This window comes from Oratosquilla oratoria, chromosome 3 (assembly GCF_046742065.1).
Source record: "Oratosquilla oratoria isolate Oo_2021 chromosome 3, ASM4674206v1, whole genome shotgun sequence".
NCBI lineage: Eukaryota > Metazoa > Arthropoda > Malacostraca > Stomatopoda > Squillidae > Oratosquilla > Oratosquilla oratoria.
In genome coordinates, this window is record NC_134779.1 from 63390746 (window position 1) to 63462834 (window position 72089).

Sequence of the window (72089 nt, forward strand, 5' to 3'; positions counted from 1 at the left end):
CTGTATTTTTTCCATCTGGTCCAGGCTTTGTCTCTTTTGTCTTTTAACTCCCTACAACTTTTGTTGTACCAGCATTTTACATATTCTTTTTCTTGTTTTTGTCTTGGGACATACTTTTCCACTCCTTTTTTGTAAATTTTTGTCAAAATATTCCATTTCTCTTCCACTGATGTTTCTTCTTTGTATATTTCTTCCCAGTTTTCTTGTTGGAAGAATTCTCTTATTTTATCAAAGTTTGTTTTTTCATACATCATTCTTCCTTTTCTATATTGTTCATTTCTTTTCATATATTTTTCTTCATTAAGTTCCAGTTCAATCAATATGTGGTCACTTTTACCTATTGGTGTTTTATATTCAATCTTGTCCACTATTCTAGGTTCAGATGTAATTATTAAGTCTAGCCTCGATGGTTCTTCTTCATTTCTATACCTAGTGTTCTCTTGTATCCATTGTGTCATTGAATGGTCAGTAATCATCTCAAGTAGAGCATTTCCCCATGAGTCATCACCACTCTTTACTGTCATTTCTTCCCAGCAGATTTCTTTGCAATTAAAGTCGCCCATCATAACTATTCTTCCTCCGTCTTCCATTATTTTAGTTAATGCTATCTTTGTGTCTTCTAGCATACTTTTATATTCACTCTCCTCCCATGAGGCTGTTTTCGGAGGCACATAATTGATCACAAATTTTCTGCTCTTCTTATCTCTGTCTTCCACTTCTATCATAATCATCTCTACTGTATTCTTTCCATATATGACACCTTTCACGTTTATATCCTTCTTAGTCAGGAACATAACTCCACCCCCTTGCTTTTTCTCTCTGTTTCTAATCCAATAATTGTATGCATCATGTCCTACACTGTTGGGTGGTAGTGGGCCTTTTAATTTTGTTTCTACAATTCCCATTATGTCCGGTTCTTTTTCTTTCAAATAATCATTCAGCTCATTCAATCCTGTTATTAATCCATCTATATTTGTGTAAGACACTCTTAGTTTTCTGCCACTTCCATTGTGTTCTCTGTTTCCCTTATGTTTTTCTTTTGTATGTCGAACTTCCTTAGTTTCATGTTCACTACTCTCCAATAGAATCTCTCTTTCTCTGACTCCGTTCTGTTCTCGTTTTTTGTCTTAGCTTCCAGTCTTTTCTGCTTTTCTTCCTCTCTTTCCTCTTTATTCATTTCTCTTTTTATCCATATATTTTTGTATTGTTCACTTGTTGCTAGTTTCCCTGTTTTGGATAAGATATTCTCTGCCGTTGTTTGTGACTTGAATTTAATCTTAATTGGTCTGGTCTTGTCTGTGCTATACTTTCCGAGTCTAAATTTCTCTTCGATTTGTTTCATAATTCCTGGTTCATCTTCCTGAACTGATTCTAGTAATTGGCTTACTTTTTCATTTTCCTCTTTGATTCTTGTGGTTCTATCTGTGTTGTGTTTCTCTTCCATTCCTAATATAATTATACATTTCTTCTTGTCTGCTAAATCCCTTACTATATTCTCCTTTTGTCTCATCACTTTAATAACTGAGTCTTCAGTATGTTCTTTCAATTGCTGTTTGACTATGTCAGTGAATGAAATCTTATTTCCTTCTTGGGTTTGTTTCCAATTTTTACTTTCTTTAGCTATTGTTTCTCTGTTTTCTTTACTATTCTTCTTCAATTCCTCATTCTCCCCCTTTACCTCTCTTAACTGTCTTTTTAGTTCTTCTATTTCATCAGTTAAGTTTTTATTCGCCTTTTCCAGTTCTTCCAATCTTTCAACCCTTTGTAAAATGGCGTTCATATGACCTAACCTACGTTCCAAGTCCTCGATCACCTTATCAACCTTCTTCTCTAGTCTTGTCAGTCGGGGGGGGTTTGTGTCCCCCCCACTCTCTTTAAATCCCTTGAAAATATTCTCATCACTTTCTGCTATATTGCTCCTATCTATACCTCTAATCTTCACATTCCTATTAGACATGTCGTTATCATCCAACTCGTCTTGGGGTCGTTTGTCTACCTTACGGCGGCCCGTCAGGGCCATTTCCTCCACCTCCTCATTACCTTCCATTTCCCCAGCAATCCCTCCCCCTCTCCTCTTTCCTTACTTTCCCACTACCCCACGAGCAATTTCCCCCCACCCTGCAAATACAAAAAGGCACTTCTCTTTGCGTTGGTATCCACAATCTGCACTTTTCTTCAGAGCGTTCTTCAAGCCGTCCGTTCGTTGAAAGTGTGTGTGTGTGTGTGTATTTACCTAGTTGTATCTTATGGGAGGGGGAGCTACACTTGTGGTGTCTCATCTATCTCACAGTGTTTAATTTGCTCTTAAATTCTTGTATGGTTTTTGCACACGTTGTTTTTTTTTTGTTCCATACATCCACCACTCTGTGGGGAAAGCTGTTCTTTTTCAGGTCTCTTCTATAACTGTTCTTTTTGAGCTTCCTTTTATGTCCCCTTGTATTTCTCTTATCCCAATTTATTAAGTCTTCTCTATCAAGGACTCCCATGCCTTTCATGATTCTATAGATGGTCAACAAATCATCTCTTTCTCTTCTTTGTTCCAGAGTTGGTAATTCCAGTTTTGACTATCTCTCCTCTAATGACAGATTTGAAAGTGTTGGACCCATCTTCATAGTTGCTCTTTGGATTCTTTCAATTTTCCTTATATTCCTTTTAGTACTGGGTGACCATAGTGTCGCTGTGTACTCTAGTTTTGGCCTTATAAGTGTGACTGGTATTTTCTTCACCATTTCTTTGAACAAGTAGGTAAAAACCTTTACTGATCCTAGCAAGTTGTAGATTTCTCCAACAATTTTGTTTATCTGTTTATCAGGGGACATGTCCTTTGTAATGATTACTCCTAGGTATTTTTTAGATCCCACTTTCTTTACTTCCTTTGTACTGATTTTATATTATATATATATATATATATATATATATATATATATATATATATTATATATATATATATATATATATATATGTATATATATATCAAAATATAAAATCAGTACAGTTTAGACAATCTCTCGTATGTCAATTTTGAAAGTGTTGGGGCCATCTTTGTCATTGCTCTTTAGATTCTATTTTCCTTATATTCTTTTTTGTACTGGGTGTCCATAATGACGCTGCATACTCCAATCTTGGTCTTATCAGTGTGACTAGTATTTTCTTTACCATTACCTCATCCAAGTAATTAAAAGCCATCTTTATTGATCTTAGCAAGTTGTAGGTTTCTCCAACAATTTTGTTTATCTGTTTATTAGGGGACATGTCCTTTGTAATGATTACACCTAGGTCTTTTTCAGATCCCACTTTCTTTACTTCCTTTGTATTGATTTTATATTCTACTTATATTATTTTTTTTACTTTTTCCAAATTCCATTATGCTACATTTCTTAATTATGAAGTCCACTTCCCACTTCTGACTCCATTCCCAAATCCTGTTCAGATCTCTCTGAAGCAACTCACAATCCATTTCAGCACTCTCTTCAATTTTGTGTCATCTGCAAAGAAGTACATGTAACATTCAACACCCTCATCCATGTCATTTACATAAATATCAAACATTATTGGAGCCAATACTGATCCCTGTGGAACTCCATTAATCACCTCTCCCCAAGTAAAACTCTTATCTCTAAGCGCTACTCTCATTTTTCTTCCATGCAAGAAATCCTCCATCATTTCAGTAGTTTACCTTGTATCCCTCCTATGGTTTCCATTTTTTAAATTTTTGTATGGTACTTCATCAAAAGTTTTTGTAAGTCTAGGAAAGCACAATCAGTCCATCCATCCCTTTCTTGTATTCATCTGTCTTGAGTAGAAACAGATCAAATTTGTGGCACATGATCTTCCCTGTCTGAATCTGAATTGTTTTAGATTTAGTATCTTGTTCTCTTTCAGATGTTTTGTCTATCTAGTTTTTATAATTTTTTCACAAATTTTGGCTACTGTGCTTGTAAGGGAAACTGGGCTGTAATGTGTTGGATCTTCTTTGTTTCCCCCTTTATACATTGGTGTGATAATGGCATTTTTCCAGTCTTCTGGTATTTTTCCTTCTTTGAGTGAGCATTTTATTACATATATTTTGTCTATTAGTTCATCTTTAAATTCTTTTAGTATCCAACATGCAATTCTGTCTAGGCTGAGTAATTATCTGACATCAAGGTTCATCATATCTTTTTGTGTTACTATTATTTCCCTTGTGGGGGAATCTCACTTAACTCCATCCCAATGCTGTATTTATTCTTTAGTGAACACTGACTTGAAGTGTTTGCTCATGACTTCAGGCATTTCTATATTTTCTGTGAATTCTATATTCCCTAGGCATAATTTCACTATTTCCTGTTTGTTTTTTTAGTTTACTGTTCACATATCTATAGAATAGTTTTGGTTGATCCTTACATTTTTCCGTTTTCCTCCCTGCATACTTTTATGTATTCATTCCTTTCATTGATATATATTTGCCACTTTCCAGGTTTTTGTCTTTTTTTCCATTTTTTTTTTCAAGCTTTTTCTCTTCTATTGCATCACTGCACTCTTCTGTTAAACCAGCACTTAATATACACCTTTTCCTGTTTTTGTCTTGGTACATATTTAGCCACTTCACTATAGATTTCCATCAAAATTATCTATTTTTCTTCCACTTGTGTCTCTTCATTGTAGAATTTTTCCCAACTCACTTTTTGGAAGGGGGAAAAAAAAAAAAAAAAAAAAAAGTTTCCCAAAGTCAGTTTTGTTATACATCAGTCTTCCTTTTCTGTATTTCTCATTTCTATATATATTTCCTCTAGTTCAAACTGAAGTAGTACATGGTCACTTCCCAACTGGTGTCTTGCATTCGACTTTATCCACAATTTCAGGTTCTCATGTAAATATTAAATCTAGTCTTGATGATTCTTTATTATTTCTATATCTGGTATTTTCTAGTCATGTAAAGTAATACATTTCTCCATAGATCCTCTCCACCTTTGTCATCTCTTCCCAACAGATTTCTTTGCAGTTAAAATCTCCCATACATACCATGTTTAATCCATCCTTCAGCATCTCATTTAATGAATGCCTTGTATCTTCTAACAATTTAGAATAATTGCTCTCCATGAACCCGTTTTTGGGGGCACATAAATCACCACAAACTTTCTACTTTTCATGTCACCATCTTCAACTCTAATCATGATCATTTCCATACTGTTTTCTCCATCTGTACCCTTTGTCTTATAGAAGTTTTTCTTAGGCAAAAACATGACTCCACTCTGTTTCTTTTTATTTTCAACCCAGTGATTATATAATCCATGTTCAATACTATTTGGTGGTAATGGGCCCTTTAATTTTGTCTCCACAATTCCCATTACATCTGGTTTTTCTTCTGACAGGTAATCATTTAGTTCACTTAATCCTGAGATCAATCCGTCTATGTTGGTATAAGCCACTTTTAATTTTTTTTCCCTCTCCATCTCATTCTTTGTTCCTGTTGTTTCTTTTTCTTGAATATACTATTTTCTCAGCCTCATGTCTATCACTCCAATAGAACTACTTTTTGTTTATCTGTTCTTTTCTCATTTTTTCTTCAGCTTCACTTAGTTTCTTTCCTCTTCATTTCTCTTTTTATCCACATAATTTTAGTGTTCACTATTGGATAACTTTCCTGCTTTTGCTAATACCTCTTCCACTACCATTTGTGACCTTAATTTGATTCTTTAGAGGTTGATTTATTTTGTGTATTGTTCCATTCTATGCACTTCTATTTCCTTTTCTATTTCTTGTACTGCTTTTAGATTTTTTCTTGCTATTTCTCAAGTACCTAACTAGGTTATGTTTTTCCTTTAGATCAGTGGTTCCCAAACTTTTTTCTGTCATTTCCCCCCTGCACCCAGTTCAACCATCCAGATTTCCCCCTTCATGTGTATGAGGGAAAGAGTAGTTAAAACACACTGTGACTATTTACCAATTTATTTTTCAAATGTACATATATACTGATAAACAGGCATTCTCTCTCTCCCTCTCTCTCAGACATGAGAAAATTCATATGAGATTTTTTTTAGTTCGTAGGTAGTATAATTATTTCCCCCCTGGTAGCTTCAAATTTCCCCCCAGGGGGAAATTTCCCCCAGTTTGGGAACCCCTGCTTTAGATCATATATACACTTTTTGTCTACTGTGTCTCTGTTTATTTATTTATTTATTTTTTTAATTACCTTATTGACTGCATTTTTGGCCTGCATTTGTTGAACTATTTGAAAATTACTTTCTTTGTTTTCCAATCATTACTGAGTTTTAAGTCATCCTTTCTTATGTTTTTTCCCATTTTTATGGTCTTCACCTATCTCTTTATTGTCTCACTATTAATGTTATTATTTTTCAACCTCTTATTTTCACATTTTAACTCTGCCAGTTAGTTTTTTAGCGCATTTACCTCTTCTTTTATTTCAGTGTTTACTTTAAGTCACTTCTTTAATTCTTTATTTGTCCTCCATAGATTGTTAGTCTCTTGCTTCCATGATTCATTCATAATTCTCATCTCCCTATGTCTATAATTCTACTTAATAGTCTTCTTTCATACCCACTGAATTATAAAATAAAAGTCCCTTGTCTCCACTAATAGAAAGTTTTTTGTACCTCACGGTGACCTGAAGCCTGTATTTACATTTTGCTTTGCTCTTGCACCAGTAGATAGCTCTGGGTGCATGCTTATGATGCAATACAATGGACTGCCGTCATGATGGTTTTCTGGCCTGTCATCATTTTCTTCCATTTTACTTCAATACTCACTATTTACACTGCAATTTAACCACTTCTGATATCCACGGGTAGTCCCCTTCCCACTTAACACAATTTAGATATCCTGCTATTGTAGCATGGTTAAGACATTCCATTTTAAATTATTTCTCGGAAGCTCCAATTTTTATGTGTATTTACCTAGTTGTATCTTACGGGAAGGGGAGCTATGCTCCTTGTGTCCTGTCTTTGTATCTCGCAGTGTCTAGTTTGCTCTTAAATTTGTGTATGGTTTTTCCACACACTATTGTTTTGTCCGGTTTGTTCCAGATGTCTACCACTCTGTGTGGAAAACTGTTTATTTTTTCAGGTCTCTTCTATAACTGTCCTTTTTGAGTTTTTTCATGTCCTCTTGTGTTTTTCTCTCTTGTCCCAATTTGTAAGTCCTCTCTGTCAAGTGCTTCCGTGCCTTTCATGATTCTGTAGATGGTCAGTAGGTGGCCTCCCTTCTTTGTTCCAAAGTCGTTTATTGCAATTTAGTCAGTCTCTCCTCATATGACAGGCTTGAAAGTGCCTGGGGTCATTTTTGTGGTTGCTTTTTGGATTATTTCAATTTTCTTTATATTCTTTTTGGTACTGGGTGACCATAGTGTTGCAGCATACTCCAATCTAGGCCTTATTAGTGTGACTAATATAAAAAAAAAAAAAAAAAAAATTCTTCATCTAAATAGGTAAAAGCCACCTTTATTGATCTTAGAATGTTGTAGGATTCTCTGACAAATTTGTCTAATTATCAGGGGACAAGTCATTTGAGATAATTACTCCCAGGTCTTCTTCAGATCCCATTTTCTTTACTTTGTTCCAATTGTGTATTGTCATGATATTCTTTTTTTACTTTTTCTGACCTCCATTATGCTATATTTCTTAATGTTGAAGTCTGCTTCCCACTTCTGATTCCATTTCCAAACCTTGTTTAGGTCCCTCTGTAGTGATTCACAATCTGTTTCGGTTTTTCACTTTCCTCAACAATTTAGCATTGCCTGCAAAGCTTGTGTAACATTCCACATCTTTATCCATGTCATTCACATAAACAGCAAACATTATTGGAGCCAATACCGATCCCTGTGGAACTCCACTAATCACCTCCTCCCAACCTGAACACTTTTCTCTGAGCACTATCATTTTTCTGCCATGTGTGTGTATTTTAGTTGTATCTTACGGGAAGGGAGTTACATTTGTGGTGTCCCATCTCTGTATCTCACAATATCTAATTTGCTCTTAAATTCTTGTATTGTTTTTGCACACACTATTGTTTCTTGTATGTTCCATACATCCACCACTCAGGGGAAAGCAGTGCTTTTTCAGGTCTCTTCTATAACTGTCCTTTTTGAGCTTCCATGTCCTCTTGTGTTTATCTTATCCAAATTTAGTAAGTCTTCTCTATCAAGGATTTCTATTCATTTTTCATCATATACCAAGGCTTTTTCCCCCTTCCAAGGGAGGTAGCCAAAAAGGGAAAGGCATAAAAACACTCCCACCCATTTCATCCCTAAATACACTCCACACCCCTCCCACCCTCCCTCTCATCTGAGCACCTCCTGGATGACGGGTCATCCCTGCACCCTGCCCACCGCCCTGGGTCAGAAGCAGTGTCGCAAGACACAGTACATCCACAGCAAGGCCGCTTCATTTAATCGGCGACCCCCCCTCTCCGTCCCCCTTTGCATATAAGGCGAGGACGGGGAGAAATCCCTTCGGGCTGCGTCAAAATTTACTCACACATACTACCCCACCCAACACCCCCCCGCAAATTCCTCCTCATGCAGTCACATCATCATCCATATACAACCATTCTCCACTCACCTCTGTCTTCCGTCCTCTCCCTTCCTTCCTCAACAGACATTCCCCTCTTCCCCAAAGCCCCCTTCACCCCATCCATCCACCTCATCCTAGGACATCCCCTCATGTTCACTCCCTCCACATCTGCCTTCCATACCTCTTTTACTAGTCTTTCCTCACTCATTCTTTCCATGTGTCCAAACCATACTAATATTCTTTCATCAACCCTATCTCCCAAATCCTTTTTCACCCCTGTTCTCCTCCTCATTTCTCACTCTATCCAGCCTAGTAACCCCCACCATACTTCTCAGACACCTCATCTCAAACACATTCAAACTCCTTCTCTCTTCTTCTCTTATGTTCCACGTTTCTGCCCCATTCAGTGCTGTTGGCACAATCACTCCTTCATACAGTCTCCTCTTCGCATCCATTCCCAAATGTCTATTCCTCATTACACTCTTTAAACCACCAAGGCATTTACTCGCTTCTCTCAATCTACATTCTACCTCCACCTTCACACCACCTTTTCCTGCTACACTTGCACCCAAGTATCTAAAACTATCCACTTCCTCCAGTCGCTCTCCCTTAATGTTCACTTCCAGTCTACTGCCACTTTCACCCCTTGTACATCTCATCACCTTACTTTTACCCACATTTATCTTTAGCTTTCTTCTATCACATACTCTCCCAAACTCTGCCACCAGCTTCCTCAATCCCTCCTCTGACCCTGCCACAAGCGCAGTGTCATCCGCAAACAACAGCTGGCTCACCTCCCACTTTTCTCCATTTTCTTTAACCATCTCCAATCCCTGACCCACTACCCTAGCATTCACCTCTCGCACCACCCCATTCATGTACAAGTTGAACAGCCAGGGCGACATAAAGCATCCTTGACGAAGTCCCACCTTTACTTCAAACCACTCACTCTCTCCATTTCTAATCCTGACACATGCTCTACCACTCTCATAAAAAAAAAAATTCTGTAGATGGTCAACAAGTCGCCTTTTTCTCTTTTTTGTTCCAGAGTCAGTAGTTCTAGTTTTGACAATCTTTCTTCATATGACAATTTTGATAGTGTTGGGAGCATCTTTGTAGTTACTCTCTGGATCCTCTCAATCTTCCTTTTTGGTACTGGGTGACCATAGTGTTGCTGCATACTCCAATTTTGACCTTATCAGTGTGACTAGTATTTTCTTTACCATTTCTTCATCCAAGTAAAAACAACTTTTATTGATCTTAACAAGTTATAGGTTTATGTGCATGTGCTTTACAAGCACATGCACATAAATTTATAATGACTTTAATAAAGCAACTTTTGGAACTTGCTAATAGTTTACTTTTAACCAAACAAGTGCAAAATAATGATTCCTATAAAGAATCTTGGCCAATGAAGCTGGGTATATTTTAGAATTTATCAAATTAATATCTGTGGAACCAAGGATTGTTACCTACATGCAGTAATACTGCAAGAAGGGCATCAGTAAGAAACATTTTCCTGACATTTATTTTTAAAACTAGTTAATGTTCTTGCCTCCATCTTGTGATACACCCCTGAAAAAGAATAGACACAACCTCCAGAACAGGTCCAAGATTTCTATGAACTCTTGACTGTATTTCCTCCACATTTTCATGTAAGAGAAACTGAGGTATAGAGAACTGCTCCCCCATGCTTTCTATGACAAGCTGGTGACAGAAGCTGCCTTATACTAATACAAAACAGACACAGTCTAATGTTTCTTCCCAGAGAGATCTGTGGGAGGATCAAAGGACCATTATCAGCTGCTGTAAGGCAGTGGGTTTCCAGCCAAAGAAACCTCGAGGTAACAATTACTGCACAAGACCTGCAACCCCCAGGTGAAGAGTTTTTTGTGCATCTGGAACAAGTGAATGTACAACAGTGTTGTACGAAGTATTCTTGGTCTTCTAAGGCTATTGGTGTCTGTTACTATGACACTTTTGTGTTGGTACTGTTTTCGTCCAAGTGACCTGAATGTAAGTGCACCAGTTTAGTTCTTGTTTTGTCTTGAGAGTGATGAACTGCCAAGATGATTTCTGGAGGAGTTTGATGAAATGTTGATCTTGGTAGTACTGCCAAGTATTTGTTTTATGATTTATGGACATGGTTTTGAATAAACATATTGTAGATTGTAGATAGACTGTAGATGTTTTAGTCAATACTGCTATTGCCCCAGGTCTCTCATGCAGGAGACACACTTCCCAAGTAACCAAAAATGGCTACTGGGTAGGCCCATAAATCAGTCCAGTTATGTGAGTGGTTTTTATGTTGTGTTCAGTGAGTTGTCTTTATGTGATATGAGGGTTGGTGGTGGGTTTGAGTGCTCTCTTGTCAACCTGTGCGCCCATGATTTACATGTGTTGCTCTATGGGGAAGACTGGTTTCCAAGTTTAGATGTTCTATTGGTGTACGATTTTATTTTGTTTTACCTGTAGTCTGTCTTTGTTTTCTAAACTATGGATATAGTTTAATGGAAGCATTGGTACAATTCATTATAATAGGTGTTTATATAATGACTGCTGTTCAAATCCTGTGCCTATAACTGTTCTAATTGTGTTCACTTTCTTGTCTTTACTGTGAAGTCTTGAAATTTAATGTGGGAGGTGAAGTTCATGTGTGCATGAAATATGGGGCCAAGGCCTTCTGTGTGTCGGCTACAGGTCTTCTGTAAGAGAGATGAAGGGCATCAGATTGATTGATGTCGTGAGGCCAATTATTTTAGGTTTTTTTTTGCAGAGGAAGAAGTTAACACTTTAAACTGACATTGGGCATTTCTTGGATTCATGGACATCAAATATTCTGTTTTGAGTAGCAATATGTTTAATATGAATGATACTTGGTCTCCATAAAATAGGAGACATGCCCACTATGTATTCCCCCCCACCACACCATTACCCACCAAACCCAAAACCATATTTATGCTACTTTCAAATTTGATAACTTATATTGTGACAAAAATATTAAATAATTTCCAGTAAAGGAAACAATATGAAACCACAATCATAATTTTAATGCAATATTCTATAAGTCATTTTACATCTGCTACTGCCTCATGGTCAAAGACATTCTACTATACTGCCATCACTGTTCAAGTTTTGTTTATCCAACTGATGGACAAATGATGGGTACTTTTTTGTGGAGACTGTGAGACATGTTGGAAGAAATTATCTTCCCTGTCAGTTGTCTCAATACCTCCATCTAGTGGTCCAGGTACTCTGTCTCTGGACAAGGGCCAAGATCTTGATATATATAGACTATCTTTCCTCTGACTTTGGCTACCTCCTTTAAAAGGGGGAAAAAGCCCTTGGTATGCGTATGTATTTATCTTTCCTGTTTTTTTTTTAACAGGACTAATACTGGTGACTGCTTCTCTCCAACTTATCTTTCAATCACGTGATGAATAAAAAGTACCACACACAGACCCAACAGTTTAGGCAGAGAAAACACTATTTGAAGACTAAACTTTTTATAATTATACATTATACTCTCAAGAAGCTTCTTCAAATTCAGACATGAAGGATACAGAATATAGCAATGTTCAACACTGCACTCCCAGTAATTAATCTAATTCTCATGGTGTAAAATGTTTCAGAAGACCATCTATGAGATGGCCCAACAATGTGACCTTCTAGGATCTTGAGTCCCTTCACCAGGGCTTTAATATGCTTAGTTTGTATTTTGTCTCTGTGCTTGAAAACACTCCAAGCAAAATTTCATAATGCAATAGCTCTGTCCTCAAATATAATTTTCAGTGAAAACCTCCAGTCCTACAACAGCTAGTAACAGTCCTAAAGAAATTTATGAAAGGGCTTCAGGGCTGTCTTTGGCTTCTGTGGAGTTGCTGGTTCCCATTCAATGAAACTGGAGGCAACAAGTATCATCACTTCTGACCCAAAATGTGGATTTGTTATAACCAAACTAAGTACAAAATCCTTGCACAAAGTACATACATACATATACCAAGGGTTTTTTTCCTCTTTACACGGGAGGTAGCCAATGTCAAAAGGCATTAATCCATTCCCACCCATTTATCCCCACCCACTCCACTCCCATTCATCACCCCTCCCTCCCTCTTTTCTTGGCTCATCCTGGATGACACATCATCCCTACATCTTGCCCACTGCCCTGGGTCAGAAGTAATGCAGCAAGACATAGCACATCCACAGCAAGGCTGCTTCATTTAATTGGCAATCTCCCCTCTCCATCCTCTCATGCAGAAAAAGAGATGGGGATAAATACCTTCAGGCTGCATCAAAATATCATTCACACACAACCACTTTCTAACCTACCCCATCCCCCACCCACTCCCTTCCATGTATCACAGCATCATCCATATACAACCATTCTCCATTCACCCCTATCTTCTGTCTTCTCTCTTCCTCAATAGACATCATCCCCTTTTTACCATCCATCCCACTCTTGATCACCCCCTCCTGTTCTGCCTTCCGCACTTCTTTTACTACTCTTTCTTCACTCATTCTTTCCATGTGTCCAAACTATCCCAATACTTTCAACCCCAACTCCTTTTCCACCCCAACTCTCTTCCTCACTTCTCGCTCTATCCAGCCTAATAATGCCTACCATACTTCTCAGACATTTAATCTCAAAACACATTTAAACTCTTCCTCTCTTATGTTCTGTTTCTGTCCCATACCATGCTGTTGGCACAATCACTCCTTCAACTATTTCCTTTTAGCATCCATTCCCAAATATCTATTTCTCATTACACTTTTTAATCCCCCAAGGCATTTTCTCAATCTTCAATCTACCTCCACTCCTCCCTTTACCACAACATGCAGCCCCAAGTATCTAAAGCTATCCACTTTCTCCAGTCTCTCCCTTAATAATGACTTCCAATTTGATGCCACCCTCTCCCTTTATACATCTCATCACCTTACTTTTACCTTCAACTTCCTCCTTTTGCATACCTTCCCAAACACTCCTTAATCCCTCCTCTGATCCTCCTATAAGTGCAGTGTTGTCAGCAAACAACAACTGGCTTATCTCCCATTTTCTTTATCTCCAATCCCCTGCCCATTACCATCCCATTTGCATACACATTGAACAGCCATTGTGACATGACACATCCTTGGCCAAGTCCCACCTTTACCTCAAACCACTCAATATCCATTTCTAATTCTAACACAGGCTCTACTACTATCATGAAAACTCTTGGCTGCTTTTAACACCTTTCCTCCTATCCCATATCTGCAAAACTTCTGACAGTGCCTTCCTGTCTACCCTGTCAAAAGCCTTTTCCAAATCCATAAAGGGCCAAAAAACATCCTTAACCTTTGCTAAAGCTTTCTCACATATTGTAAGAGGTTAGTACGTAAGTGGGTAAAAAGAGGGGTAGATGTGTGTTATATCTTTATGAGTTATGTATTTACAAACACACTACCCAAAGGTGAGGAGTTGCATAAGTTCACTCTCAGCATTATATTTATAAACAATGGCTGGGGGCCTCATACCCTTGCTGATTGTGTAACCTAAGTGAGATATGCAGAAATTTGAGATTGCTTAAGTAATCAATATTGCATATAGACTTGTAACAACAAATCTGATTGGGGAAAGGGTGGAGAAAATTCAATTGGTTCACGATTATAAGATCACACCCTTTGGGAAGGATCTTAAATATAAAGATCATTGGAACTAAAGAAATCACTATGTCACTGTAAAGCTCATCTAGGGCCTTGCATTTTTCTGGGGATTCATTGAGTGTAACTCAGAAAAGCAAGTTGTAATATATTTTGAGGAAAAAAAAAAAAGTTTAATTTAACCTTGATTGAAGACTATAACTGAAGAAAAATAACTTTAACAGTGGATGATTGGAATCACAGGGCCTACTGACTAAAATTGTGAGTGACAAACAAAACAGTGGAAACAAAGAGTGGTGAAAGGTGGGAGAAAGTGAAAAGGTTGAAAGTGGCGGCACCTAGGGATGAAACTCAACACTCTAAAGAAGAGACTGGTGATACATAGAATGAAAAATATGACTACAGGTATGAAGAGAACTGCAAGCAACAGTACAGACCCATGCAGTGCATGCAACACTAGTGAACAAGGGACTACTAAAAGGAGGAGCTAGTGAACGAGGGGACGACTAGGAGGATGAGCTAGTAAACGAGGTTAATGTGTTATGAGTGAGGTATGCACTGTATGTGTGACTACAGGGAAGCATTTGATTCAAATTGACATTAACAACTGAAGGTATGGCCATGGAAGTTTTCAGTCATGAGGTTATTACTTCACAGAATACCATTCCAAAGTTTTCAGAGGAAGAAAACACCATAGGGGTAAATAGGTTCATTAATTTAAATGATGCACTAATAGTGAAAAAAAACATCAAATGATAAAAAGAAAATATAAATTTTAAAAGAAAATGTAGATCCTGAGAAGGGTAGGGCTAGGCTTATAAATTTCCAGCAAATGGAAGATATGAACAAATATATTATAAAAAGGCAGAGCATTTTAAGTCAAAGTGTGATCAGGATTGTATCAGGTGTTTGGTTAGAATGAAAACAAAAACAAATGACACATGGAATATTTGGCAAAATCAGATAGATGGTCTAAGGACAATTTCTATGAAGGATTCAGATTGGACACAAAGATCTAGTGATGAAAATTTTCTCAAGTTACCAAGTTTATAGCATTTGCACTATTGGTACACAACTGTGAGACTACTGCAGAAAAACTGTACAAGGATCTTGAAGAAACAATGTACTTTGGGGAGATAAATTATCTTTTATAAGGATACATAGAAAGTAAAGCAATTAATTCATATGTCATGAAAATAGGAATGAAACAACAGAGAAAATAGGAACTCTAGGAGTGACTACAGAAACAGACCTGAACATAAGAGGAAGCACTTCAAGGAATGCTAGAATTGAATGACATAATTATAATCAATGTATTATGAGACTATCTATAGGAACTGCAAATATGAGGTTAATGATGAGTATCATTGTAGAAACCCACTGTTGTTTGTATCACAAAAAAGTATGGCATAGAGCACAGGATTGCAGAGAAATGCCAAATTTTCACATTCCAGTGAAAGTTATAGAACCTGTTTTCCCAGGAGATTTATTGATAGGATTTGCAACTATGAGAAAAGAGGGCATGATCATGTGTCCTGCTGAGTTAGGGATCTTAGTGAAATCACAATTAATCCCATTTTTAAATTAACCACTTAGAACCAGTATCTGTGATAAGAGAACCTACTGAGATAGGGAAGTTAACAATACTACATTGGATAGTGGGGCAGAGTGGTCTAATCAAGAACAGATAAAACAAAAAGGGGAAAAAGTCACATAGTGATGGGATGGTGCAGAAATGGGTGAGAGATTTTAAAGATGGCCACGTAAATGTGCATGCCGAGGAACGAAGTGGACGACCTTAACTCATTACTAATGGTTTGGTGCACATTTGTATGGCCATCTTTAAAAGCTCTCACCCATTTCAAGACCATCCCATCACTCAATGTTTTCTCCATACATTTCACTGATCTGACGATGAATTTCAGCCACTTTCACGACTTTAGCAGTAAGAAAACTAATCGCAGTGCATATTTCAGTCGGTGGCATTCTCAATCAGAGGCATTTCAAATACTCACAAACTTAAACACAGTCAGACGATTCTGTAATTATGTTGAAAAGTAGATTACAGTACAGGCTTTCATGTAAAAATAAAATTGTTACGAAAAGTCTACTTGTTTCATTTTTATTTCAAAACGGTACTTAAAAAACATGCCTCGTACTATCTCAGTTTATGACAACTGTGAAATTGTGCAAGGAAACTCTCCACTATTGCCTTAGTACTGATTTAACATCCTCACAGATAAATAAATTCACCACCTTTAAAAATAAGAAAACATCTTAAGAGATCTTCCACAATTCTTCAGACCATGGTAGAAGTCAGTTTTGCAAACAAATTACTGACACTGTTGTAGATATATTAAAATGTTTTGTTTTCATTACTATAAATGTTTTAAGGATCAGTAGATATTTGGTGTTGCAGACATTTGTTGCTTATTTTGGGTTACCATTAAGATGATAACATCCATTGAAAGATAATTCTTTTTAACCTTGTTTAGCCAGTTTATGCAGATATAGTTTTAATTATCCAGTTAGTTCCTTGTATAAAATATTATATCAAATGTGCATTTTCAGAATATTGTATGCCAAAGCCCTGTAAAAGGGTAGTAGAAAAGGGTTGGGACGACCAATTGGTAGCTGCTGAGCCCTGTAAAAGGCTAGTAGATAAGTGGGTAGACATACATATACCAAGGCTTTTTCCCCCTTACAAGGGAGGTAGCCAAAAAGGAAAGGCATAAAATCATTTCCACCCATTTCATCCCTGAATACACTCCACACCCCTCCACCCTCCCTCTTATCTTAGCACCTCCTGGATGATGGATCATCCCTGCACTTTGTCCACTGATAAGTGGGTAGAAGGAGTATCATATTTTTATGAGTATTTGCAAACACAATACCCAAAGGCGAGGAGTAGCGTAAGTTCGCTCTCAGCCTTATATTTATAAACAATGGCTGGGGGGCCTGATACCCATTGCTGATTGTGTAACCTAAGTGAGATGTGCAGATTTGAGGTTGCTTAACCACTTCCATACGGTGACACCTACGTAGGCGTCATGAGGAGCAAGTGGGTATGCGATGATGCTGACGTAGGCGTCTTGATTATATTTATTGTAGTTGTACCTATGTAACCTCCATTCTCTCTAAACTGGCTTCATCATATTTTCTATGGTTGTCAAAATTCATGGGTGAAAGAGAACGAACGATTGAGCACTGACTTTATTTTTTATAATGCAATTATTATGACACAACATCGCACGTCGGGCAGCTAATGCTGCCAGACATGCGATGTGCCCCAGAGTGAAGTGGTTAAGTAAACAATATTGCACATAGACTTGTAAAAGTGAATCTGATTGGGGAAAGGGTGGAGAAAATTCATTTAGTTCATGATTGTAAGATTACACCCTTTGGGGAGGATCTTATATATAAATATAAATCATTGGACAAAAATCACATCACTGCAAAGCTCACCTAGGACCTTGCTTGCGTTTTCTCTGGGGATTCCTTGAGTGTAACTCGGAAAGGCAAGTTATAATATATTTTGAAGAAGAAAATAAAGAAAAATCATCAAAAGTTTAATTTAACCTTGATTGAAGACTATAATTGAAGGAAAAGAACTTAAACAGTGGATGATTGGAGTTACAGGGCCGACTAAAATTGTGAGTGACTAACATAACAGTGAAAACTGACTGGTGAAAGGCAGAGGGTGAAAAGAAAGTTGAAACATATTTCTTACCACAAAAATCTGATCCAATCCTTGCTCAAAGTAATACTACAAAATGTAATGCCAAACACATGACACACCACAATATACTGTATTATGTCAAATTCAATGTACACTCCAAATTGCACAGAACCAGATTGCAGCTCATATAGTCAACTCTTCAATCTCATGCCACTGTAAGCAATTTTATTCAGCCTTTGTTTTGATAGTCTGTTGCTTGGTGAAAAATCACCTATGCCTATTACAAGGAAATCTAGAGCTTGTTATGGTGCTGTAGTAGCTACAAGAGCAGCAGTCGTCAAATGTTCCAACTGATGTTTCTGTTTACAGGGATAAAGGGAAGGAATGAAAAAGAAAATACAAGGGTTACTGGGGAAGGAGAGGTGGTGAAAGAAAAAGGGATTGTGGGTAAAAATGAGGATGGGTGTGACAGAGGGACAAGGTGGGGGTGAGCAGAATGTTGCGAGAATACAGAACAATTGTGAAATGAAGGGAGACAGGACCAAGGGGAAGAAAGTATCACTGGGAAGTTAGGATGAAGGGGGAGGGAGGGGGAGCATGAGAGGGAAGGTAGGCTAGAGATAATGGGAGTACAGAGAGGTAGGAGGGAACAGAAGGATGGAAAGAAGGGGATCATTGGAATGGTAGTTTACCGACACTTCTCTCGTGCACAATTTTGTGCAAGATCAAAGTGAGGACTGTGAGAGAGCATGGGGTACAAAGGGAGGTAGGGGTGGAAGGTGGGAGTGATGGGAATAAAGAGGGTGCAGAGAGGATAAGGAAAGGCAGGACAATGGGGAGATAAGAAAAGAGATAAGGTAAGTGGTGGGAGGACAGGAAGGATAGGAGGAAGGAGGCATGGGGAGGATGGGATAAAAAGGGTGTGAAGGGAGGATGGAGTAAAGACAAGGGGATAAAAGGAGAATGGATGGGGAAATAGGAGAGGGAAGGAGGCAGGCAGGGAGGAAGGGCAATAATGGGATGACAGGGTGAGATGGGAAATATAATTTGCCAGAATGGCAGTGGACGGACAGAGACGACCCTTTGTCCACAAGGAACTCAGATGAGATGATGGGTGGTGGATGGAAGTGAGAGTGAGTGCGTGCCTTAACTGGTTACTTCCCTTAGGGGAAAAAGCCCATAGTATACAGAAATGGGTTATTAAAACCTCTGGAGTACAGGAGAGAGTGGAGCCATGGAATAGGAGGGAGGGAAGATGTGGAAAAGAGGGGGAGGTGTGGAAAGGAAGGAGAGGCATGGGAAAAGAGGAAAGAGTGGGAGGGCGGACAGGGCAGGGAGGGGGTAATGAGAGAAATGTATGCATGTGTGTGTGTGGGGGGGGAGGCACAGGGGGAAATTGTGAATTAAATGAAAATGCAGCAGCCAAGAACTTGTTCTTCTCTATTTTAACGATAATGTTACATTGGACACAATTCTAATGTGAGCAGATGACATCCATATCTATAATAACACTCCATTTCTTTCTCTCAAATCTTTAACTCGGAAATTTTTCTTCTTAAATAGAGGTATATCATACACTTTACAAAATTATCCAACTAAAACTTTTGTAACTGAAATAGGCTCCTTGACATTCTCTAACCATGTCCTGAACCCAGGGAATACGCAGATTTCCCAGTTTTTAACTGGGATCAAGTGTTGTTCCATTAGAAGCTGAAGTGAGCCAGAACAAAGCAATTCAAGATTTGGTTGGAGAGAGAGAGAGAGAAAAGGAAGTTGAGAGGAAAAGTAAATAGTAAAAGGATTTGGCTTGCAAAGAAATGTGTTACATAAAGTCATACATAACTTTACAAAATTGACAATCAGTTTATACATGTGCTAATAAATGTAGGCTTAGACTGCATACAGCTAACAAAAACCTACGTGCCAACTAAACCATGGACTGTGAATGTTAGTATGGTTGACTGTCAATGTAAACACTACAGAATGTAAAGGTTTAAGTCACATACTGTCAGATAAATTCTGAAGACCCGATGTTTAAAAGTCAGACTGCTACTTTGATGCATGCAGCCAACATATAAAGAATACAGTATATACACTGCATGTTACCAACATGTATATGGTAAAAATCTCACTTTCAGCATGGCTGAGTAACTGTCTGTTTTATGGCGCCACCTACTACTGGATACAAGAACAGTACCCCTATAAAATCAACCAATCTGTTACTTGGTTCTCTCTTGCAAGAAAAAACTTGTAAAATACACATACCCACTGAAAACCTTGAACATATATGGCAGTGCTAACATGTACCTGCCTACGTAATACTAAGGGGAGCATGACTGAGTGTACAGTTGTAATAGACGACCATATTTTGGATACAGTAACAATCTTCCTCACAACCAGTGCCCTGGGGCACAATCATACAGTTGAAGATTTGTGGGAGCAAATAGCATTAGCAGTGATGGAGACCTTCTGGTCACCATCATCCTTGTAAATAAACTCTCAGCCGGATTCTTTGCTCAAGGCAACCAATTACTAATATGTCACTATCTATAGTTTTTACAAATATTTCATCCTAAAGTGCCATATTGCGCCCTTCAATACTCATCGGAACTGCTGTGCGTGCTTTCTGTAAACGCTTACGCTCCTGGAAGGCACGCAACTGCTTATCCAATCTTGTCATGGCCTTTTTGGTATTCTGGAAAAAAAAGAAAATAAGTAAATAAATAAAAAATAAATAAATAAATAAAAAATAAATAAAAACCAATCAATCCATCCGCTGTCCCAGTTCTCTCTTACAAGAAACCTAGTTCAGCCCACAGATTACTCAATAAAGAGATTTCGGGGAGTTGTCTATTGTGGACTTGACATGGCAAGGAGAGAGGGTTGCTTTGTAAATGAGATGGCCATACTGTGGATGTGCCATGTCCTGCTGCATTGCTTCTGATCCAGGTAATGGGCAGATCCCCATAGGTGGTGGATGGGAGTGGGATAGGTCAGAATGGGTGTATGCCTAGCGTGGCTACTTCCCTTGTAGATATACTGTAGAAATATAGTCTAGAGTGGATGCAAAATAGTGTAAAATAACATATTCTCAGTGTGGTGATTGCACTTTTGAACATTTGGTACTTGTTGCTAAGTCAATTCTATGCTGGTACTACTATATCCCTTATGTCGTAGATCCTCATGGATGATGGGTCATCACTGTCTCCCACCTTGTCCCTTCATGTGAGGGTGATGGAGGGGAGTGGGATGGGTGGGGGTGGGCAGATGCCTTGGCTGGCTAACTCCCCTTTAAGGATGAAGAAGCCTTTTGGTATAAGTACAAGATAGTTTTACAATAGACCCTCCCACCTTCTTATAAGGAGAGCAGCCAAGTCAAAGCATACACCCACATCATACCCAATTAAAATAAATTTAATAAAATCCCATTTAACACCTTTCACGTCTCACAAACTTAATGACAAAGGGTCATCTTTTAACTCCACCACACTACTCGCGTTAAGGACAATGCTGTGAAGTAAAATACTTCTACAGCTGGGTCAAAGCTGGTATACCCCCGAAAACATCAGTATTTGATGACTTCCATTCAAAATAATTAATGAAGCAAAAGAGAACCTTTAGGGTCCTTTCGTACATTCACTATCCTTGTTCTCTTCACTGCTCAGGATGGGTACCTGCATATGATGTTATTGTAAGATTGACAGTGGAGATGCCCATTTTCAAAGCCTGTCAACCCCCTCACTTCCAATGGTGGGTGCAGCCCTAAAGGGGCCCCAAGACCTCTATCAATTTCAATGGTACTTCTTACAATTTCTCACATTTGGATAGTTGACAAACAATGACAGCTCTCCTACCCCTTTTTGCTGATGACATGAAACCAGTCCCATAACAGTGGAACAGAGAAAGTCCTAAGTTTCTTCCCAGAGAGATTTGTGAGGGCCAGAGTACCAGCCACTGTAGGGCTGCAGGGTTTCCATCTAGTGAAACTTGGGCAATATCAGTGTGTCATACTTTCATAACCACTCTCCACTCACACTTATTTCTTCCCTGCTTGCCAGACACCCATCTCATTCTCAGTCTTTCCCTTCGAATTCACTCAATCCAACTCTACCTTCCTTGCTCTTTTTGCTAGTCTTTCTTCACTTATTCTTTCCATATAACCAAAGACACTTACCTTGCTTATAACTGTATCAACATCTGACTTGGGTCTATTTACATAATCCTTGTTTGATGGTCGAGGAACCCGAGCACGGTAACACCAACCCTTATCACCTGGCCTCAGGGGTCTGAAAAGATATCGGAATGGGTTTAGGAGGGAAGATTTCTATTAAGTTCCAAATTGACAGGATTAGGAGAGAAACACAGTAATAAGTGAGGAACAATGTGAGTTTAGGACAGAAATGGTTTGTGTGGATCAGATTTTTGTGCTAAGACAGATATGTGAGAAAGCTATAGGAAAAGGTAAAAATGTTTTTTGGGTCTTTAATAATTTGGAAAAGGCTTATGATAGGGTAGACAGGTAGGGGGAGGTATTGCAGATATATGGGATAGGAGGAAAGCTGTTGAGAGCAGTCAAGTTTTTACAAGAGTAGTAGAGCCTGTGTTAGGATTAGAAGCAGAGAGAGTGAGTGGTTTGAGGTCAAGGTGGGATGTGTTATGTTACCTTGGCTGTTCAATTTATACATGGATAGGGTGGCGTGAGAGGTAAATGCACTGGTAATGGGTTGGGAATTGGAGATGGTTAAAGAAAATGGAGAAAAGTGGGAGATAAGTCAGTTGTTGTTTGCTGATGACTGCACTTGTGGTAAGATCAGAAGGGATTAAGGAAGTTAGAGACATAGTTTGCGAAGGTGTGTGAAAGAGGGAAATTGAAGATAAATGCAGGTAAAAGTAAGGTAAGTAATGAGATGTACAAGGGGAGAAAGTGGGAGCAAATTGGAAGCAAGTATTACAGGAGAGAGACTGGAGGAATTGGATAGGTTTAGATATTTGAGTGTGAATGTGGTGGGAAAGGGAGGTATGGAGGTGGAGGTAGAATATAGATTGAGAGCTGGTAAATGCTTTGGGGGATTAAAAAGTGTAATGGGAAAAAGACATTTGGGAATGGATGCTAAGGAGATTATATGAAGGAATGATTGTGTCAACAGCATTGTATCAGGCAGAAACATGGAACATAAGAGAGGAAGAGTGAAGAAGTTTGAATGTGTTTAAGATGAAATGCCTGAGAAGTATGGTAGGGGTTACTAGGCTGGATAGTGTGAGGAACAAAGTGGTGAGGAGGAGAATGGGGGTGGAAAGGAAGTTGGGAGATAGGGTTGATTAAAGAATATTGGGATGGTTTGAACACACGGAAAGAATGAGTGAAGAAAGATTAGAAAAAAAGGTATGGAAAGCAGAGGTGGAAGGAGTGAACATGAGGGGGAGACCAAGGATGAGGTGGATGGATGGGGTAACAGGGGTATTGAGAAAGAGGGGAATGTCTATTGAGGAAGGGGGAAGACAGAAGAATGGGGTGAGTGGAGAATGGTTGTGTATGGATGATGCTGTCATGCATGGAAGGGAGTGGGTGGGGGATGGGGGTGTACATGTGAATGATATTTTGATGTAGCCCAAAGAGATTTCTCCCAGTCTTCTCTTTTTCTGCATGAGGGGATGGAGAGGGGGGTCGCTGATTAAATAAAATGGCTTTGCTATGGATGTGCTGTGTCTTGCTACATTGATTCTGACCCAAGGCAGTGGGTCAGATGCAGGGTTGACCCATCACCCATGAGGAGCCAAGATAAGACGGAGGGAGGGGGGTGAATGGGAATGGAGTATGTGGGGATGGAATGGGTAGGAGTAGATTTTATGCCTTTGTTTTTTGGCTACTTCCCTTGTAAGGGGGAAAAAGCCATTGGGACATGTATATATGAAAATAGAAATAATGACAATGTAAAAATAACACTAAGAAACACTTGGTTAAGTCTCACCACTTCATTACAGGGTAATCCTCCCCCATCATCCCCTGAAGATAATACATGATTTGGTCTGATATTGGAATTGCCTCTCTGAGAGATGACTAGAATGGTGCTTTGTTATGATTGACATTTTGAACATCAGAAATAAAAGTAGTGTGCCCTTGCCTGACTTCATACAGCCTCAAATCACCTCTATTCTGACTGCTTGTCCTAGTAGCAATGCTATCAGTCACTCTGCTAGCAAACATCTCACTCACCCATTTTTTATAGTTCTGGGCTTTGCTATAACAAAGCTTATGCAGTCTATAGTACATACCTTCCATCTGGACCTTCAGGGGGTGGCGGTTCATCTCGATACCTTGCTACTCCGGTTTCTTTCGCTATTTCCATATCTCTCTCAAGGCGATCTTCTCGTGAATAAGCTGTTTGGAAAACAAATAAATGATAATTCACAATACACTTGTGAAGTGCCCCTTGGTATATGTAACAATGAGTACATCTCATATTTCATGTACACATATACCAAAGGCCTTTCCCTTTTGTATGAGAGATGGAAAAATGAAAGGACACTGCTAATTCACACACATTAAAATTCACTTGACACCCTCCTATCCCAGCACCTTGTGATTTCAAGGTCATCTTGTCCCCTGCCACACTACGCAAATCAATGGAAAGGCACTTCCACTGCAAGGACTGATAGCTAGAGCTCATTATCAACCACCCTTCTTTCCTCCACTCAAAAGAGAAATTTGGAGCAGATGAGAATATTTTGGTCTTCACCTTTGACACTCGCATAACCTACCTACACATCTATGTACATACAAGTACAGGATTTGGTAAAACCCTTAATCAGTTTATAAACAATTCCTCAAAACTACATTCAAATTCACTTCCTTAATCATGTAAACATTTACACTCTACAATCTATATTTACATACCAAGGCCTTGAAAGGGGGAAAAGGCCTTGGTATATTTATGTATGTATTTATCTCCTTTTCATGATAAAAATTTGGGGTACACTAGCTCTGGCTGTCAGTCCCTGCAGCAGAAGAGCCATCCCTTGCTGCGCTACCTTAGACTCGAGTGATGTTATGGAGGGACTGGGAAACCTTCCATTCTTGAGGAGTCAAGATATGAGAGAGGATAAAATGGGTTTTGTGCACGATGCACAGGTGTACTTTCAGTAAGCCACACCCTTTATAAGGGGAATATAGCCTTTGGCATATAAGTAAATATCCTATATAACCTAACCCATATTATATCAGAGAAAATTAAGTAAACATTTTGCTTACTTCTGTAATCAGAGGAGTTGTTGAAGATTGGCCGAGACCAATTATTAATGAGTCGACCACAACGTTCCTTGTTGAGTTTCATTTCCTTTGGATGGCGATAGAGATACATAATTGCCTTGCCAATACCAGATGTTTTCAACATGTCTTGCGACAGTGGTGGTAACTGAAAAAAAGAAGAAAAATAAATAAATATATAAATAAAAACATGTGTATATATATATATATATATATAATATACAAATACAAAGATATTAATGAATGAAAAACAAACACATGCATACAAAGACATAGACAGAGAAGAGACTTACAGATAACAGCCACCTCAGAACACACTCCCTGATCCGTGCGGAGGGTAGTGATCTATCAGGCATTGGTGCTAGCCAGTCAGTGAGGGCTGACAATACATTGGCTTCAAGAAAACCTTCAATCAAATTATGCTTATTTATCTGACTCATGGCCATCTCCAACATTGCCATCTTTTTTGTTGCAGGCATTCGGTTCTTGTTCAGCTCACGGTCTTCATCTGCTGCAATGCGCATCTGAAATTAATCAATCATTAAACACATACCTCTTACCTGGGGATGGCTAAGTCAGAGCACATGCCCACATCAAACAATCAAAACCCATTTAACCACCCTTCCCATCTAAGCACCTCAGGGATGAAAGGGTTGTCCCTGTTCCCCTGTTGGACTACTTGGGTCAAAGGCAATGCAGTGTGGCACAGCTCTTTCACAGCACAGTCTCATAGGTAGAGCTACTTCACCTCTGCCACCTCATCATATGTTGAACCCTTTCCTCTTCCATTCGAAACTTACAAAGCAAATGGAAACATCACTTCAGGCTGTGCCATCCCTTCATTCATTGACAATCTCCCTCCGTTAACTTTCAGTTTAGTATAAGCAGCAACGACTGCAACAGCACTGTAAGAGAGAGGCCAAACGCAGAGTATGGGATCCGATATATTTGACATTTCGCCCAGCAGGGCTTCTTCTGAAGAAGCCCTGCTGGGCGAAACGTCAAATATATTGGATCCCATACTCTGCGTTTGGCCTCTCTCCTACAACTTTCAGTTTCCTGCTCAACAAATATCCATGGTCATCCACCTTATTCTTTGTCTTAATCTCAAGCTCACTCCTTCCACTTCTGGTCCCCACACTTTTATACTAATATTTTTTTTTCACTTTCATAACTTTCATACAACATATATTACTACACAGATCATACTAACCTTCCTCACAATTATAGCAATGTGTTCTTCATTATCATTAATAATGTCAACATTGTTCTTCTTCTTACGCTTGACCATATCCTTCTTCCTTGCCATCATAGCATCAAAGTCGTTAACGAACTCCTGGTCATTCATATCCCTACGGTCTCCATCTCTATCCACAACTCCTTCATCTTCACTTGAAGAACCCTTAGGTTCCTGTGATGAACAAACATTATTATAGTTGAGGTGCACACAATACCTATATGAATATACTAATGATCATGCATATGGGGCAACAACAACAGTCTACACTAACAAGCATTCCCAGAATTCTCCAGCCCAACTCAATGTTCTTCCTTTATTACTCTAGGAACCAAGGTGGATTGCTGCAAATGGTGGTCCTTGGAGATGGAGATCAGAATCAACTCTCAACCAACATCTTCAGAACCTATCAACATCCTTATCTGTAATTGGGCTGGTACTAGTCTCCTGAGCAGACCCAAGTTATCTATCAACTCTGACTATTTTCCTTACTTTTTCATGCAATACAACCCAACTGTACAACTGCTGGCTACCCTCCTCTTAGTAGCTCATGACACAGATCCACATCAACACAATACATCAATCCAAAGTTCCTTCCTCTACAGATCTATGGACCAGGGACTGGTGCTGGTTCAGTACTGTAGGGCTTGGGGGTGTCCAGTCAGTCACTACTTATTATCATATACTTACCTTTTAACCTAGATACAAGACCACCATGAACCACTTAATCCTTCCTAGTAATGTCAACCACCTCTTTCAACCCTTCTTTACCTAGAAACTAAATTCAACTATTGCAATACCTATTCAGTCAATCCTTATTAATGTCAAACACATTTTTCGACCTTTTTTCCTTACCTAATAACTAAATTTGACTACCCCAATACAACCAATCCTTCACCCCAGATCTCTCTCACAGGAGACCTACATCTCCCAGGTAAGCTACTGTCTCCTGCACCAGACCTAGGGCAACTGATTGAACGACACTCCTACATTCCACTCCTTCCAAATATCTTCACAATACTGGGTATCTCTTCAGCTTGTGAGATGTACTAAACCAGTGCTTGTGGCCACTGTCCTAGAGGCTATGGGTCTCCTCTAAGAGAACCAGAACAATTGATTGATTACCAAAGATACACATACACACAAATATGGTCATCAATGTGATGAGCTTTTGTAAAATTTCTTGATTATTCGAACCACTTTTCTTACCTTAACAGATGATGTTTGTGTACTTGGTTCATCATCTGGGGCCCTTAATCCTTCATTATCTGATTCCCTTCGACTTGGAGGTCGTGATCCAGCCTCACTATCGCTACCTTTGCCAGACTGCTGGCCTTCCTGAAGTGCAGAAATTTTGGTTAAATATAAATTAATATATATATATATATATATATATATATATATATATATATATATATATATCTCTTGATGGTGCATTGGTCTAGTCACTCGGCGCTAGTAACGTTCTTGCCGCATGAGGTTCGACTCCTCGGGCATACTACATTTCAATTTCTGCATGTGCCTTGATGGCTTAGAATTAAAGTGCATTGTGGTTGATAAATATATATATATATATAAATATATATGTATATATGTATATATATATATATATATATATATATATATAGACAGAGAGAGAGAGATCTATATACCAGGGGCTACTTCCTCCTTATAAAAAATGAAAGAATATTGGGATGGTTAAGATACGTGGAAAAAATGAGTATAGATAGATTGGTAAAAGAGGTGTGGATGGCAGGTGGACAAATTTGAGGGGAAAACCAAGGATGAGATGGATGGAGGGGGTGAAATGGGCTTTGGGCAAGAGGGGAACAAAGATGGGAGAAATTTGGGGATAGGGGTGAGTGGAGAATGGCTGTGTTTGGATGATACTTTGATGCAGCACGAAGGGATTTTTCTCTCAGTTGTTTCTCTTTTCTAAGTCAAACAAGGAAGGGAGGGGTTGGGAGATGGGGGAGTGGGGAATGGTTGTATGTGGATGATTTTGACACAGTCCTCAGGTATTTCTCTCCATTGTCTCTATTTTCTGCATGATGGGATGGATAAGAGAGGGGAGAGGGGGGGAGTTGCCAATTAAAGGAAGTGGCCATGCTGTGGATGTGATGTGTCTTGTTGCATTGCTTATGACCTGGGCAGTGAGCAGATGGGGATGACCCTTCATCCTTGAGGAGTTAAGATGAGAAGGAAACAAGGGTGATGGATAGGAGTGGAATGGGTGGGAATGGGTATATGCCTTTGACTTGTCTACCTCCCATATGGGGGAAGAAGCCATTGATACATAAACACACACACACATATATATATATATATATATATATATATATATATACAAATGAAAAATAAAATAAGACGTACATATACCAATGCCCCCCCCCCCCTACAAGGGTGGTAACCAAAAACAAAGGTATAAAATCCACTTCCACCCATTCCATCCCCACATACTCCACTTCCATTCATCCCCCTTCTGTCCCTCTTATCTTGGCTCCTCCTGGGTGATGGGTCATTCCTGCATTTTGCCCAATGCCCTGGGTCAGAAGCAATGTAGCAAGACACAGCACGTCAACAAAAAAGCTGCTTCATTTAATCGGTGACCCCCCTCCCCTAGTCTTCTCAATAAAACAAAAACAAACAACAACCATTCTCTCTATCTATATACCAAAGGCCTCTTCTCCCTTACAAGAGGGGTAGCCAGCCAAGGCACACACCCACTCCATCCACCACCCACTGTTTCCCCCCTCATCTTAGCACCACAAGGATGAAGGGTCATCCCTGTCTCCTGCCCAGTGCCTAAGTCAGAAGCAATGCAGCAAGACACAACACATCCACACCAGGACCACATCATAAAATGTAATAAATAAATAAGTTTAACCTTAGATCCAGTTTAATAGACTCTTACCTCTGATCCACTTTCGCTCCCACTGAGCATTGAACGTTTCTTTGCTTTCTTCTTTCGTGATGGTGCAGCCGAGTCAGAATCGCTGCCGGAATCGCTACCACTTCCAATGGCTTTAATTTTTCTTTTGACCTAAATTCAAGAGCATGTTACTATATCATAAACATTAATAAAAATAATAGAAATATACATTATGAAACATTTTTAATTAACAGCTAGAGTATATATATATACTCATCAAAGGCCCTTTCCCTCTATAAAACATTGTGAAAAATGTAACAGTGCAACACTATTACACATCTCACCCACACAATTTTTTACCTTAAGGAAATAGTGGAACAGCAACAATATAATCCTGGTGGGTGACTTTAATTGTAATGAGGTGAATTGGGTAGTCTGAGAGGCAATTGGGAGATTGAGACTGATGGGGCAATGAACATTAAATGGGTCAAAGCTAAGACAATATAAAGAGATGACACACAAGACTGAATCTGCTGCGTATCAAAGAGTCTGACATACAAAAAAAAAAAAAAAAAGTACAGCTTGAATTTCATGTAACAGGAGATACATCACCAAAAGAATCATAACAAAGAAGATACAATTCTTTAATAACAAGTTCCACAGATTTGAAGGAATTCTTTGAACAAAATCGTTTAGGATGAATTCATGAAAACAAAAGTACGTATTCAAACTTACCTATTGGTTCATCTTCTATTCTAGCAGAGATTTCCCAATACCACTACACTAACATTTGTCCATAAACCTCTATGCACTCATTTTAATCTATCCAAAAAACCGCCCTTTCCTATACACTCTTCTCACTACCAGGCTCATATGCACTTGTACAGTCCCACATCTCCCTTTCCGGTTTCACTTTTGTCCACAATAATGTTGAAGAAACCTACTTGCACTCCACTACACGCTTACTTATCTCTTAACTTACTAGTAGAGCCACCACTTCTCTCCCTTGTCCTCTCTTCACTCCTGACATCCTAGGAACTACACTCCCAAACTCAAACTTGCCCCTTTCAACTTAGTTTCACTCAATGGCAACATATCCATCTTTCTTCTCACAAAAAACTCCTCACAGACCATCTTGTGCCTATGCTTTTTTTTTTTTTTTTAGTCCTATCCCTGTCATGTTTGTTACCTTTTACAACTAAAGTGGGAACACTCAGTGGCATATTCTTTCTCCCCTATTACAAGGTTCAGTGAAAAGGGAAATATATATTCAGAGATGTGGTGCAGGGCAGTATTAAGAGTGGAGGGACAGCATAACGGAGGGACAGTTGTGGTATAATAAAGTAGCATCATTTCTCTGAGTAGAGACTTCCTCTATCACAGACAAAATGATATGCACTTTGGTCCATAGGGGCTCCCCATATCGACTCTAAAGTATCAGCTGCATGCTACTGAGCAGTGCTTAACCACACAATAACATGCAGCCAATACCCAAGATGGTATAATAAAAAAAATTCCATGCCTAAACATAGATATCACAACAAAAAGAAAGAAAACCAGGAAAAACAGAAACTACTGGCAGGAAAATTAAAACAAATGTAGAGTACAATAAAAACCATTAAAAATTAAATAACCACCCATGAAGCAGTTGGGAGCAATTTAGGGACTCATGGAAAAATTTCCAATTGCCAAAAACAGCAGTGCAACAAACACTTCTCCAAAACAAGTTTCAAAGCAACAACCCAAGAACACAGTCTCCCTTACAAGCTCAAAAGACCCAACCCTTAGGGTTCAATTTGGAAAACTCCTCCCAGATTATTATAATAATTTTTTTTATTCATTTATTATTATTTTTTTAAGGAATGTCTCCTTTGGGGCTACTAGGATGCCTAGTCCTATTCCTGTTCCATTTTTGTTGCCTTTTATGACTAAAGTGGGTACACACAACACACATAAAAGTGTAATTATAATTATCAATATAATTATCTAACCTTTTTCTTTTTGCTCTTGTTTTCCTCTTCATCTTCAGATCCACTTCCTCCTCCTACAACACCTCCATCACTATCAGAATTTGACAACAGACGACGACGTTTTGCCTTTTTTGGGCTGGCACCCCTATCAGAATCACTTTTGCTTGCAGATCTACTACGTGATCTTGACCTACTTCCACTTCGAACACTGTTTTGGGTGGGAAAAAGTTATGTACACTGCCTTAAATACAACAGACCCCATTCAACAGATTTTGAAACCCATAAACAAATTCCAGTGACAATAAATTTAAAGCCCGTGCCCCCTATATTATCATGGTATATCAAAAATCCATCTTTATAATCTTTGGTATATTAAGTTACAGTAAATATATTGAGCTCTTTACATTTATCAAACAGATGTTCTCAATCTTTTCATTAAATTAAGGGATTGGAGTATGCATACTCTATATATATATATATATATATATATATATATATATATATATATATGTATATATATAGACATTGTGACAGGTTTGAGGAAGGTAAAAGAGTAAGTGAAACTGATCAGGAATAAACTTGGCCCTAGACCTGTATGTGTGTGTGTGTGTATAGAAAGAATGAGTGAAGAAAGACTAGTAAAAGAGGTATGGAAGGCAGATGTGGAGGGAGTGAACATGAGGGGGTGTCCTAGGATGAGATGGATGGATGGGGTGAAGGAGGCTTTGGGGAAGAGGGGAATGTCTGTAGGGGAATGTCTGTTGAGGAAGGACGGGAGAGGACAGAAGACAGGGGTGAATGGAGAATGGTTGTATATGGATGATGCTGTGATGCATGAGGTGGAATGGATGGGGATGGGGGGTGAGAAAAATTTGACCCAGCCCAAAGGGATTTCTCCCTGTCTTCTCCTTTTCTGCATAGGGGGACGGAGAACGAGGGGTTGCCGATTTAATGAAGCGGCCTTGCTGTGGATGTGCTGTGTCTTGCGACACTGCCTCTGACCCAGGGCAGTAGACAAGGTGCAGGGGTGACCCGTTATCCAGGAGGTGCTAAGATGAGAGGGAGGGTGGAAGGGGGTGGAGTGTATCTAGGGATGGAATGGGTGGGAGTGGTTTATGCCTTTTTCTTTTTGGCTATATATATATACATATATATATATATATATATATATATATATATATATATATATACATACATATACCAAGGCTTTTTCCCCCTTACAAGGGAGGTAGCCAAAAAGGAAAAGGCATAAAATCATTCCCACCCATTTCATCCCTGAATACACTCCACACCCCTCCACCCTCCCTCTCATCTTAGCACCTCCTGGATGACAGGTCATCCCTGCACCTTGTCCACTGCCCTGGGTCAGAAGCAGTGTTGCAAGACACAGCACATCCACAGCAAGGCCACTTCATTAAATCGGCGACCCCCCCTCTCCGTCCCCCCATGCATAAAGGAGAAGACGAGAAATATACACATCCACAGCAAGGCCACTTCATTAAATCAGCGACCACCCCTCTCCGTCCCCCATGCATAAAGGAGAAGACGAGGAGAAATATACATATATATACATATACATATATATATGTGCCCTTCCACTTGTATATACATGTATGTATGTCACAACAAAGTTATGTCGTAGCACATTTGTAAAATAATACTGATGACCCACTTTTGGAGAAGAATAAGTGAAGATATAGAGATCTGTATATTTCGATCACTTACTGTGATCCTCTTCAGCAGATATGAATTACAGAGTAGAGAACAGTGTGTATTTATACTAAAACAGTGAGGTGAGCTAGAAGGGACGGGGGCTCAGGTCACTAGTCCGGCGTGCATGTGTGGATCTTGGTGGCTCAGGTCACGTGCCTGGCGTTGTGTGGACCTTGGTGTCTTTTGTCCACCGTTAGTGTAGATGATAACATTTTATTTATAGCAAAAGAGGAAATACAATCTGGTGACCATTGACCATAGGAAATGGTATAATTTGGAAAATTGTTTATTAGGGAGGATTCTGCCATTTTTCTTCTGAAACTACATTTGGATTTGTAAATTATTTCAGCATCGTCCCAATTTATCCGGTGGTTTTTGATAAATACGGGCAGGAAAATTCCGCGGTATTTCAGCACGTCGCCAACAAAAACCACCAGATAAATTGGGACGATGCTGAAATAATTTACAAATCCAAATGTAGTTTCAGAAGAAAAACGGTAGAATCCTCCCTAATAAACAATTTTCCAAATTATAACATTTCCTATGGTCAATGGTCACCAGATTGTATTTCCTCTTTTGCTATAAATAAAATGTTATCATCTACACTAACGGTGGACAAAAGACACCAAGGTCCACACAACGCCGGGCACGTGACCTGAGCCACCAAGATCCACACATGCACGCCGGACTAGTGACCTGAGCCCCCGTCCCTTCTAGCTCACCTCACTGTTTTAGTATAAATACACACTGTTCTCTACTCTGTAATTCATATCTGCTGAAGAGGATCACAGTAAGTGATCGAAATATACAGATCTCTATATCTTCACTTATTCTTCTCCGAAAGTGGGTCATCAGTATTATGTATGTATGTATATACTAGTGGAAGGGCAGTGAGCTAAACATAGAGAACAGTTGGAGTCTTATTCACTAACATTTTGACCTTACCAGGACATTCTCAAAGTACTTTGAGAATGTCCTGGTAAGGATGCAACATCAGTGAATAAAATTCCAACTGTTCTCTGTGTTTAGCTCACCACCCTTCCACTCATTTGTCTTCCATACTTCAACTATATATATATATATATATATATATATATATATATATATATATATATATAAACACACACACACACTCATACCTATATATATATATATATATATATATATATATAAACATGTATATATATATAATCATGAAGAACCCAGTCAGAATAAAAGGAAACTTAGAAGAAAGTATAACTTGCGTATTTCGTGGTATGAGGGTTGTTGATATAGAGGCATGGTATGTATTTGTACTCCACTGTCCAATTGGTGAGAAGTGTGAGTGTAGATTTGGTTGGGGCTATTTTGAGTATTTGTAATGAACCAGGTGTTGAGTGTGTCAAGGTATGGTTGTAGTATTTCTACAGCTTCATCTTTACTACAGTATGTGCATGTAATTGTTATGTTGTCCGCATAAGAATTGTATTTCTGAGGTGTCGGGTGTGGGTATACCATACATATATAGATTAAAGTATAGGGGATAGAACTGAGCCCTGTGGTACTCCATTCTTAAAGTTTTTGGTGTACAATGATTGGTCATTATTTGACATATAGGCATTTCTATCTATCATATAATTGGAAAGCAATCTTTTGGTGTTATTGTACACGTCTGTGTTACATGTTTTGTTTGTGTGATTGTGACGGGAATTGGCATCTAACGCTTTATTACTGTCTAGTGTTAAGAAAAGTGTTTGGAAAATTAGGAATTGATGTGAAAGGGGCCAAAAGAGTAATTGCACATGTGCTGTATGGAGTAGAGATTTGGAATATAAGGGAGGCAGGGAGGAAGGGACTGAATATTTTTAAAAGGGATTTGAGGAATAAGCATTACATGAATGGACTGTGAGAAATGTGGATGTGAGGCACAGAATGGTGGAGGGGCAGAAGCTGTAGGATAGGGTTGACTACAAAATACTGAGGTGGTTTGGGCATATGGAAAGAATAAGGAAAGACTTGCATAGAGAGTGCAGACAGCAAAAGTGGAGTTAGTCTTTGATGAAGAATGATAAAGATTTAAAAAGTGCATTTCTTTGAAAAATTATCAAAATTTTTGCCCTTTGAGATGATGCCAAAGTGCTGGAACATGGCATACAGTGTCCAAACCCCCTAAAATGTTAGTATTAAGAAAACTGACAAGTATTCCATTATGGTATGAATTGCAGCTCAAAGCCTTTGAAAAAATTATCTGATTTCACTAACAATCTTATTTGATACAAAATATAAATAAATGAATTCAAAGTTTTCACTAACCTTGCTCTGCTCCCACTTTTGCTTCTGGACCTGCTGCGTGATTTACTTCTGGACCTACTGCGTGATTTGCTTCTGGACCTACTACGAGACTTGCTTCTTGATCTACTCCTGGATCTACTGCCAGACCTACTTCTTGATCTACTCCCTGATTTGCTTCTTGACCTACTCTTTGACCTGCTTCCTGACCTACTACGAGACCTGCTTCCTGACCTACTACGAGACCTGCTTCCTGACCTACTACGAGACCTGCTTCCTGACCTACTACGAGACCTACTTCTCGATCCACTCCTGGACCTGCTCCCAGATTTGCTCCTTGATCCACTTCTAGATCTGCTTCTTGATCTACTCCTCGACCTACTTGCAGATCGACTGTTTGACCTACTTTTTGACCTACTCCTAGATCTGCTACCTGCCTTGCTTCCTGACCTACTTCTTGACCTGCTGCCAGATTTGCTACGTGACCTACTCCGAGACCCACTGGCAGATCTGCTGCGTGACCTACTGCGAGAACCACTTCCAGACCGGCTGCGGGACCGTGACTTATTGGATTGCGCTGGACTCCTCGATCGTGAACGAGAATTGCTGCGCACACTAGCCTTACTCCCTGATCTACTGCGAGATTTGCTCTTCTCTCTTTCTCTACTTCTTGATGCACTACCCTCCCTGCTTCCTGAAACACTCCTCGCTCTACTGCCGGACCTACTCCCTGATTTACTTCTTGATCTACTTTTTGATTTGCTCTTGCTTTTTGACCTACTCCTCGACTTGCTGCCGGCCCTACTGCCTTCTTTTTCTGAATCTGAGGCACCAAAAACTTCCTCAGTGACCTTCTTTTTCTCATCTACACTTTCCACTGAAGATCTGGAGGCTGATCTGGCACTTCTTGCTGCTGGAGATTTAGGGCTTCCTGACCTTTGGGGAAAGAAGGATAATCATAAATATATAAACAAATATGTAACAGAGTTGCCAACAAGCCTATCAAAAGAAATACCATGTATGGACAGCCTTTATTTAAGCTCTAACAAGTAAATTGTCCTACTAATAAATGGTTTGTGCACACATGGAATTTAAATAATAATAATAATAATAATAATAGAGATAATAATAATAATAATAATAATAATAATAATAATAATAATAATAATAATAATAATAATAATAGAGATAATAATAAAAAAAAATCAGAATGTTCTGATTTATAACCTCACCAAACAATAAAACAAAATCTCTGTAACCAGTGGGCTAGATCTCCATTCTTTTAGTCTAAACTGCTGATCATTCAATCATATTTTCATCTTACCTAGAGCGTGACCCTGCACTGCTAACAGATTGTCGGTCTTCATTATCACTGTCTACAACACTCTTGCGTTCTTCTGCCTCCTCGTCACTGTCCACCACTGACACACGTTCTTCGACTTCATGATCGCTAGCGATATCCATCCTACGAGGAAGAAAGAGAGGAAAAAAAAAAAAAAAAAAGTCCACATTAGTTAAACTGTCATTTCAAATATCCCAACATCAACTCTTTTTAATGACTTGCTTACTTTTATTCATCCACAAGGAGCTATTATAGGTGGGGAAACAAATGGGTGTAGGGTGGGTGAAGAGTGCATGTATATTTTGGTCATACAAGCTATTACCCCAGGTCTCTTTTGTAGAAGACCAATGGCTCCCAGGTAGCTGACAACAGCCACCAGATTGCTCCACACGTCACTCTAGGAAGAAATATTGTGCTGTTGTCTGGGTATGGCTGGGTGGGGCAGTGTGATATGGGGTGTTTTGTGTCTTCTGTATGATGGCTGCATCTAAGGCAATTTGTTTCTGTGCCTAAGCCTAGTCTGTGCTAGTACTGTTTACATGCTTGAGGGTGACCTGAATTTAGTTATATAGTAGTGGTTCTTGCTTCTTTTGGAAGGGATTTTCTGTGGGGATACATACATATACCAAAGGATTTCCCCCCCCCTTACAAGGGAGGTAGCCAAAAAACAAAGGCATACATCTGGAAAGGTATGCCAGAGGAGGGAGATGGGGCTTGGAGTGCCAGTTGGTTCATGTATCTATGTACAGGCAGTTTTTTATTTATGGGAGTTTATTTTATGCAGAAGGATGAGGTGAAGGGTCTTTCAACAAGAAGGGTCTGTTCAGTAAGGAAGGGATAAGGCAGGAGATAGGGGTGAATGGAGAATGGGTGTGTATACATGATATTTTGATACAAGGAAGGAAGGGGGCAGGGGATGGGGAAGTAGTGGTTGTATGTGGATGATATTTTGATGCAGTCTGAAGGGACTTCTCTTTTTCATATGATGGGGTGGGGGTGGGGGGCACTGGTTAAGTGAAGCGACTTTGCTATGAATGTACTGCGTCTTGGTGCACTGCTTCTGACACAGGACAGTGGGCAGGAGCCAGGGATGACCCTTCATCTATGAGGAGCTAAGATGAGAGGAAGGCAAGGGTGGTGGATGGGAGGAATGGGTAGGAGCGGGTTTGTACCTTTTCACTTGGCTACTTCTCTTATAAGGAGGAAGAAAACCCTTGGTATGCAGATAGATGTTTTATGAAAATTTGGTTTAATGAGACTGATGAAACAATATATTTCACTTTTAATTATGCAGTTTGCTTTAATTAACATTTCTACTGAAACACAAAGTTTTATGCAGTGGATGTATTGGTATCCTTCATTAAATTTGATTCACGCATTTTTTTTTACTGTCCTAGCCTCCCGATAGGGGGGAGTTTGTGACATTAAACCATATAATCACTTACATGATGCCTTTCTGTCCCTACATATATATATTGTAAATTAAATACTATATCTACATACATACCAAAAGGCCTATATCCCCTTTTAAGGGTGGTAGTTGGTCGTTCACCTACCCCACACCCATTTGTATATGGATTGTTTGTAAACAAACTTCTACAATTCATTGTGTATGTTTTTAATAATATTAATGTTTACTTTGATTGAATGTTTAGTATGTAATTGTTTTCATCCTTCTTTGGAAATGTATTTTCAGCAGGTCAAGCTTACTGTATTGGTTTGTGTTGCTGAGGTGGACCTAATTTTTGGACGTTACAATGTACTGATATATAATATACATACATAGAAAAAAGTTTATATATATAAAATTGTGCTTGTAGGGCAAGTACTAGGGCCTGGATTAGTTTTTGTCACTTGCTATAAGCAGGAGGGAAAGAAAGAAGAACAATCATGGTGGCTAATGAGTTATATTAAAAGGCACTAAGTTGATGGAAGATGATTAAAAAAAAAAAGGGGGGTGGGGTGAGAATTATTAGCATGAAAGAATGTTGATGTTATTCCCTAGATTGTCTGAGGAAAAGACAAGACTGATCAGCCAAAAAGTCTAAGGAATGACAATAACATTCTTTCATGCTAGCAATTTTCATCCCTTTTGATACATACCAATGGTTCTCAACCTTTTTCACTCAATTACCTTAAGGAATTCTGAACATCATCATGACCCCTTTTATTTCACTTCCCTCCTAACACATAACCTCCCCCAAAACCATTTTTCAACCTATCTATCCATATACCGAGAGCTGCTTCTCTCTCATGAGGGAGGTTGCCAAGTCAAAGACATGCACCCATCTCCCACCCATTCCACTCCCATCCACAAACGTGGTTTCCTTTTTTTCTCTTAGCTCCTTGTAGATGAAGGGTTATCCCTGTCTCCAGCCCATTGCCCAGTCTGGAAGCAATGCAACAAGACACAGCACATCCATTGCACAGTCGTTTCATTCACGCAGTGACCTCCATTCCCATTCCCTCATGCAAAAAATTGAGAGGACAGGGAGAAATCCCTTTGGGCTGTGTCAAAACATCATCCATACACAACCATCTTCCACTCAACCCTATCCCCTGCCTCTTCCTTCCTCAACAGACATTACCCTCTTCCTCAAATCCCTTTCACCCATCCATCCATCTCATCTTCGGTTGTGCCCTCAAGTTCACTCTATCTACCTCTGCTTTCCATGTATCTTTTGCTAATCTTTCTTCACTCAGGGACTAGGTATCCTGCTCTTAGTAAAATTATCCTACGAGGAGTCACAAAAAAATAATTAAAAACAAAATGCAGGAAAGAGATTACCCTATTTTTATTTCATGGTCAACTGGCTATATCCCCCTAGATGAGAACCAATATTCTTGACTGAATTTAATGATTTTTAACTTTAATAATAATAATAATAATAATAATAATAATAATAATAATAAAAAAAAAAAAAAAAATTACAATCAGACCTCGCTGAACATGAGTGTTTGGTTCCTTAGTCATCATGCAGGATGAAATTCATGTAGGGTGAATAACAGGTCTTATGGGAAAAAATAGCTTAGGATCCCAGACTCTTTTCAGGCACTGGCACACAACATGACCCAGCAGGCTATTATTCAAATCATGCTATCATGAATCACGGTCATATTCAGCAAGTGCTGGGATATTTTACCTATTCATGTAAATGTGAAGTTTCATGTACGGTGAAGTCGTGTTGGGTGAGGTCTGATGGTACCTATCCAAAGTTGTTTCCCAACTCACCTTTTATCATCATCCTCATCATCTGAGCCCTTCCTGGAGCTCCTACTTGATCTGTTTGACCTCCTTGACCCAATGGATGACCTTGAAGAGCGTGATGCTTGAGAAGTTCTTGACCTCGTTGAGGCCTTTGACTTAATAGACTCATTATCTGAGTCATGTGATGCAACTGGAGATCCTTCATCTGTAACAAACAATAAGACACTCTTAAGGGGATAGTCCATCAGAAAATCACGAAAAAAAAAAAATCTGAAAATAAAAGTGTTGCTCATAAGCTCTCTCATGGCTGAGTATGGAAGCTGTATCTTGATTTTTACTATCTAAAAAAAATATAATACAGTACCCCCCACCCTACTGTGGCTGGGTCGTGTGCGCTGCATACTGCATATTACGTTTTCTGTTGTTACATATATTTGCTAACAAAAGAAGCTGTGTATTTTGCACAATATTTATGCTTTTGTATGATAAATAATAGCATACGAGCTAATATGTTGACAGATGCTGTGACAGTTGACACAGTATTATGGGAAGGCAATATGTGATTGTGTGAATACTGACGTTCAGACAATGCATAAAGCTATCATGGCCTCCTACCTGCATTCTGTCAGCACAGATGAGAAGCCATTGCATTCTTACTGTCCTAAGGGTGGTGTTTTTTTCCAGAGAGCACTAGCCAGGCAAGAGGAACCCGAGTCTCACAGAGTCAAGAAGCCGTTCCTGGCGAAGATTCCCACTGAGAAGCGGAAATCCATCCTGGCAATATATCAAGACCTCACCTCTACAGAGCTTTTAGAGAAATGCCTCATGGGAAGGACACAAAACCGAAATAAAAGCTTCCATGCAAAGATCTGGGCTTTGAGTTCAAAGAGGAAGTTTGTTGCATCAGCAGCTAGAGTTAAATTCTGTGCTCAAGTTGCAGTTCTGAACCACATATTTGGTTATGAACTTGCATATATGCCATCAGCAAGAGGGACAACAACCAGTGATGCCATAAAACAGCTTAGGATGGCAGATAAAGATCGTCTGTCGCCAAAGATGCATCGCGCCAAGAAAAGGAAAAGTGCAATATAACCCTGGTGGATACTAACTGGATTCATCATATAAACCTGTAATTAATCAAAAGCTGGCAACAAAGAGTAGGGTTGTGCCTATCATACCCTTTCAACACCATAACATCCTAAATGATGAAAGGGGACCAGTAACCATGAACAAAAAACTATGACGCTCATTCCTGAAAAACTTGATTTTTGCACATTTGACTTGATTCATATCCAAAACGCCTTCACTGATTTTTAACTGCAAATCCTTTTCGGATTCAGCATAATTGGGAGAACATTTGGAGGCAGATTTATGTCCTGTCAAGGACTAGGAGGATTTTTTCATATATACATTTTTTTTCTTCACTTTTTTCATCAACTTACTTTAATTTTTTTCTCATAACAGACTGATCAGAACATCATAATTCTGCCTCCATCTGCCTTCATCTATCTTAGCCCATTATAAATACAAAAAATAATCAATATCCAGTCAAAGGTCTATCCTCTGAATCAATTTCAAAATTTTCAAAAATTAACCCTCAGAGAGAGAGAGAAAAAAAAAAAAAAAAGTATAAGCATAAATGAATTGAAAACTCGGTGGTATCTTCTCTGAGACAAGGCAGTTACTAGGAAAAAATCTCGGCCACTTTCACCCCAAACTAAAAAAGTTCAATTTTCTAATGGACGATCCCCTTTACAGGTTTTCATTCTCATAATACTATACACTTTAGTTAAAACTGAAAACTATTTGCCATCAAAAAAGTTCTGTACATGCATAACACACCCTCCTCACTCACATCATTATACCATACAAGCACAATCAATTAAATGGAGAAAAAACAATAGTATACTAACTCAAACATCTACAACCTATCCCCTCTATCCTACAACACATCCATACAAAAACATATTCACATGTATTTCACAAAATCATGAAGTCTCACTGCCAAACACCATTCTCCTTCAATTCCTTCTAAACATTATCCCCGAAGAAAACTCCCTCCCAAAGAAGCAAGAATTACACTAGTATGACTAAGAATAAGAATGGGGGTGACTACAAGAGACCATAAGGCCTACACTGCTTACTACATACTAAGGCTATTCCATTTGCATACAACTATGATGTTAAACCAGTTCTTCCCCCATTCTTTCTTAAACCTAAATTCACCCAACTTAAATTCATTACTACGAGTCCTGCCCTGTCTTAATATGATGACCTTGCCTGCATCACCTTTGTTATAGCCCTTGACCCATTTGAATACCTCTACCAGATCACCCCGCAATCTTTGTCTTTCCAAAGAACACAAGTTGAGGTGCCTAAATTTGTTTTTGTATGATAAATTTCTAAGCCCTTGGGTCATTTTAGTCATTCTCCTTTGTACCGATTCTGGTGAATCTATAGGGCAGAGACCAAAACTGTATTGCTGCATGGTCAAGGATGGGTCTATCACCAGATAGTTTAATGATTACCTCTGCACTTTTATGTGTAACCATCTAGCACTAACTTCTAATGCCTGTTAGCCCTATTCTTGGCACTAGTGCACTGTTTCCTGGACCCACTAACACTCTTATCCTCTTCCATACAATGATGCCTTCTTAGACATCCTGAGGTGTGACTGGGTATATGAAAATACTGGTGTTGGCATCCTGAATTTATTTATTTTGTAGTTGTAGCTGAGTGACCCCTGAATTCTGTGAACTGACTTGATTATGTTTTCTGTGTTTATTATCATTAAGTAGTGGTGGTGGTGGTGGTGGTGGTGGTGGATGATGATGATGATGATGAAGAAAATTATAATACATCAAGGTAATATATGATTTTCTTGGCAGATAAAAATAGTTGCTAAAACTGATTTATTAACGAATGAAATCGCAGCAGTTGAATAGTACACCATATCTGTTTTGATTGATACCAAGGTTGAAGAAATGATAGGATGATAAATTTGCCTATCCTAACCTAACCTATATTTAGTAATTTGGTACCTCAAATTCTAAAGATCATCCAGGTCATTGTCATGGATGCTGATGGCCTGATTATTATTGTACCTTGGGCAATTAACAGACAATGGCAGAACCCCATGTTCTCTCATAAAGTCCAAGGAAGCCCTATTGTCTTTGTAACAGCCCTTATTAACATCACCTGGAGTTGGAGAACACCTGGTCCACAACATGAAATCAATTGTCTAACTGCCAGTGACTGGACTGGACAGATAACAACATGGCATCTGGACAGTGTCCTAGTGGTTTCATTCATTAGTAGATTTGGTTGTAGCAAGGTTTTTTGTTATGTCCACCAAGAAAATCGCATATTACATTCATATATTATAACTTATAAGATTAATATTAATTTTCTAATGCTATATCGCGTAGGCATGCACAACTAAAATAATACCACAAAGAAAAACTACTTTTTTGATGCCAGTGATCAATAGATGGAATAATCTACCAGAATATAGTGTTAAGCTCAGTGTCAATGCTTTTAAAAACAACTGTAATAAATACTATAAAACTCATGTGAGAAGAGGCAATTTATGAGCATAGCTCCCATAGCCTCTTAACCATTCCTAAAAATATTAGAGAAATGGAAAAACTTCACTTTCAGCTCAACAGTGCCATTGTCTGTCGACTTTCTCAAGTCTTTCATTCAGCATGGGCTCCTCCTGAAATATTATATTTTACTTGAAAAATTAAAAACAAATTATGAAATTAGATCACTCGGTTCAATCCATTAACCCTGGTCACTCTTGCAAAAGATCCAAGGCCTCCAGGAAACCAGCAACAGCCTCCAGATGGAACCATAAATCACTTAGGTAAATTAGGTCGACAAGGAAACAAATAAACAAAAATCATTTATCAATAATTTAGAAATAGAATGAAAAGCCTTCCTGAGATGAAAGAAGAGTACGATACTTGTATTCTTGTCTCTTGTGGGGCAGAGCAAAAGGAACAAGGTATAGGTCCAGCTCGGCTCATTACCGGCTCAGCCCGTAGATCGACCAACTCTGCCCTGTGGATATTCTGGCTCAGCCCATTCACTCAGGATCGTCATTAATGCAGGTATGATTTTCCCAAGAACCTGTGGCTTAACTGCTTAATCCCCCACCACAGATTTGACCTAAAGCACCTCTTTCTGTCGACCTTTTTGCTGGGAGATGGTGGGGGATTATGCAAAAATGCCAAACCTGTTACAATGCAATGTCCACGATTTGGTGTTTAACAGATTTGTCAGATACCTATCCGAACCTTCCTTACTCACATGGTTGACAAAACATCAATTTGATAATTTCCTGGATAAAAAGCAGCCATCATATGACAACAGCCTTTTGAGTCATGTTCACTGTATGCAAAAGACCTGCGGCAACTAACCAACTCATTGATATTGTGGGAATTACTCCATTAATTATATAATATGGATAAAATAATAATAATAATGCTTGTATGCATTTGTATACAAATTTAAAACTAGCCTCAAGTATGTGTATATGAACAATCACAAATCATACCCACAGTTGATGAAATCCAGCTAATAAATTCTTCCCAGCTTTAAAGTTCCCATGATTCATGAATACAAGCTTGGTTAACTAGGGTAGGGTGCACTCCTGGCCTTACTACTACCAAAATTTCTATATGGCACATGCCTACTTCATATTACACTTAATTTATTACTATCAATGAAATAATATAATTACTGTTGATGATACATAATTTGCTCTCACCGGTACTTAACACGCTACACAGTAATAAAAGTAATACTCAGACTGTACTAAATTGCTGATACTTAAGCTGGTCCCCAACCTCAATATCTAAACGAAAAAAATATATAATTTCGGCAATGGTTAAAGCATATCAGATATATTTACAGCAGTGCTTTGTCCAAGGTTATAGTTGAAAAAATATATATTTTGATATGAGCTTCGTCAGTGTTTTGGTGTTTTGACACTGGGACAATATAATGGTTAGGTATTATTGCACCACTCACTCCAGGAATATGCAACAAAATTTACATTTCCTTCCATATTACCACATGCATAGTCACACTGACTTACGAACTTTGCTTTGAGAAATTCATAATATTTAGAAATCATGAGGTAACCAAACATGTCATTTGTTTTGCTGGGGCATCCCTCTCACATATGTACGAAAATGTTCAATTCACCAATAAAATTAAACATATATATAAATACATTACCAGAATGTGATTCCATCGTCTTTTCCACTTTGTTATATGATCACTGTAGTCAGTAGAGTTATCCACTTACTCAATATCGTCCTACTCAATCACGAACTTTGTAAACTACTAGTACATGCTGAGCTGAACGTCCTATCGGACCAAACCAAGCTATTGTCCAATGGCTGATAAATGACGTCAGAGCATCTACTGCCATTGGCTAATACTTTGCTTGACGTCATAGTACGAAGAAAAAGCTTTAAGCCTTAGCCGAATAAAACCACCTGAAATTGTGCAAACTAAATGTGTAATTATGATTCATGACGCATCGAAAAAAGACCGTTGTGCCTATGACTGCTGAAGGTTTTTCCTTGATTGAATAAAATCGCCCAACTGGGGTCAACATGACAAGGAGAAGCACGCAAAAAAGGATGTTCCTTTGGCAGTTTTTACAATCACGAATACTATTATGTGCAGAACAATCATGAAACAGAAAATGAAAAAAGAAATAGATAACCGCATATAAGAAGTCAATGTTGAATCTGTAGGATCTTCAAAGAAAAATATGCCGGGCCTCTTTCCATTGATAAAATTGCTTATCTCAAAGGGTATAAAAGCTGTGAATCTATATTATTATGGACACGTGTATTATTCTTTGATAGATAGGTATCAAGATGATTGGCATAAGCTTACAAAGAAAGAGCAGACTCAATGACCCTGACAACCAGTCCCTAGTCTTTTGGCCAGGTAGCCAGTCAGCAATTTAATGAAATGTAATTAGCATCATAACTAGCATTCATTTTGGAAAACGAAAATTGAACAACACCCCCAATAAAGTCATTCTAGCGCATTCGGTTTCGATCCTGATCATGTATCATATATAAATATGTATGTATATATATATATATATATATATATATATATATATATATATATATATATATATATATATATATGTATATATATATATATATATATGTATATATATATATATATATATATATATATATAAATATGTATATATACTGTATATATATATACATTATATATATATATATGTATATAATATATATATATATAATATATATGTATATAATATATATATATATATATATATATATATATGTATATATATGTATATGTATATATATATATATATGTATATATATATATATATATACATACATACACACACACACACACACACACCTCTCATGGCGCTGTGGTTAGAGCTCTGGCCTGCCACTACGGAGGTCCGGGTTCGATCCTCGCCCGGGGCTGAAATAATATCAGTATCGCAGCGCTGAGGGGTGTTACTCCAACTCTCGTGGGCGGGGAGTTGTGTGTGTGTGTGTGTGTGTGCAAGGTCATAGCATTACCCATAGATCGGACCTACGAGCTCTGAGCTCTCTTCCAGGAGGGAAATAGCTGTCGATCACGAGTTCAACACGTGATCCAAAGACCAAGTGAATACACACACACACACTTTCGTCGGATGGACGGCGAGAATTGGAGTTCCGAAGAAAGCGAAATCTACGTGGATCTCAACGTCAAGGAAGTACCTTATTGTATTTATAGGGAAGGGGAAAGCTCGTGGTGTAGTGGGAAGGTGAGGAAAAAGGAGAAGGGGAGGGATTACTGAGGGAAATGGAAGGAAATGAGGAAGGGGAGGACTTGGTCCAGGAGGCCAGGCGTCTTGTAAACAAGAGAAGGACCGAGGATGATTTTGGAGACGAAGGGACTAACAAAAATGTAAAGATTAGAAATATAGATAAGAGCAGCACAATGGAAGGTGAAGATAATAATTTCCAGGGATTTAATGAGGGTGGGGGATATTAACCTCCCCCGATTAGCAAGACTAGAGGAAAAACTTGAAGAACAAAATGACCGAACATTAGGAAAGTAGGTTCGGTAACATAGCAAAGATTGCCAAGAGAGTTGAAAAGTTGGAAGAACTAGAGAGGGTGAACAAAAACTTAACTAAAGAAATAGAAGAATTAAAAAGACAGTTATAAGAAGTAAAAGAAGAGAATTAGGAATTAAAGAGGAATAATAAAGACAACAAAGAGGCCATAGCAAAAGAAGCACAGGGCTGGAAAAATCCAAGAATATAGTAAAGTTGCATTTACTGACATAATAAAACTGCAAATGAAAGAACAAACTGAAGACTCTGTTATCAAAGTGATGAGACAGAAGGAGAATATAGTAAGAGACTTAGCTGGTAAAAAGAAATGTATAAATATTAGGAATGGAAGAGAAATATAACATAAATAGAACCACAAGAATCAATGAGGAAAAAGAAAAAGTAAGCAGTTTACTAGAATTAGTTCAGGAAGATGAACCTGAAATCACGAAACAAATTGAAGAGATATATAGACTCGGAAAGTATAGTACAGATAGAACCAGACCAATTAAGATTAAATTCAGGTCACAAACGACGGCAGAGAATATCTTAGCAAAAACAGGAAAACTAGCAGCAAGTGAACAATATAAAAAGGTATGGATAAAAAGAGAAGTGAATAAAGAGGAAAGAGATGGGGAAAAATGAAAAGACATGAAGCCAAGAAAAAAAAACGAGAACAGAACAGCGTCAGAAAAAGAGAAATTCTATTGGAGAGTGGTGAATATGAAAGTAAGGAAATACGACATACTAGAGAAAAACAAAAGGGAAACAGAGAATACAATGGAAGTGGCAGAAAACTAAGAGTGTCTTGCACAAATATAGATGGATTAATAACAGGATTGAATGAGCTGAATTATTATCTTAAGGAAAAAGAACCGGACATAATGGGAATTGTAGAAACGAAATTAAAAGGTCCACTACCACCCAACAGTGTAGGCAATGGTGCATATAATTATTGGATTAGAAACAGAGAGACAAAACAAGGGGGTGGAGTTATGTTCCTGACTAAGAAGGATATAAACGTGAGGTGTGTCACATATGGAAAGAATACAGTAGAGATGATTATGATCGAAGTGGAAGACAGAGATAAGAAGAGCAGAAAGTTTGTGATAAATTATGTGCCTCCAAAAACAGCCTCGTGGGAAGAGAGTGAACATAAAGGTATGTTAGAAGACACAAAGATAACATTAAACAAGATAATGGAAGATGGAGGAAGAATAGTTATGATGGGCGACTTTAATTGCAAAGAAGTCTGCTGGGAAGAGATGACAGTAAAGGGTGGAGACGGCTCATGAGGAAATGTTCTACTCGAGATGATTATTGACCATACAATGACACAGTGGATACAGGAGAACACTAGGTATAGAAATGAAGAAGAACCATCGAGACTAGACCTAATAATCACATCTGAACCTAGAATAGTGGAAAATATTGAATATAAAATACCAATAAGTAAAAGTGACCACATATTGATTGAACTGGAACTAAATGAGGAAAAATGCATGAAAAGAAATGAACAATATAGAAAAGGAAGAATGATGTATGAAAAAACAAACTTTGATAAAATAAGAGAATTCTTTCAAAAAGAAAACTGGGAAGAAATATACAAATAAGAAACAAAAGTGGAAGAGAAATGGAATATTTTGACAAAAATGTACAAAATAAGAGTGGAAAAGTATGTCCCAAGACAAAAAAAAAAAAAAAAAAAAATAAATATATAAAGTGCTGGTACAGCAAAAGTTGTAGAGTTAAAAGACAAAAGAAATAAAGCTTGGACCAAATGGAAGAAAGACAAAAGACCTGAAAAATGGAAAATATACACTTGTTATAGAAATGAATATGTACACGTGTGCAGAGAGGAAAAGAGATAAGATGAAAAAGATGTCATAGAAAAATGTAAAGATCAACCAAAATTATTTTACAGATTTGTAAATAACAAACTGAAAAACAAACAAGATTTGGAGAAATTAAGACAAGGAGGAGTTGAATACACAGAGGAAATAGAAATGGCGGAAATAATGAACAAGCGTTTTAAATCAGTGTTTACAAGGGAGAACATACAACCTGAAGAGATCGAATGGAAAGAGAAAGTCCCCCCTATGAAAGAAATAGAAGTAACAAAGAATGAAATAATGAAACACTTGAGTAATCTTGATGTCAGAAAATCGCATGGACCAGATGAAATAGCAAACTGGATTTTGAAAGAATGCAGGAATGAACTGGCAGACAAAATACATAGCATAATAAACAGTTCCTTGAAAGAAGGAAAAGTTCCAGAAGATTGGAAAAAAGCAAATATAGTACCTATATATAAAGGAGGAAATAAAGAAGACCCTACAAACTATAGACCAGTCTCCCTAACAAGTACAATAGTAAAAATTTGTGAAAGAATGATCAAAAGTAGATGGGTAAAAAAAAAAAAAAAAAAAAACGAAGAAAAAAAACAAAAACGTGCTAAATCCAAGGCAATTTGGATTCAGACAAGGACGATCATGCGTCACCAATTTAATATGTTTCTATTCAAGGCTAATAGATATAATGCAAGAAAGAGATGGATGGGCTGATTGTGCATTTCTAGACCTAATTTTTTTTGACAACGTACCACATAAGAAGTTGCTTAAGAAATTAGAAACCGAAGGAGGAATACAGGGCAAACTGCTTAAATGGATGGAAGACTTTTTGCAAGAAAGAAAAATTATAGTAGTGATAAGAGACAAACACTCAAATTGGGATGAAGTAATAAGCGGTGTTCCACAAGGAGCAGTTCTGGCCCCAATAATGTTTGCTATATAGATTAATGATATGGACGAAGAAATTGAAAGTTATATGAGCTTCTTTGCAGATGATGCAAAACTATTAATAAAAGTTAACACAAGAAGATTCTGAATCACTACAGAGTGATCTAAATAAAGTATGGGAATGGAGTAGAAAGTGGGAGATGGAGTTCAATACTAAAAAGTGTAGTATAATGGAATTTGGAAAAAGCAAAAACAGAATAACAGGATCATATAGATTGGGAGAAGAAAGTATAAAAAAAAAATGAAAATGAGAAGGACCTGGGAGTCATTGTTATGAATAATATGTCACCTGAGAAACAAATAAATAAGATTTTTGGTGAAACTTATAATTTAATAAGAACAATCAAAGTGGCATTTACATACCTGGATGAAGAAATGGTGAATAAAATAGTAATCACTCTGATGAAACCAAGATTTGAATATGCAGCAACGATGTGGTCACCAAGTACAAAATAAATTAAAAAAAAAACTTGAAAGAATACAAAGAGCAATTACAAAATTGGCACCAATACTCTCAAAACTATCATATGAAGAGAGACTAGCAAAACTTGAGCTACAGACATTAGAGCAAAGAAGAGAGAGAGGAGATTTGATAACTATTTACAGAATCATGAAAGGCATAGAAATTATTGATAGAGAGGATCTAATAAAATGGGATGATAGAAATACAAGAGCACGGAAAGAAAATCAAGAAAGACAGCTATAGAAGAGATGTGAAAAAGAACAGCTTTCCTCACAGAGTAATAGACAGTTGGAACAAGTTAGATGAGAAAGTAGTGTGTGCAAAAACAATACATGAATTTAAAAATAGTTTAGATAAAATGAGATATGAAGACGGGACACCACGAGCATAGCTCCCCTTCCCGTAAAATACAACTAGGTAAATACAACTAGGTAAACACACATACACGCACACACATACACACACACACACACACACACACACACACACACACACACACACACACACACACACACACACACACACACACACACACACACACACACACACACACACACACTCACACACACATATATATATACACCTATATATATATATATATGTATATATATATATATACTATATATATATATATACATATATATATATACTATATATATATATATATATATATATATACATATATATATATATATATATATATATATATATTTATACATATATACTTATATTTATATATATATCATACAATCCATGACCGTCGCGCAGAGGATTCGAACCACCGCCTATAGACTCAAGAGAGTCCACAGCACCCGCCTTTAACCACTCGACCACAGACGAGGTAAACACACATGTGGTCTGTGGTCGAGTGGTTAAAGGCGGGTGCTGTGGACTCTCTTGAGTCTATAGGCGGTGGTTCGAATCCTCTGCGCGACGGTCATGGATTGTATGATTGATGTCGCTGTCCACTAGCGAATTATTCAAATATATATATATATATATATATATATATATATATATATATATATATAATATATATATTTCAACAAAAACCCACTGTGTTGGATAAGAAATGAAATAAATAGATTCCATATATTTCGATCACGGACTGTGATCCTCTTCAGTGGAATACGTATATACTGTATATATATATTCCACTGAAGAGGATCACAGTCCGTGATCGAAATATATGGAATCTATTTATTTCATTTCTTCTTATCCAACACAGTAGGTTTTTGTTGAAATTTACTAATGTGTTACGACATTACTTTGTAGTTATATATATATATATATATATATATATATATATATATATATATATATATATATATATATATAACTGGGTCCCAGTGACTAGAGATACATTTCTATCAACCACAATGTACTTTAATTCTAAGCCATCAACATCGGAAGAACCGTGGAGGCACATGCAGAAATTGAAACGTGGTCCTCACCACGTTTCAATTTCTGCATGCGCCTCCACGGTTCGTCGATGTTCATGGCTTAGAATTAAAGTGAATTCTGGTTGATAGAAATATATCTCTAGTCACTGGGATCCATTCAGTGTTGTACACATATGTATATATATATATGTATATATATATATATATATGCATATAATTACCACAAGTCACATTGATCAGAAGTGACGGTTTTAACAGTTAAGTGGCTCCTTGTGTTTGTCCCGAAATCCCTGGACAGTGGAAGGAGAAGAGGATGGTCGAAGGGCATGAGAATTCTCATACATCGGGAAATTGGTGAGGGGGGATAGCTGCAGTTGGGAGCCAAAGTCCAGGAAATTTGAGACGCGCGCCGGCCGGGACCACGCACGTTCCCTTCAAGCCGTGCGTGTAAATTGCGAAGAACAAGAGAAATGTTCCTCAAAGGGGGTGAGCAAACTCGTGTAAATCAAAGTCCTAGGGCTAATCAAACAGAACATACTACACTGATTTTGATATGATTTAAGATATCCCCACAACCAGTGGCATGCAATTGCTACTCAACAAGTTTTATCTTTATATCATGAACATTATTTCACAGTAATTTACTTATCAATTAACTGGGCAAGATAAAACATAAGTCGGTTGGAGATTTCCTACCTAGCTAGACCTGCACGCTCTAAGACCTAGCTAATACAATAAGATAATACCTCTGATTATCCCTTTGGCCTCTCCTAAAATAGTCCATTGACTGGTGATGTCTTCAAATGAGTGGATGATCTCAGTTGAACAGGATGCTGTTGATATTCGTGGATCCATGCGTCGCATAGGGGCGGTGGGAACCATGCCTGTCCTTAGTCGATAGCACAGAGCACGTGTGGGGGAGGGGAATCGAGTCCAAGGATTTCATTTCCCCGATTTCGTCGATCTTTCCGTACTTCGTCGATTTTCCTGAGCCCGTAAGTTCAACGCATTGAATCACTGGAGTGGGGTTGGTAATGAACCCCGACTGAACTTGTAGATTCTGATTTCGGGACACTATAAAAACGAGTCACTGTAACGTGATTGACGATGGCCAACGACGAGAATAATATATTCATGTTCGTGTTCACTGTCGAAGATGCGAGATCCTCAGAGAACGAGCTCTGTGGGAGAGTGTTGCGAGCCTACTGTCTACCAGGGCTGCGGAGTCGGAGTCGGAGTCGGAGGGAGTCGGAGGTTTTAGCTGGAATCGGAGTCGGAGTCGGAGTCGAATTTCTAAGAGTACTAGGAGTCGGAGTCGGAGTCGGATTTTTTTTTATCCGACTCCGACTCCTTAAGTCCAATAAAATTATTTTTTTTAACATGGTTTCCCTGTTTGGTTTTACCAGTTGCACAATTTAGCAGTTTTTGTACGGTTTTGCTTTTATTTTTAGAGGCAATAGGGACTGTGTGCAGTGTTTATGTACACTAAGTGGTCTCTCCAGATGGAAAAAAAAAACAATCCATCAATAGTGATAAAAAGAAAGAAAGAAAAATACACAATACTGACAAGCTATAGTTGTCAGTCTGGGTAAAAGTGTTTGTGGTCATGTATTTATAGTTGTTTCCTGAAAGGAAAGTGAAACTATATATATACTGTATATATATATATATATATATATATATATATATATATATATATTTATATATTTTTATATATATATTTTTATATATATATATATATATTTATATATATATATATATCACATTTTGTACTATACTGCAATGCTTTTACTTCAACATATATAAACATCAATTCGTGCTGCCACCATGTGACGGCATTGTGTGCTACTAGTACTAACTAATGTAAACAAACAGCTGCAGATTCTGCCTGAAGCAGTGTCTCCCAGTGAATTTTCTTTTCCTTCATTTTCGGTAGTTTTATCACATTTTCCTTTAATAGAAATATGCTAGATTATGATAAAGCTACTTCAGAATATGAAAATCATACATTTATCAAAGAAATTTAGTGGTTTGAAATATACGAAATAGAAACAGGCTACTGATCATGGTTACTAGTGAATACAATAGGCCTACAAGTGAAGCAATGAAAAATAGAAATCAGAGTAAAGAAAATCACGAACCATTTTAATCTAATTCAAAACTGATTATGCTATAAAGACAATTGCAAATTAGGCCTAAGTGTACCAGATATTTATGCTTTAACCCATAACCATAATTCTATCTATCTATATACAAAAGGCTTTTTCCCCCTTATCAGGGAGGTAGCCTAGTCAAAAGGCAAAAACCCACTCCCACCAATCATCCCTTCCACCCTCACATCTTAGCTCCTCGTGGACGACGGGTCATCCCTGCATCCCGCCCACCACCCTGGGTCAGAAGCATTGCAGGACACAGCACATCCACAGCAAGGCCGCTTCACTTAATTGGCGACCCCCCTCTCTCCGTCCCCTCACATAGAAAACGGAGGACGGGGAGAAGTCCCTTCGGGCTGCGTCAAAGTATCATTCACACTTTCCCACTCCCCAAACCCTCCCAACCTCCCATCCCTTCCCTTTCTTTTCACCACAGTATCATCTATACACAGCCCTTCTCCACTCATCCTTATCTTCTGCCACCTCCCTTCCCTGCTCCACAGACATTCCCCTCTTGCTCAACGCCCCTGTCACCCCATCCATCCATCTCATCCTCGGTCGTCCTCTCAAATGCACTCCCTCCATCTCTGCCTTCCATACCCCTTTCACCAGTCTTCCTTCATCCATTCTTTCCATGTGTCCAAACCATCCTAATAGTCTTTCATCAGCCCTCTCAGCCAACTCCTTTTCCACCCCAGCTCTCCTTCTCACTTCCTCGTTTCTCACTCTATCCAGCCTTGTAACCCTCACCATACTTCTCAGACATTTCATCTCAAACACATTTAAACTCTTCCTCTCTGCCTCTCTCAAATTCCATGTCTCTGCCCCACACAGCACTGTCGGCACAATCACCCCTTCATACAATCTCCTCTTTGCATTAATTCCCAAATGTCTATTTCTCATTACTTTTTTAAATCCCCCAAGGCATTTGTTTGCTTCTCTCAATCTACAGCTTACCTCTACCTCTACTCCTCCCTTTGCAGCCACATATGACCCCAAGTACCTAAAACTATCCACTTCCTCCAGCCTCTCCCCTTTAAGACTTACTTCCAACTCTCCACCATCCTCTCCTCTTGTACACCTCATCACTTTACTTTTACCCACATTCACCTTCAACTTTCTCCTATCACACACCCTCCCAAACTCAGTCACTAACTCTCCTAATGTCTCCTCTGACCCTGCCACAAGTGCAGTGTCATCAGCAAACAACAACTGACTTACCTCACACTTTTCTCCATTTTCCGCAACCAACTCCAGTCCCCTGCCCATTTCTCTTGCATTTACCTCCCGTACCACCCCATCCATATACACATTGAACAGCCATGGCGACATGACACATCCCTGACGTAGTCCCTCCTTTACCTCAAACCATTCACTCTCTCCATTTCTGATTCTAACACAGGCTCTACTACTCTCATAAAAACTTTTGACTGCTCTTAACAGCTTTCCCCCAATACCTGTTTACTCTATCATAAGCCTTTTACAAATCCATAAAGGCCCAAAAGACATCCTTACCCTTTCCTAAAGCTTTCTCACAAATCTGTCTTATCACAAAAATCTGATCCACACAGCCCCTACCTCTCCTAAACCCACACTGCTCCTCACCAATTACTTCCTCTGGTCCTCTCCTAATTCTCTCAGTTATAACCCTCCCATACGCCTTCCCAACTACACTCAACAAACTGATCCCTCTGAAACTACTACATTCACACTTGTTCCCTTTTCCTCTGAAAAGCGGAACTATACATGCACTCCTCCAGTCCTCTGATACTCTACCCTCCCTTAGACACACATTAAACAACCTCACTAACCAGTCTACTATTACTTTACCTCCCTTCTTCAGACACTCCGCATGACACCCATCTAACCCAGGTGCCTTACCTGCTCTCATCATTTTAATCGCTACTTCCACCTCATCTTTTCTTATTTTTCCCTCATTTTCCTCACCCATCACTGTCATTTTCTTTGCGCCTCCCACTGCTATCACCATTCCCTCCCTATCCTCCTCTACATTCAACAGTTCCCTAAAATATTCTGCCCATCTTCCCCTTATCGCTTCCTCTTCCATTATCATCTTTGCCTTTTACCTTTTCTTCCCTACTTGAATCAACTTCCCTTCCTCTTTTAATCTTTTAATAATAGTAAAAAGAAAATATTTAGGCCAAATCTTGTACATTGTGTAATGTGACCTTGGTAAAGACAAATATTAATATACTAGTATACGGAATAGTCTGTAAAACCCTACTATTGATAGTAGCCTATTGAGTGACTACCGGAACCTTAAATATTACCTACAAGATATACAGTTTGCATGATATGGCTATGTTTCTTTTTGTAGGAATTGGTAAACAATAAGCATTGGATGTAAGAACAATTTAGATTACTTTGCCAAAGTTTCCTACTTTTCCCAGTGATGTAGCCTAGGCCAATTGTAAAGTCCTACCTGTTGTATGATAAATGCTGATTATGAGATAGGCTAACCTAGCGAATCATTAGCAGTTTGTATTATTTTTGAAACTTTGATGAAGAGAGTGTATATACAGTATATGTATATACATATATATATATGCTGGTAACCACTTAAGAAAAAGAAACACAGAAATCCCAAGCGCTTTCGTGTAATTCACATCCTCAGGGGGAGAATACAGACAAAAGTACAATACAAAGACAATATAAACGGAAAAGTGTAAAACTAGGAGAGGTGACAAGGACCAACCGAAAATATATAGGAGAGGTCACAAGGCACCACACGGAAAAATTAGGAGAGGTCACAAGGTCCCACACGGAACCATGCCATTTGTCCACTCTTGGGGTTAACCAAAATCTCCTATACCGAATTGTTTACAAATGTTCTTAATTATGTAATTATCTAATTTATACAAACCATTACTTATGTTCAAATTGACTGACTCAGTTTGTTTGATAAGGCTACTTTCAATGATGTTCCTGTTAACAACAGGATTACATGATAAAATTGACGATGCCTTAGTCCAGTCTATACAATGATTATGATCCCTCATGTGCACAAATAAAGCATTAGAGTCTTGTCCTGTTCTGACACTATATTTATGTTGCTTTATTCTAGTTGAGAGATCTTTACCTGTTTGCCCTACATAAAAATTCCCACAATCTTTACAAGGAACCTTGTATATGCAGCCACATGAATTTTTTTGAGAATTCTTAATAATCAATTTCTTGAATGTGCATGAATTGTTGAAGACTACATTAACATTCCATGTTTTGAGTAAATGAGGAATCTGAGAAAGACTTTCACTAAATGGCATGACTAAAAGATTCTTGGTTTCAAAGGGAGGTGTAGGTTGATTTCTATAAAAAGGTTTCTTGGCTTTTTTGAGAGCGTTATTGATAAAAGTCTTAGGGTACCTTAAGCTTAAACCAATGTTGAAAATATTTTCAAATTCCTCATCAATAAATTCCGGGCTGCATATACGTAGAGCACGTAAAAACATTGAGGAGAACACTGAATATTTGACTTTGTTGTGGTGACCAGAGTAATAGTGTCTTTGTATTGTACTTTTGTCTGTATTCTCCCCTGAGGATGTGAATTACACGAAAGCGCTTGGGATTTCTGTGTTTCTTTTTCTTAAGTGGTTACCAGCATATTTCTGATCACGTGTTAAAGTGATTTATTTGCAATATATATATGTATATATATATATTTATATATATATATATATACTGTATATAAATATACATATAATATATATATATATACATACATATATATATATATATATATATATATATATATATACAGATAAAACCTATTTCTTTTGGTACATGTTTTTTATCGGGTTCTTTAAAAAATAATAAATAGATAAAAATAAAGAAAATAAAAAATAAAACTAACGAATTAATGATTTATTTTTATTTTTATTGTTTTACTTTTATTTATTTTATTTCATTTTTTTTATTAAAAAAAAGATAATCCCAAAATAACCTTATAATCCACATTTACCTTTCTTTTTACCATAAATTGTAGGGTCGAATTCTTTTTTCTTAGACTATAGGCTGCCTCTATTCATAGGGTAGTCTAGGACTCTAACCTATATTTCTCATAGGCTAATCTAACCAACCATTTCATCACATTAAGATGATATCAGTTTACCCTACTTATATAAAGTACAAACTACTATTTTTTTTTTTTGCAAATTTAAATTGAGTAGTCTATAAGTTCTATATTTATGAATAAAGCATATTTTTTTTATGTTTACAAATAAGAAATTTGTATAGATTTTAGCTTTAACCTCGTTATTAACGTAATAATACTGGTAGATTCAAGGAACATATAAAATATTTTATTATAAGAAATTTTTATAGATTGAATTTTTAACCTAGTTATTAACGTAATAATACGGGTGTATTCAAGGTGCAGTACATATATTTTGTTATATTCTTGAAAGCTTTGTCTGAATTTTTACCATTACAGTAATTGGCAAGCCAACAATAGCTGTAAAATACTGTCTATAGATGTGCACTGTGAAAGAATTTGTTGCTATTGTGCAAATAGAAAGCAGTAGGTCTCATTATTCCAAGTTTAAAAAATCTAAAAAAATTGATACGTTTTGTGTTGAGAAAATTTAATAACCGTCCAGTATAGAATAGTTTTATAGCTAGTTACAGGATATGTACCATTTATAGAAGTTTCCAGAATGTAGTTTGTATTAATATTTCATTCATTCTATACTATGGAAGTTATAGCCAGTGGAATGTATTTCTATTTTTAATAAATACTCAATAAGTATAATTATTAATTCAAATTCCTGAATAATTTGTCAACTGTCAAGTGACAGAGATGATTTTTACCTTTAAATAATTTAAACTAGCTACTTTACCTTTGTTTACAGTCTAATTAATTCAAATTATGTTAACATCTAGAACTCCATCATGTACACACGTACATGACAGTGTAGACAATAGTATACATCCACTACGTATGCACTATGCACGTACGTCTTCATGTATGTAAAAGTCAACGGAAGTGCCCTGAGATAAACTTTGACCAGTCTCAGAGGACAGATAGGAATGACATTAGAGCATATGTCACAGCATTTACTGATGACTGAAAAGGGGAGGAACAACAGCAGATATGAACAGTGTGCACAGGGGAAGGTTGTCTCTCTCTTTCCTGAACTGATTCCTGGTTTTTATGATAACATGGTGAAATTAATTCTGCAGTAAGTACTAGGTGGCATCCTCCATTAACCTTTCCTCATCATGATTTGTCACATTTTTTCCTAATATTGTGATAGGTTTATGAGATTGGACAAATTAATTAACAGATGATTTTTTTTGGGGGGGGGAGGGGAGGGGCACAAAGGAAAAAGAAAATATCTAGCTTGAAGTGGCAACTCTGCCATGACAGATCTGAAAGTGCTCATAAGCTGGTAGATGATCATGAGCATAAATAATACCATTATATATTTAATATATATATGTTTATACGAATATACGTGCTTGTGTGCATATATTATAAAGCTGGTTGAGTGTATATGTGAGTAAATTTATCATACAAGTGAATGTTTCACGTAAAAAATAATATACATGAAAAATATTTATAAAATGCTTGCTGAATAGGTGTGGGAGGCTGGTATATGGATCTGCAGAATAGATTCCCACATAGGGGTCAAGGAGTTAAGGAGTCGGGAGTCGGAGTCGGAGTCGGAGTCGGAGTCGGAGGAATCAAAGGAGTCGGAGTCGGAGTCGGAGTCGGACCTTATACCATCCAACTCCGCAGCCCTGCTGTCTACTACGTGATATCAGCGGTATCAAGCATGAGGAACAGTACGCTGTTTTTCGACGGGCACTTTTCCAATCGTAAATTTGCGAGAGGAATGCGACTTAACGTCTGGGCAGAAGCTGAGTCAATTCTAAGTCTTGTGAGGTAGTTACTAGTTACAAGAAAGGGACACATGATCCTAACTAACCTAATTAAAACTAGTCCAGACGAAAAGTGGCAAGCGCGCAGTTTGGGGGTATGAACCGCAACGGACCCTCCAACCAAAACAAATGAGAAACAAAATCAAATGGTAATATATAGGTAATGTATCAATCATAATTACAGAGTACAAAGATACAAAAAAGTAATATGGAAAATTAGTTCAACTAATTGAGAAGTTGAGACATTTCAATCTTAACATTATAGCGTCTGAGATGACTTCGATCATGAGTCTACGAAGACGTCTTGGAAGATGGGGGTGGGATGGGCAGCGGCGGCGCCAGGAATTTTTAGTTGGGGAGGCTAAGGGGGGGCTGAGCAAATTTTTGGGGGGTCTTATAGTAATATGATAATACACATATATTATCCTCATTTCAGAAGGGGAGGGGGTTAATGGTTGGGCTAGCACTGATGGCTGACAAATCTTTAGCCCTGGCAATTAAAAATTCCACTTAATAAAATTATTTCAATGAGTGTTTTAGATTTTCAATTTGCTCATTTCAGTTGGGGGGGCTAATGGGGGGGGCTGGCCACTTTTTTGGGGGGCTAAAGCCCCCCCCCTGGCGCCGCCACTGGGGGTGGGGAGGTTCCTGATACTTAGACTTGATAAGGCACTGCGACTAATTAGCGCTAAACTCTCACAACAGTTGCTGGGGAGAAAGGTGAGCAAAAATACTAAGAAGTAGTTACTGGAGGCCTTAAGACTTCCAGCGCTTCCATAGAGCGGAAGAAAAGTAATACCCGAAAGGGCTGAATAGAGACGAAAGAAAATGGGAAGCACTAGGCAGTGTTTGCTCTTTGTTTCCTACTGCGATTTGGAATTTGATTCGAAAGCAGGCCAGTAGCGAAGCGTGGGAATTTCGGATTCTTATACTCTTTTCATGTTTTTTTTTCATTTGCATATGAAGGAATTGGGGGAATTAGAATACATTTCTTTGGTGGTGGCGGAGGGTGGGGGGGGGGGCACATGGGGGGCCTCATCCAAAGAAACAAAACACTACAAGATTCAAACGTGTTCGTAGTGATCCTAATGTAGTGATGCCCTTAATTTATTGTATTTAATCTAGGATAACGACAAAATTTCTACAGAAAAACATTAAATAAACGAATTTAATTAATAGAAGTAAGAAGACAACTCTTGGCAATGATTTGTGGAGGAATTTGTGAAATTGTGAAATTTTAAGAATTGTATATGAGATATCCGACAGGAATATATATATATATATATATATATATATATATATATATATATATATATATATATATATATATATATATATATATATTGGTAGGAAGCCATGTTGTATACATGATTTCAAACCGCACCTAATGTCATTTGGACACCTTCTCAGCTATTTGGAACCAACACAGAAACTTGTTGCACGAGAGAAATTAAAGCTCCAATATAAACTCAACAACGCCATTGTCGCTGTAGACTTCTTGAAATCATGTATATATATATATATGTATATATGTACATATATATATATATTTATATATATATTAGTGTATCCAAGAAGAACATTTTCTTGTAGACCAGGGAAAAAATACTTTTTTTTCATGTATACATATATATGTATATATATGTATATATATATATATATATATATATATATATCTATATATATATATATATTTATATATATATATTAGTGTATCCAAGAAGAACATTTTCTTGTAGACCAGGGAAAAAATACTTTTTTTTCCAGAGCCATTTCTCTATTTTTTTTTCACCAGAGCCATTTATTTTTAATTACCAGAGCCATTTTTGATACTTCCAGAGCCATGTTATTGCATGTTCGATTTTCTTCAAACTATTGGAAGGCTAACTCATTACTCATGTCGGAGCGAGTTTGCATATGCACAGCGTACGTATGCATGCGGTGATGTGGTATTGGGTATGGTGCATTGTACATGTAGTCAGCGCGTTGATTGGGCAGCTAGCTGCATGCAACCAATGAACTTCCCTGCATACAGGTACCATGCCATTCAAAACTAGCGACATTATGTAGCACGATAGTCGTGTAGAGTCTAATCAACATGTACTAGTATATGCGCGCATGCAGCTGATACGAAGCTAGGCTAGGTAAGCCATTGAACTCTAGCAGCGATACCGCGTACACATATGTACGTACATCAACAAATTAAAGTTGATTGATGCGTTGCGTTTATATCGATTGATAATGCAATGATTGATCACGATTAAGTTGTGTTTGCTTTGATCCTTTCATCAATGGTGATGGGATTCAGGGATTGCCAAATGATGGATAATTAATGCATGAAAAACGTTGAATCTTGCCGCGGGAGCGATTTTTTTTAGGGGGATCGCTCCCGCTATTGGATTTGCGAGAACGACATTGGAACTTTCCCGAGCGAAATCGCTCGTCTCTCTCGTGTATTTCTTTTCGCTGTTGTAGACAGACGAGATTAAATGATATTGCTATTTCTGCATTATTTAATCTTTTGCTGAGAACTTCTATTCCTCTTGTTAGTTTACGATGTTGGACCGTTAATTTGCTGAGTAGCTGTCCGTAAGTAGTTGCAACGTTTCGATCTTCTTCAGGCTAATTGTTTGAGTGTATGTGTGTGACATTTATATACTTTTTTGTTTCTTTTTGCTTGGATGGTGTCGTGGAAAGCGGTCTTCCAGATTGGCTTCTCCATAACCATCATAAATCACTAGGGGAGGTCACATGCGCTTTTCGGTTGGGAGAATCTGAAGGTCTATGCTAGTCTACGAGACTCTCGTAGACTAGCATTCATTGAAGCAATTTACATAGCAGAATTAAAACCAACCATGAACATACACTCAAGCACTTAACCTGAAGATAGTTTCCAGAGAAGACCGAAACGTAACTACTTACGGAAAGCTACTCAGCAAATTATAACAGTCCAACATCGTAAACAAGCAAGAGAAATAGAGGTTCTCAACAAAAAGTTAAACAATGCAGAAACAGGAATATCATTTAATCTCGTCTGTCTACTAGGATGATATATATATATATATATATATATATATATATATATATATATATATATACATATATATATATTTATATATATATATATAAACATATACACACACATACATATTCTAATGGCCTTATCCCCTTATCAAGGGAGGTAGTCAAAGTCATTTTCATCTCCACATACTCCACTACCATTAACCACACCTCCCTACCTCTTTTCTTGGCTTCTCCTGGATGACGGGTCATCCCTGCGTCTGGCTCACTGCCCTGGGTCAGAGGCACTGCAGCAAGAAACAACACATCCACAGCAAGGCCACTTCATTTAATCGGCGACCTGGTATAACAGTAGATTGTACCTTATTTTAGTGCTATATCAGGCACGGATACAAAGGGGGGGGGGCAGGCCCCCCAACGCCCCGAGTATGGTACACTCATCTCGAGTTTGATTCTCCTTGGATAAACACATTTTAGTGCGAATTTATGATTTGAATTATATTTGTGAATTATATATGATTTAACATACAATTACGAGCAAAACAGACTTAGGTTTCTGGACCAATCTCCAAGCCAACAGCATTATTCTTGGGGTTAAAATATCGTCGTGTTTCAAGTATCGGTTATCGCTTATCGGTTCGCCCCCACCCCCATAACATTCCTGGTTCCATGGATGTACTATATAATACCGTGAAAATAGCTAGTATAACAATACTCATATAGATAGGCTATAAGAAGTGAAGAGTAGTTGAATTGACAAGTAAACACTTTAAAAGTTGTTGAAACTTGAACATTGCCGATCTTCACTTCCCCAAGTGTACGGGAACTGTTATGGTAACTTGGGTTTTCATGGCGTTAATAATCGCTAAAACAAGGAAGAATCTATTGTCACTATGATGATATTATGTGAATAAATATGTGCGAGTCTTGATACAGATTTCAAATATAGCTTTTGGTTCTAGGTGGTCATTTTGCATTTTTTGAACCTAGGAAAAAAAAGCTCCACTCCGCTTCATTTTCCCCAGGGAAAATAAAGGGGGGGGGGGCGAGCAGAAGGGGTGGATTTACATTTGGATGACACATGAAATATATAGATAGATAAGATTAAGATAGGTAGAGAGATAAATTTAGTAAACTGTAAAACAATGTAGGTTACCGATATTAAACAATTTATAAAATAATATAAAAATTAGTAAAAATTAGAAATTATTTATTAATTATAATTAGGATATGCATGTGTTGATTAATTGTATAATCAGTCATAGTCAATAGCAAAATATTTTCTTAATCATGACTTACAATTTATATCTAAATGCAACGTTTTCTATGATTTCTTTTCAAAAAACGTTATTGTTAATGGATGACTATAATTTTTTATTCATGTGTTGCACTAATTGCATTGCAATAAATTGATAAGATTGCAATAAATTGTGGAAACCTTTGTAGTTAAAGATAAATGTTAGGAATATTTTTTGAGCCAAACTAAGGCCCAAAGCCGATACCATGTATGGATTTCGAGGTAATCTCAAGAACTACGCGCCTCGCTTCGGATATTGCCCAATCAACTCTCAAGCCTCACCTGGGGCCAATCAGGACCGCTCAAGCTTTACCTGGGGTCAATCAAGAACGCTCAAGCCTAACCTGGGGTTAATCAGGGCCGCGCTACCTAGCTGGGGTTAATCAGCAACGCCACACGCGGGAAGTGAACTCTACTCATTTTCCGTAAGATACATACACACACCTCTCACGAACATAACCACGCTCCACGCACAAACATCTACACTTACTTTTTCTTCGACTAAAATTCACATCCTTTCTAACTTTCTCTTACACTACATCTCATTTCAGTTTATTTCCCACTAATTTTGTTTTCCGTTTTTCAACCTTTCTCTACCATTTTCTCAACTTTTGGTGATTTAATCCCAGGTGCCCCCGTCCAAGTTCCCTACCCATTTCTCCCGAGCCACCACCATCAACCGCCCCTAATCGCTCACAAAAAAGCGCTTTTTGGTAATAGCCCTATTTTATACACTACTATCTTTTCATTTTCTTACAGACATTCTTCCCCTCCCACAAAAACCGATCCCGCGCGAGCGGGTGGTCTTCCCTAGCAAGTCGACAAGTTCTCTCCAGCAAGTCGCCTTGGGCACATCTCCAACATTTTCTATGATTTCTCGTAGGCTCTCATCCCGGACATTCTAGTCCTGTATACATTTAATTAATGTATACGTTACATCTTGTGTGCCTTAGTTTCATTTCCCTGGCTTGTCCGGCGGAATCTAACCACAACAGTGGTCCTTATTAGACTGTTATTCTACACTAAGTTACACAGCCAATATACGGGTTAAGGGGACCAGAACAGTCATGAGTAACGTTGGGTGGCGCATGCTGGGTGGTCGCTGACGGGTGGGGTGGAGTAGTGATCGACTTTGGAAGCCGCACGCGTGATTAAGCTGGCCATTTTAGGATGCCACGCAGCTCACCCTAGTCAAGGGAAGGGCCTAGAAAAGGTGGCCTAAAAATCGTCCACTCCAACATCTCTCTGGCTGGCAAACCGCTGTCAGTCGGGCAACGTTCAATACGGTTGTAAAATAAATCAAAGAAAACAGCCACAAGACCTCCCCGCAGAACAGCTCTGCTAATGAGTTTCGTAGATACAATGTAGACATTCCTGCTTTAAGTGAGACCCGCCTTCCCTAACAGAAGCAGAAGAGGATTACACGTTTTTCTGGGGAGGCTTAACGAAAGACGAACCAAGAATTCATGGAGTGGGGTTTGCGATAAAAACAAAACTTCTGGCCAGTATGCCTAAAGGTTCAACTGGTATCAATGAACGACTAATGACTTGGCGCATTCCCCTCGTCAAAACATATGCTTGACCCTTTTAAGTGCTTATGCGCCTACATTAGTCATTGATGAAGCCACTGAAGACACATTCTACAGCGCTCTTGATACCACTCTGCAAAACATGGGTGACTTCAATGCACTTCAATGCACGCGCTGGAAGAAATTGGGAACTCTGGGGGTGGTGCCTTGGATGATCACGGCACAGGCAGGGTGAACACCAACGGCCTCAGACTCCTTTCATTTTGTGCTGAGCATGAACTTAGATTTACCAACATAATTTTGCAGGAGAAAGACAAGTTCAAAAATACATGGAAATATCCAAGATCAGGTAACTGGCACATGCTTGATTACATCATAACCAGACAATGTCACGCCAATGATGTCACTTTAACTCGAGTTATGCGAGGGGCAGAGTGCTGGACTGACCATCGACTTGTCAGCGCTCAATTCAAATTCCAAATCCGGCCTCCCATTTACAAACAAACCCCAAGAAAGAAGCTAAATTGTGCCGCACTTAAGGACCCAGGAATCAGGGACTCCTTTCGTGCAAATCTTGCTTCTTGTCTCTCCTCACCCACAACCTAAGCAGAGGACCCTGGCGATGAATAGCGCAACATTTACTCTATCATACTTAAAAGTGCGGAAGCGACAATTTGCTTCAAAAGACGCTCACATGTTAAATGGTTCGACGAGAAAAAAAAAAAAAACCCGCAAGGCCCACGATACTTTACTTGTAAATCCCCAATCTTCAAGATTAACCTGCAAATGGAAAGAACTCAGGGTTGAGGCTTAGCGCAAGTTATAGGATATGGAGAGCTACAGGGCGATCAGTTTGACATCAGTTATAGGTAAAATGCTTGAATCAATAATAGTTAATAGATTCAGAGAACACATCGAGAGACATAATTTGATTCGTGACACAGAATGATTTATCCAAAGGTAAGTCATGTGTGACTAATCTTCGATCCTTTTACACTAAAATATATAAGGTATCAGGTAACAATGATAGTTACGATGTTATTTACCTTGACTTTAGCAAAGCGTTCGACAAAGTGCCCCGCCAGAGACTACTAAATAAAATCAAAGCCCATGACATAGGAAGAAAAGTGTTAGAATGGATTAAAGCTTGGATCAGTGACAGAAAACAGCGGATCACCATAAATGGTATAAAATCCAGGTGGGGGAGTGTTTCTAGTGGGGTCTCCCAGAGCTCGGTTTTGGGTCCCTTATTGTTCATTATGTACATAAACGACTTGGACAAAGGGATTAATAGTAATGTTAGTAAGTTTGGGGACGGCACTGAAATAGGACGTATAATTAGGTCAGGAGACGACGTCGAGATTCTGCAGGATGATCTTAACAAATTGTTCACATGGTCTTTTCTTTACATGTATAACAATTACTCATATCACCTACCATTCAATGAAAAAATCAATATACATTTAGAATATTCCATGTTAACTTACTCGAGGCATCCGGTATATGCTGAATGTTTTGATTCAGTACGTGGCAACAGGGCAGACAACACCTTGTGGGTCACGAGATTATGGAAATAGTATAACAACGGGGACGACCGGAGTTTGCAACAATGCTCATTTGAGAGAAATGTCCATCTTATAACATAAAGTCAAATGAGACCTCTATATATATATTCTAATTGAATTAGGAAAGAATACCTTTGCCTTCCTGCACCCTACGGCAAACTCTGGGCTCCGAGAAGGAGAAAACCGCTTCGAAACCCAACTATCGAAACATGAGAGGGAAAAAAACGTTTCGAATCGCAAGTACCGAAGCTTTGAATGCTTGGAAGGCTTCGACAATGGACGAGAAAATGCAGTTACCTTCCAGAGCTGTGTGAAAAATCTCTTTTCGTTGATTTGTAGTGTTGTTGTTTTTAGAGTTTTGAAATATACGTGTAATATCAAAGTGCTCGTGCTTATGAAATAGTAATGTCTATTTTGCGCTAAAATAGATTAGTGTTACTATAGCAAGAAACTTTGGGGTATAATTGTCGTGTGCATTCTTGGGTACCTATAGTTTAGGTTAGCTGAGGTAGAGTTAGCTGAGGTTAGGTTAGCTTAGGTCAGGTTAGGTTAGGTGAGATTAGGTTAGCTCAGGTCAGGTTAAGTTAGGTGAGGTTAGGTTAGGTGAGGTTAGGTTAGGTGAGGTTAGGTTAGCTGAGGTTAGGTTAGCTGTAGTTACGGTTGGTTGCGGAGATTAGTTTAGAAAATGCTAGGTGACGTTGGCTGAGGTTAGCTGAGGCTAGGTTAGGTTAGCTGGGATTCGGTTGTGTTAGGTTTGTTGAGATTATGTTAACTAAGGTTGCGTTAGGTAAGGTTAGGTAAGGTTAGGTAAGGTTAGGTAAGGTTAGGTAAGGTTAGGTAAGGTTAGGTAAGGTTAGGTAAGGTTAGGTAAGGTTAGGTAAGGTTAGGTAAGGTAAGGTTAGGTAAGGTTAGGTAAGGTAAGGTTAGGTAAGGTTAGGTAAGGTTAGGTAAGGTTAGGTAAGGTAAGGTAAGGTAAGGTAAGGTAAGGTAAGGTAAGGTTAGGTAAGGTAAGGTTAGGTAAGGTAAGGTTAGGTAAGGTAAGGTTAGATAAGGTTAGGTAAGGTAAGGTAAGGTTAGAATAGGTAAAGTAAGGTTAGAATAGGTAAAGTAAGGTTAGATTCGGTAAAGTTAGCTTAGGTTAGTTTTTTTTTTAGGTTGGATTAGGTATGGTTAGGTTAGTTTGTATATGGCTAGGTTAATTTGTGTATGGTTAGGTTAGTTTGGGTATGGTTAGGTTAGGATTGGTTTGGTTAGGTTTGGTTGGGCTTGGTTAAGTTAGGTTAGGCTTGGTTGGATTAGGTTAGGACCTAGATGTTTTCTTTAATGTAGTTTGTGATTGAGAGGTGTATTGTCTTTAATATTTATATATAATGAGTTTGAAAAAATCTCGTAAGTATGTTGTCAAAATGCACTGGGAGATGTTTTGTTATTCAAATGTTGAGTTCTATATACCTGAGGTTTGATATGTTTAATGGTATTTGGTATTCTATATCCGTTATTCGTAGCAGTTTGTGTTTGAGAGATGTATTGTCTTAGATTTTGAAAAAAAATCTCGTAAGCATATTGTCAAAATTGCATTGGGAGATATTTTGTTTAGTGTAGCTTGTAATTGAGAGGTGTATTGTATTTTATATTTATTTAGAATGAGTTTGAAAAAATATCGGTATATTTTTAGTTTCGACCATGGGCGCAATATAGCAATAGAAAATTAATTATTAATTTTGTAAATTATAATGTATCAACGTAATATGCAATTTTGTGGGCGGAAATGAAAATAAAAAATACCTTGCTACAAGCAAATATGCTAATGAACGAAGTCGGTAGCATAGGATCGGGACACCATCTTGTCTGTCAATTGTTTGTCGTCTGAGAGAGTGGTTGAAAAGCCCGCCAACGTCTCTCACGACGACGACAACAAGGACGACCCGGATGACATTTAATTTGTAGGTAATTATTTATTAAACCAAGGTTAGGTTAGGTTAAGTTAAGTTAAGTTAAGTTAAGTTAAGTTAAGTTAAGTTAAGTTAAGTTAAGTTAAGTTAAGTTAAGTTAAGTTAAGTTAAGTTAAGTTAAGTTAAAGTTAGTTTAGTTTAGGTTAGACGAATTTATCATCCTTTCATTTCTTCGACGTCGGCATCTATCATAACAAACATGGCGCACCATTCATCCGGCACGACTTCGTTACTTACGAAATCTGTTTTAGCACCTTTTTTGTTTTTTGTTTCCGCTAACAAAATTGCATATTACGTTGATACATTATAATTTACAAAACCAACAGTTAAATTTCTATTGTTATATTGCGCCCATGGACGAAACTAAAAATTTACCAAAATATCTCTTAAGTATATTGTGCCAAGATACACTGGGAGATATGTTGTTTAATTGAATTCGATATATGAGTTTTGATATGTTTACATGGTGTTTTGTATTCTATATCTGTTATTCATTGTTTTAGCTGTTGGTTGATATGTATAGCTATTTCTGGTAGTTCTATGTGGATTGGAGACTGTATATTAATTACTTTACATCTTATGAATGTAGATTTTCTGTTGGATGCTACGTTGATTTGAAGAATTGGTAGTGAGTTATGTGATCACTTTGTCTTTGGTGTGTGGGATATTTGTATGCACTTATTGGTTTGTTTGTGACATACAGTTTATATTAAATGTGTTTACACGTGTAAATATTTAGGAAACGGGTACTTTACGTGCCGATAGCTGAAGAGTAGTGTTGCTTAGGTAGTACTGTGGCTGGTACCGTGAGTAGTTGGAAACTGACGTTAGGCTGTAGCTAGTGATATTAAACGTAAATATTGCTGGGTTCGCAATATTCGGTTGACACTTGGTGTGTCTCGCGGAGGGTGGCGGTGGGTAGAGTTGCAGGCACTGAGGTGGGTACAGTTTGAACGACGCAGAAGTGTTGAGGTGGTCAAATAAAAAGCTCAGCCTATGCAAAGTTTCTGGTCGTGGGTGGAAGGGGGTGGAGGCGGGTGGAAGGCAGCAGGTAGGTTAAGCGGGTCAGAGCTCAACCTTCACGAAGTTTCTGTCCTTACTGGTCATGAAGGGGGTGGAGGGCAGATTTCTCGTCCGGCTCCCGAATTACAAAAAGAGATTAGTGGGAGTCGATGGTTTATACGATGACTGGTGACGTTAGTTGGGGACGGCGTATGTGGAGATGCCTCTAGACGAGTCTCATCGGCCTGGGTCCAATGCGTCCTGACTGAAGTCACTGGGGGTACCGGGTCGGCCTTCAAGTCGGTGCGCTGGATCTCTACAGCTGATTGGAGTCGTCTGGTTTCTGCTGGAGAAGTAGAGGGATCAGTAGTGTTACTTACCGAGGGGTTGCGTGCTGAGCGTGTTTTTTGCGTTGCTCGTCAGATGTCTCGAGGGGGACGGATGGTTGGTGAGAGGTGGTGTAGTATAAATGCTCGCTCGCTGGGAGGTGGACGGAGCTGATGGGAGTCTTGTGGTTTGACTGAAGTTAGATCACCTGGGAGGTGGGCGTCTTGTGGTTTGATTGAAGTTCGATGACCTAGGAGGTGGGCATAGCTGAATGGAGTCTTGTGGTTTGATCACCTGGGAGGTGTGCGTAGCTGAATGGAGTCTTGTGGTTCGATTACCTGGGAGGTGCGCGTAGCTGGAGTTTTGTGGTTCGATGTCCTAGCCCTGGGCTTGTTTGATACAGGGTTTGATGTGTTTGATTGGAGTTTTGATGCGGTGATGCGTTGAGTTGACTGACGTTTTCTCCTACTCTGACAGCTGTTCTTGGATGGGTAATCGAAAGCCTTAACATTTCACCAATTCTGCAGGTCACTCCTTTGGCGATAGGTAGATTTTCTAAGAAGTCGGAACGTCGTCTTGAAGGGAGCGATTGGAGGAGGGGTGGTGTATAGCTGAATGGAATTATGTGGCTAGATACCCCGATTCCGGGGGCTTGACTGAAGATGTGGTTTGAAATAGTCTTTTTGATTTCACCGATTCTAAGGTGATCACGACTTCAGGTCACACTTGTAGTGGTCGGGAGAAGTCAGTGTCGTTTCAAAGGTAGTGGTTGGTGGAGGGGTGGTGTATAGATGTGTCGTTCGCGTGGAAGCGTGCTGACGATGCGTTGAGTTTGATTTGATCGGGGATTTTTTATTGATATGAGAAGACGAATACAGGCGGTCTCATTCGCAGACACCGTCTTGTTCTTCTGAATGGTAGGCGTGGCTGGTAGGGAACCTGGTAGGCGTGCCGGTAAGCGTCCTTGTAGGCGTGGCTTGAGCGGCTGAGGACGACGATTTCAGTCCGAAAGTCGTCTCAAAGGGAGCGGTTGGTGGAGGGGTGGTATATAGATGTGTGCGCTGGACTTGCTTGAAGTCGATGTTGCTTGGAGCTGAATGGAATCTAGGGGCTTGATTCCGGACACTTGGTAGGCGTGGCTTGAGCGGCTGAGGGCGACGATTTTATTCAGGTTTCCTTTGGTAGGCGCGGGAACACCGCTCGCCACTTGTGTAACAAAACAAATGTGTTTTGCTACATGTAATGGTGGTTTGGCGGGTGAGGTAAAGTCTTTGCTAGACTTTGTTGGTTTTATTCAGGTACGAAGGTTTCGTACAAGCTAGATCCTTGACCTTAAACACTCCTCGTGCCGGGCTGTGACCTCGGCAGTCCTATCTTTCCGCGGCGCTGCTGTCGCAATAAAAGGTGTTGGTGGGTTGTCGCATGCGAGATGTGTTAGTTATCAAATATAGGCCTGGGTATTAGTTCCGTTATATAGGGGTTAGTTGTATGGTTGGTGGGTGTGGTTAGATATGGTGTGTATATGTTAACTTGTGGTAATGTGATTTGGGGTAGGTATGAGAGGGTTCAATGGGTCTGTATGGTGACATTAGCCATCTCGTGTGGTGACACCGTGGGGACGTCGTTGTTTGTCTTATTTTGCGTTTAGTCAGGTGTTTGAGATGGGGAACCCTGTGAAGCCTGCAAGATTAGAGGTCTTGCCAAAGACGAGTACCATGCTGCATGTGTATGGATCACGTGCGTGGTTGGTGATGGTTAGTGACGGTTACAACGATAGCTGGGATAGCTTATCTAAACATGTAGATGGCGAATTTTCCACTCTAAGGCTTAAAGCACTGCCAACAAACCGTGT

General features: G+C 38.5%; 1 protein-coding gene across 2 annotated transcripts; it reads right to left on the reverse strand.

The window, feature by feature from the left end:
• Positions 1 to 19246: 19246 nt before the first annotated feature.
• LOC143023279 (uncharacterized) lies at positions 19247 to 45098 on the reverse strand. Of its 2 annotated transcripts, XM_076181816.1 has the most exons (14): positions 44945 to 45098; positions 39722 to 39902; positions 36472 to 36612; positions 35394 to 36083; positions 35172 to 35345; positions 31188 to 31374; positions 29239 to 29367; positions 27534 to 27662; positions 26301 to 26498; positions 25381 to 25611; positions 25073 to 25235; positions 24097 to 24202; positions 21998 to 22109; positions 19247 to 20518 (listed from the first exon to the last, which is right to left on the reverse strand). In XM_076181816.1, the coding sequence occupies exons 1-14, from the start codon at positions 44958 to 44960 to the stop codon at positions 20396 to 20398; spliced, it is 2580 nt and encodes an 859-aa protein (XP_076037931.1). In that variant the 5' UTR covers positions 44961 to 45098; the 3' UTR covers positions 19247 to 20395. The 2 variants fall into 2 exon arrangements, with proteins under 2 accessions (XP_076037931.1, XP_076037924.1); XM_076181809.1 differs by having other exon boundaries at positions 35172 to 36083.
• Positions 45099 to 72089: the final 26991 nt, after the last annotated feature.

Excerpts from the sequence above, each read along its gene's own strand:
- LOC143023279 (XM_076181809.1), bottom strand. Across the intron at positions 36,613-39,721 it reads GATGAGGATGATGATAAAAG|GATGGATATCGCTAGCGATC; the intron begins GTGAGTTGGGAA and ends TCTTCCTCGTAG. Across the intron at positions 22,110-24,096 it reads CCTGAAGGTCCAGATGGAAG|ACCCCTGAGGCCAGGTGATA; the intron begins GTATGTACTATA and ends ATATCTTTTCAG.